Raw genomic sequence first — 72089 nt, 5'->3', positions numbered from 1 at the left:
CCTGTTCCTCACGTTCAGAAGGTTGGAAGTTATTTGCCACCTGCTTGTCCTATTATGGACTCCCCTAGATCTGGACAAAGAACACCCTTCCCTTGGATTCTGTCTGTGGCCTCACAGGAATTCCTCAGGAATTTTCTCTCCTTCCTATTTCCTCTGCCAGTTGTAACCTTGAGGAGGCCCTCAAACCTTCATTGATCCATGAGCCCAATTCAGATTGCCCCTCAGTGCCACTCCAGACATTCAGCCAACTGCACCCCCAGTGCCAATGGCGGCCTCTCAGGTCTGGAATCAAAGGCCCTCCTAGGTGTAGATGGTTTTGAGCTCTGAACACAGCCTGAGCACACAGAGCTCAGCACCCTCCAGCACCTCAGAGATCCCTCAGCACCGACAGTGTATCCAGGAGACCCTGCATCAACAGGCACCCCTAAAAAACTCTGTGTACCCCATGGGGTTCATGATTTGAGCAGAGAATAGAACTGGGCCAGGCCAAGTGGGGTGGGGTCAAATGTTCCCCAAGGCAGATGTGAGAACACAGCCCTGACATGTGTCCTGGGAGAAGGGGAGCCACATAACATGGATCCAGAGATTCTTAGGCCTGTATCCTGCTATGTGAGACAGGAAAGACCCTTTGACCACCAGTTTGTCCACCTAAGGCACTTGTGTGAGTCCCTCTAGGCCCCCCATCTTTGCTCTGCCCTACACCTTCTTCTTATTCAGAGCCCAGAGCAGAGATTGGTTCAAGGGTCTCCTCCTTGTCCCTGCCCAGGGCTGTTTCTTCTCAGGCCCTGTGGGAGCCCACTGCTGGTTGCCCCCTCCACCAGCACAAATGGGCAAATGGGGTCACAGGAGTGGGGGTGTGGGATCCTCTCTACCTGCTGCTGGAGACAAGGAGGGGCTCCTGGCCTCACCTAAAGCTGATCTTTCTAGGAACCCAGGACAGCATGATTCCAGACAGCTGCAGCCCACCTCGGACTCTCTTGGTGAGTGTGACTTGCTTGGAGGCCAAAAAAGGGGTGCTGATCTATCACCTTCCTGCCATACACTGGGCTCTGGTCTGAACTTGGGAATCATTAGGGTACTCCAATGTCATGCCAGCTCTGATCATGGATTCTGGCCATGAGTTGTCATATCACCTGTCTGGGAGGGGTCTTGGGAACTGAATATTAGGTGTGACCTTACCTGCTAGACCCCGCCCATTCCTGGGAGGGGTCTTGGAATAGGTAGATAAACCTTTGAGTGAGGGGATTAAGGGTCTGCCCTGCTGCGCTCTGGCTTTTGGATCTTTGCCTCTTTTGGTCTTTGACCAGGATGGAGGTCAAAGGGAGATGGCTGAAAGGAGTTAAGATGCAGGGCTAAGAATGGCGGAGTGCTTAAAAGGTTATGAATAAAGCTGATGCTTCCTGATGCCTGCCTGTGAGTGAGTTCTATACCCGCCGGTCACCTAACTTGGGACCCGCCGGCTTAATGGGGGTTGCAGAGCCACGTGGCCTGGGATGGCATCCACTTCCATCCAGCCCCATCGTTATTTATTTAATGCAACAACCTGTATGACCTCACATTGGCTAAAGGGTTTTCCCAAAAGTTCCACTTATTTCTGCTGCTCTGGAGCTGATCCAGCCATCAGGTATGCTCCCTGGCTGGTGCTCACTCTTGTCTCTGCTCCCAGGCCCTGGTGCACCCAGTAGCTCTTCATCTCAGTCAGCCTGAATCTGAAGTCGCAGGGGAACCCAAACCCTTATGACAAGTAAGTGTTGGGGTCTCAAAGAATTGAGCCGGGATCCTTCAGGGATGGGACCCCCACACTGTACCCTGCCTGGGTCCACTCAGGGCCCTCCAAGCCTGAAAACCCAGGATTAGTCAGGCGCAGGTGCCCTGAGGGCAGACAAGTTCCCTTTATCCCTCTAGAGGGGACAGGCTGGCACTCAGTTTGGCTTCATCCTGGAGTCGGCTCTGCTGGGGTACAGGGTTCCCGAGAACAGAGGCCTTCACTCTGTCTCCTGACACCCCTCTCTTACTGAGGCAGATCCCCTTTCCAACACCAGGCCAGCCTTCTCCGACTAAGAGGTGAGTGTGCAATGAGGCTGCTCCCAAAACTGGAGTCCCAGGATCACCACACAGTTATTTTGGTGGTGCTTTAGGTTTTGGAGAAGTGGGAAAAGGGATGCTGCTTGGGAAGTGACAGGAGGGAGGTCCACCCAAAGTATTGCCAGGAATTCCAGGCTGGGACTTCTAAGGACATGTTCTGAAAACAGGACAGAACTCAGGCCTCTTCTTTCTTTTCCAGGAATTTCTGACCCAAGTCAACTTGTACTACGGAGTCACCCCCAGGCTGACATGGGTCCTTTACATCCTCGGGGAACCATTGCTATCATCCAAGTGAACCAACAAGAACCTGAGTTCAAAAACCAGCTTTGAGTCCCTCAAAGTTTGAGGGTTCCACCTGAGTATCAGGATCCCCCTGGATTTCTGGAAGCCCAAATAGACTTCCCTGAGCTAGGGGATTTAGTCCCTGACTGGACTAAAAGAAATAAATGGCACCTTAGCTCCATCCAAGATTTGAGGTGCTCTCACGACAATGTCTAGAGGTTGTGACCCTCTGAACCCTAAGAGGGTCTAAAAACAGGGAGTGTCCACGTGCTGTCTCCTGCCCAGGACTCTGAACTCTGGGTCTCCTGTTTCAAGGATCAGGGGCCTCTCCATTGAGCCAAGGCCAATGTCTGCCCCTAGAAAATGTCTGCCCCTAGAGGTGTGTGGTAGGAAGGACCCTGCTGTTCAGAGACCAGACACTCCAGAAAGGAAGGCGTCAGTGGCCTCGTAGCCAGGAACAGGCCCTGGACCTCTTCCAGCGACAGCCTCTACAAATGTGTGCTGAGCTCAGGAACAGAAAACAGCATCAATGTTCCACAAAGGGTAGCAGGGCTGGAAAGTCAAGGTGGGCATGTGTCCCAGAGGGCCTCAGAGAATCTGACTTATTCCCTGTTCCTTTTGCTCCTCTCCTTGCTGATCTGGACCCTGACTATGTCTACTACAACTACCACTCTTTCCTAACCAGCATCCGGGCCATGACACTGGTCTTTGGATTATCTTTATTTCCTCATCCAGGATTCAGGAGCTGTGGCCTAGGTCCAGACAGAGATGCTTGGGAGAACATGGAAGGAAGACAGGAGGGAGGACACAGAATACAAGCCCTTGCGAGGCTCCTAGAATGGCCATATGATGTCAACCATATGTTCATTTCTGATCTGCAGCCAGTGAAGACTCCTCAGCATGGTTTCCCTAGATCAGAGATCAAGACTCCCAATTCTCCCCCAGATTCCCTGCGGTGCTGCCCGAGCAAAACATGACTTCCTACTTTTCTTGTATCAGTGACTCGGAATGGTCTGGAACAAAGGGGGAAGGAGAGTCCAACCAGTTCATTGTGTCTTAATAACACTCGGGATATTACCAAAACCTCAAATTTCTAGCATAGATTTTTTTCAATGAGTCCCACAAATTGTTCAGTAACTGTGTTGTGAGGCCTGGAGAGACAGTACAGCAGTTAGAGGCTTGCCTTGCACAAAGTCCATTGAGGTTTGATCCCTAGAATCACATAATGTCCCTTGAATCCACCAGGAGTGATTTTTGAGCAGAGACCCAGGCATATGCCCTGAGCACTTCCTGTGTGGCACAAAAACAAGAAAACAAAGCAAATAATTTTTTAAATTTTTATTTTGATCATATTGGCTTACATATCTTTCACAGCAGTATTTTAGGTACATATTAACATTGAATCGGGGAAATACCCATCACCAAATTTGTCCTCCCCATCCCCGTTCCCTTCCTGCAACTCATACCTCCCACCATCACCCCCCCCCCCCGGGCTGCTAGAGTGTGTGGTCCCCTCTTTGTCTAGCTTACTATTAGTGATCATATATCTGTTTGGTCCTGGTACCCTCCCTTGTTTCCCCCTCTATTTGAGAGGTGGAGCTTGATAATTTGAGTTATGTGGTTTTGTTTGAAGGAAAGAAAAGCAATAGAATGGAGTAAAAACTAAGAAAAATAAAAAAAATCAAATAAGCTGAAAATGGGCGGAGTCCTTAGAGGCTTTCAACCTTAGTTTGAGAGAGGACATGAAAAAGGTAATTGAAACACCACATCAATACAGAAAGAAATATCAAATTAACTATCCGTGAGCACTACAGCAATAAAGACAAGCACCACACAATAGTCTTGGTTCTGAAATCAAACCATGACAGAGTGTAAAGAGAAAGATAAAATAAAATAAAATAAAATTGGAGATATCAACTTCAATATCTACACCAAAATAAAGACATCAATAAAAATCAGTCAATAAATAAGAATATATGTGGAAAAATGATTATTTTGTGCTTTTCCCCCCTGCATAGGCACAGTAAGTGTTGGGGATATTATAGAGGGAATTCCCTTGGCCTAGGAGATACAGGGTTTCTCCACCCCTGAAGTATACTGTCATGAGATTAACTATAGACTCCTTGCATGATCATTTACTCTCCCCTTGGCAAATCAAAGAATTTTTAGTGATCTCCTCATATGGATTGGAGGAACAGTACAGTGGGTAGAACACTGTGGGTATCCCCTCCCACAACTGCTTGTTTATCCTACCTGAAACCACCCACACCTGGAATGGGCAGGAAAAGGAGTCTGCTTGTGGGGGGAGAGGGAATAAGAAGGAGAGTTAGAGAGAGAATGGAGTATCAGTAGAGAGAATCAACAAGGAGAACCAGCAAAGGGAAGTCAGTCAGCATGAAACCTGAAGACCAACTGAAAGGGAGATAAAGGCAAAGAGAGCCAGAGAAGGAGCAAGAAGTAGCTGCTAGGAAAAGGCTTAGCATAGAAGCCACGTGAGAAATGGATATGGCAGTTAGGTCTGTGAAATAAAGCTGACTCCTGGAACTTCCTCTGACTGCTTAATTAATTTCTCTACCATCACCCTGCAACCTTCAGATTAGCCAGGCCATAGAGGCTGCAGGAACCAGGTCGAGCCTGAAAGGCCACACCATCGCCCAACCAACACACGTGAGCAGTCTCAATATATATATTTTTGGTTTTGGGGTCACACCCAGCAGTGCTCAGGGGTTACTTCTGGTTCCAGACTCAGAAATCGCTCCTGGCAGGCTCAGGGGCCATATGGGATGTCGGGATTTGAACCAATGACCTTCTGTATGAAAGGCAAATGCTCTACCTCCATGCTATCTATCCAGCCCCCAGTCTTAATATATTAAAACAACAGAGCACTTGCCTTATATGTGGCTGATAAGGCCTAATACCCAGTGTCACTTATTCAGACAAGAGTGATGCTTAGTGCAGAGTCAGGAGCATATGCCCTGAACACCACTGAGTGTGGCACCAACATCAGAAATGAAGAAGTAAATGACAAAATCACAGAAAATAACGGGCATATGACATTTTGAAGGGGTTAGCTAACACTATGGAAATCATATGCAATTGATGCAACATATTTCAAAATATATTCTACTAGTGAAATGTCAGTTATTAGAAGTCAGTTATGAATCAACAGAGCTGAAAAATGAAAGATATTAAACATTGATGTCAACAACAGAGACCCAGCAAGTCTGGGAACAGACTGTTGGCTCAACTCAACAGGCAAGCAAGTATGGGGACACAGAGACCCAGCAAGTCTGGGAACAGACTGTTGGCTCAACTCAACAGGCCAGCAAGTATGGGGACACAGACAGGGTCAGTCCCTGGAGCAGCCAGTGCAGAAAGAACCCTGCTGGCTTATCCCTTTTGAGTTTGGGAGCTCTGCTGTCCATGGTACCTGGTACCATAGCAATTTTCACGCACACTTAGCCATGTGTGTGAGCATCACAGCTAAATGGCTCAATGGCTCAATGCTTGGAGTTCTGCAATGAGCAGGTGTGACCAGGAACTGCAGCCCCTGGGGAGCACCACGTGAGCACCTCAGCTGAATCCAGTAAGCACTACACAGATTCTAGGCCAAGTGTGCACTCTGGGCTCTGTGAGGACATGGGCAACCATCAAGCTAAAGAGTCACTCCCCAGAGAGATCCTTAGCCTGCCTGAGAAGCCCAGCCTGATGTGATATTCTGGATCCCCACAGACAGGTCTGAGTCCTCAAGCCACAGGAGCAGCATCAGAAATGGTAATAAAGGAAAGAGGGAAATAGAATATTTTGTTTTTGTTGTTTATACCTGTCAGTGCTTAGGGCTTGGATCTGTCTCTACACTCAGGAATAAGTCCTGAGAGGGCTCAGAATATCATATGGGATATCAGGAATAAAACCTAGATCAATGGTGTGTGCAAGGCAAATGCCCTAACGACTGTACTATCGCTACAGCCCCCAGGCAACTATATTTTTAAAATAAAATAATTTTTTGAAGTTCTGGGGTTACAAAATTGTTCTAGTTGGGTTTCAGTCATCAAATGTACACCACCTTTCACCAGTGTAACTTTCTTGGCACCTATTTTTTACATAAATTAACAAAAAAGATGTTGAAGATACTCCTGACAAACATTCAATTGGCTAAAAAGCATTAAAAATCTAAAAAGGCAGAAAAAAGCTTGTGGAGGGAGACTCATTTTTGGTTCACGGCACCAAGAATCAAGTGAAACAGAGGGAGGAATGAACGAATAAAGGTTTGATGCACATTATAAAGCAACTGCTATATCAGTTCTTGTTCAATGGCTGCTTCCTCACTATTCCCTCCCCTGCTCCATCCTTTCCATCTTTTCTCCCTCTTTACTCTCTTCTGCCTTCCTTTCCTTCCTCCAAACCTTCCTTTCTCCCTTTCTCGTTTCTTTATTCTTTTTTCCTTTTCATTCCCTTCATTTCTTTTTTTTTTGTCATAAGGTTAGATTTTAATCTCTGTCTTTACTCTTCTTTTTTTTTTACATTTTTTAAATTTTATTTTAATTATGACAACAAAGATGCAAAGAAAGAGGACAGGGTAAAGTTACAGTGGAAGCCCAATCACCCATAAACAGAATTCTCGGTAGTCCCATCGATGATATCCCAGCCTTGAACTTTCAGCCAAAGAACATTAAGAAAAACAAAACTGAACCCATGTACAATACAATTACTTTGTCCCTCAAATCCCCAGTTGTAGTACATACTAATTCTTAGCAGCACACAGTATAATCTAAAGACATTAGACTTATGTAACTCCTTAAACATTGAGGGCAAAGTACATTTCTCTAGTTCCCTGCACATGCTTACTAGTTTAAGTTAACCTCAAAAGTTTTAGTGGGTTGTTTTTCTTAAGGATTGGAGTCAAGGGAACATAGTAAAAAACGGTATTAAAGTGGCATTTGTTTGCATAGGCCCACCAAAACATAAGGGACATGGAAAAACAAATTATGGTCTAAATACAAGGAGACCCTACCCCTGAAGTTTCCTGGCACAGGACTGACTCTAGGCTCCAGGCAAACTAGTTTGTCCAATTCAAGTCATCGTCTGTAGTGGCAATACACCTCCATTCCTCACATAGTCTCTGTTGTTGGTATCATGCTTCTGTATTAAAGATCCTGGAGTGTGCATATCCCATATTGCAGTCAGGATGGTGCAGAGCATCCTCTCGTTTCCCCTCACACTTAAGGGGCACTAGAGAGAACCATGTCCTGTAGAGCAGGTCATTGTTGTTGTCAAGTCTTCTCAGTGTAAATGGAAGTCTCTTTTTAGGAGGTCGATCTCAGACCCTTGGTAGTGTCTTTCCTGGTAGAGGACTGCTTCCAGCTGTTGCTATATAAGACCTTGGATGTTTTGTAGATAGCTTGCCTGGTTCTGGTGTGAATGGAGGATGCCCATTCTTCTGAGGCCTGTGCCAGGTCATTATATCAATGTTCAGGGTGTAAGGTACATTGTACTGAGATTTATTAGATAAGAACTTATCTGTATGTATGGTATTTTCCCATTTTAATGTGTCTATGCAAACAAGGATCAATGCCATGAAGCGTTATTGGTGCATCTGGAAGCAATAGGAACAAGACCAGCAATTTTCATGACATAGTTCAATCATAGGCATCAAACTGAGGGACAGTTCCAACAACATTCCTTACTGAACAGCTTACAAAGAAAAGACAAGATGAAAAGTGGATAGAAATATCATGGTAGAAGAATATATAGAGAGTTATATCAGTTAAAGAAAATACCCATAAAATATACAAAAGATATATGAGTTCAATATGTGTTCAATTTGTGTCCTTCTAAATAGTTCTAGGATTTGTTAGATCTACTGTATGTCTTAGGTCAGAGATTAGAACTGTGTGTTACTGAAGTTAAGAAGGGTAAATCTGGGGTACTGATGGTTGGGAGTAGCATATGTAGACTGGTATGAAGTTGCCAGAGAGAGCCTGAGTATAGCTGAGCAGCTATCTGCCACCCACCAGATCAAACTCCACCCCCTCAGCCCCACCCTAGGCCAGTCTCCTGACAGACCCGGCCTGGGAGTGGGGAAAACCCAGGGTGCCCCGTCAACTCCTTCCAGGAACCCACCTGGAGATCCTGAGGAATGGGGGAGAGGGGGGTCGGGTGACCCAGGTCCGGGCCCCCCTACCCTGGGCCGGGCCAACAGGCCGCTGGCACATGCAGAGACCTGCCAGCTGCCCACCCGTGCCGGCTAAAAATCCTGCTCCAGGAAGGGAGAGAGACCCTCCCAAGCCCAAAGGATAGGGACTTAAGCCCCACCCTAGGCCAGTCTCTGGACAGACCCGGCCTGGGAATGGGGAAAACCCAGGGTGCCCCGTCAACTCCTTCCAGGACCCTTCATTTCTTTTTATATATTCTTCTTTATCTTTCTTTTTTCCTTCTTTCTTTCCATCAGGGCTCTGAGGAAAAACATGGCAGGGTCTACATACTGCATCTCCATTACATCTGGATACAGAAACCAGGCCTGTGACCCAGAACCCTGTCACTCAACATGGAGTTAGCCTCTGGTCCCAGCACTGAAGGGACAATAGGATCACTCAGATATGTCCTCACAATCTCACATCCTTGTGGGCAGAAAGACAGACCATGAGGCATCTAGAAGATACTGTCAGGGACTAACAAGTATCAGGAAGAGACAGAACTGGTAAAGGTCAGTCTGAAGAGGGGAGTTTCAGAGCAGGAGGAGGGGGGCATCTCTCAGATCCCCGAGATAGCAGGATTTGTGGACAGACGTGGGGGTGGCAGACATTGGAGAAAAGGGAAAGAGAAAGTTTGGGACTGAGCTGAGGGTGGTCCTGCCACTGACTTTGACTACACACACATAGACATATAAACACACACACACCTACATGTCTAAAGACTTGCTTCATCTTTCCTTTCTTTTTGATTAACAGGGGTATGGAAGCTGAGGGTGAGGAAGAGATTGGGTCACACCTGCAGTGCTCAGGGCTGATTTCTGGCTCTGTTTTTGGAGGGTCTCAAGCTGGGTTGGCCATGAGACAAGCACCTTTACCCTTGGACTAACTCTCCAGACCTCCAGGACACAGTTTTCTACCCAAATAATGGGTCTATTATGCAGACTTTGTCTTTTCCAGTCTCACTCTTAACCTTCTGGAGTCACCCACCACTGCCTGGGTCACTGTAGATTCTATGCCGCCAGATGCTGCTGTAGGGAAGGAAGTTCTTCTACTTGCCCACAAATTGCCAGATAAGTTGTCATGTTTAAATTGGTTTGGAGGGGAAATCCTACCTGCCAACAACATTGTAACATTGAGACAAACCCAGAAAGTATAACAAATAGGCCTGCACACAGTGGAGGAGAGGGTCTCTCCAGTGGGTCTCTACTGATCCAGAAACTCACCCAGGGAGACATGAGGACATATAGTATACAAGTTATTACAGGGAGCAGGAACATTATATAAGGAAAAGAACTGCTTCATGTCTACAGTGAGTGATCCCTCCTTGACCTCGGGTGCTGAGATGGAGGGTGTGTGTGTGTGTGTGTGTGTGTGTGTGCAATTTCACATAGTACAAGTCCTGAGCAGGGCTGCTCCCTTCCCCGCATGAAACTCTCCCTTTGGACCTTTGTGCAGAACCCATAGGGGAAGGAAAAAAAATCCAAGTCCTTCCCAGAGTAGAGCCTTCAGACTCCCATCTCAGAGAAGGGCCAATTTTCCATGTCCTGAGGTAAAGCAGTCTATTGAAATTGCCTTGTAGGTGCCACTTTATTAAGGGAAGGAACTGAATTACTGATGCAAAGGTCCCCTGAGTTTGAGGGGTTAGGGACTGCTCCTCTACCCAGTTTCCTGAGACAGATTGAGTTAATCCTGGTCTTAAGGGGGCAGAAACTTGAGCTGGTATGAAAAGAGGTTATGCTTTGCATTGGGTTTAATAGTGTTGCATATTGCCACACTTAAAAAAATTTACCTGTCCACTTGAATTAAGTGGACAAACCATTTCTCTATTTGCCATCTTGGTGTGAATGGCAGTCTCTAGCCCAGTGAGCTTTCTTCCCACACCTTGGACATAGTCCTTGTACTCTTACTGTACGAAGACCTGTAGCTGCTTCCTTGTTTGAACAGCATATGTTACTGCAGGGATGAAGGCATATGGGGAGAAGCCAAGGGTATTGTGGCATAAGGCCCAGAGAAATAATTATTAGAACCACTGGCAGAGGAGGGTAGTTAGATGTGGGGTTATTGTAATAGCTGCCATTTCTACAACCATAGAGATACCTTCTTACATCCTCCTTTTCTTTTATAGGGTGTGTAATATAGCTTGACACTGTCTATTAGCATTATCAATTGCTAAAGTTCTCATCAGGTGTTGTCAGAAATCAAAATTCCCTACCTGTCTCTCAACTGCCTCTTGTAATCTACCTACAAAATTTGCATAGGGCTCTGTAGCCCTCTGAACAATCTTAGCATAGCTACCAATATATTCGGCTTAAGAATCAAATTTTTTTCTAAGCCTCTAAAACAAGATTCCTAATCATCCTTAAAACAGCATGTAGTAATCTAGTCTGTTTATTCATGCCTCTGTATTTCCCTTCCCCCACAAGTAATTCAAAATTTAATGGATACCTGCAACCATATTTCCAGAGTGGTCTAGTTTTTTAAGTTTGTCCCGAGCCAGCTTATGAAAATACATTTTCCATTGTAAATGTTGAGATAGATTTAGACAGACCTTAGCCACACTTCTAAATTCTCTGAGAGTCCACTTGACCTCATTACTCCAGATAACAAGGTGTTGAAGGCAGTACGGGGGCTAGAGCCCTATATTCCATGCATGCTTTCATAAACTGACTGTGATTGTGTATACTTAATAGGTTTGTGTATACTTCATTGTGCATACTTCATAGTTAATTGTGTATACTTCATAGGCTCAGGCTATTTCATCCTTCTTGGTCGGGAAAATTTGTTCCTGAGTCTGTCTCATTGTCAGTTTCTATAAGAACTGCCCCATGGTCGGACATTTTCCCTATAGGGTTCCTGTATTTCTGAATCTGTATTTATGCCAATCTCTCTTAGGAGTATTCATTTGGAGGGAAATAGTGGGTCTCCCCTAACCCCCTTGGAAGTCTGTGGGGAAGGCATAGGATCTGTACCACACTCCCTAGAAGTTTGTGGCGGACAGAGTGTGGGTGATAGTATTACAGATATTCCTTCTACCCAGATGATTGGGCAACGATAGTTTCTTATATAAACTCAGCATTTTCGAACAAACTATTTGGATGATTTTCTACATTTCCCATAGGTTTTGTCTGACCCATTTTGGCTGTTGGAACTAAGGTGTCTTCTGGCCCATCGCCATTATGTGGCGGTGTAGTGCCGGCTCGACCACATGTGAAGGGAAAAATTTGTAATTCAAACCTCCTCTGACACAGAAAAAAAGAAATCATCTCAGATAACTTCTGAGATAAATCAGAGCATTTTAAAACTACACCAGACACTTTCTGTGCTAAATCAGAGTTTTCTGCCAGAACTTTCTATATCTCACAAGTCTTATACTTTAACATAGCACAAAAAGAAAAATCCAACATACAAATTCCTATCAAATTATAATACTTGTATATTCCAGTCCTAGCTCCAAACCAAGGAGACAAGCCCACAAATCCACAATGGTGAAACCTAATTAGAAAGCCATGAAATCATCTCACCAAGGTCTAGATGAATTCCTGCTACAGGAACCATGATATTGAATTAATCCCTCTGGTTCAAACACCAGAATACTGGAAAGATGTGGATCTGGAAGCAAATGATGATGCAGAAAATAATCTACACAGTGAAAATGTATAAGAACGGGTTCAGAAAATCCCGCACTTAAGCAAGGAATCCCACCACATGAGCCTTCTGCTCCTAAGAAGGAAAGCAGCTCAGTGGAAGAAGACCAAAGGCCTCTGCTTTCCTCAGACCATGGTTTTATTGATACAAATCAGACCACACCCTAAGGTAGGAGAGGAAAACCAAGTAGAGAATAATCTAATACAGGTCACCTCCGAAGGTGGCATACAAATATTAATTAGGGTAGGACTAGTAAAGCAACAGATACCCTGCATGCAGCTGACTCATTCTGCATCTCTGCAAGCACATGGGCACCCAGCATGGCAGAAACGGGTCATCCCAACACCAGAGGGCTCCAGTGCACTGCTTCCTGGGTCCTTCCACCAATCTACCAGCCAGGTTGGCCAAGAATTCTGGAAGGAACCTTCTGGCTTCCGGATCAAGGCTGTCTCCCTGCCCCACCTATGGCATCTTCCCAGTAGGTAAAGACCCAGTGCAATGATACTTAATCTATAATAAAAAGAAAAGTCCTGCCATTTGCAACAACAGGATGGATGAACTAGAAGGTATCACTGTAAGTCAGTTGTGAAAAATAAAGTTCTGCAAATGTGTTAGGTAAAGAGCTAAACTTTTATCTTGTAAGACCAAAACAGTGGTTACTGGAAGGGAAGTAAATAGTAAATGAGTACATGGTAATGAACTGACTGAATGGGGTGGAGTAAACCAGAAATCTGGGGCCCACACAGGACAGGTTGGTTGAAAGACAATGCCCAAAAGTTGTCTGCTGTGTAAACCTATATTCTCCATGCAAAAAGTTTCTATAAAAATAAAAAACAGGGTAGGGTTAGTGTGATAGCATAGTAGGAAAGACATTATCCTTGCTGCAGCCAATCTCGTTTTAATTCCCAGCATCCCATGTGGTCCCCTCAGCTTTCCAGGAGTAACATCTGATTGGGTGTGACCATGTCCACCAAAAAACTCAAAATATTAAAATGGGGCTTGCTCTTCATGCCCATGTTCTCTCTTGAAAACCTATTTACTCTCTATCTCTCACCTCACATCATTTTTCCATATACAACCCACAGTTCAATTTTAAGAGAGCAAAAAAAAAAAACTAAAGAAATAATAGATCATATGCAAAGAAATTCATAGTTCTTGAATCATTAACACATCAAAACATGCAAATTCTGCTGAGACTATTCATTTGTTAATGTGATTGCCTACAGTTTTTAATTGTTCATAATCTTAAATGAAAAGTACTACTTGCTGTGCCTTCACATCCTTTTAAGTAAGTTTCTTTCAATAAAACTATCTTGCATTTTGGGACCCAGAGCAATAGTATAGCAGGTAAGGAAATGACTTGCAAACAGTATAGCTGGGCTTGATCTCTGGCACCATATATTGTTCCCCAAGCACTACCCAAAGTAATTTCTATGTACAGAGACAGGCATAGGCCCTGAGTATTTCTGAGTGAGTCTCAAAAGAAAAGAGGCCAAGAGCACCCAACATACATAGAGCCAGGAGTACATGCATGTTGACACCAAACAAAAACTAACAACAAAAAGCCAAAGTGGTGATATTGAAAAGGGAAGTCAATAACTAGTTACACAAGCCCCCACTGCTATAGCTCATAGAACTTGAAGGTCAGGTTTTGTAACCAGAATTCTATAATTTTCTATGCTTATACCTGCTTTTTTATATCTAACTCTTTTTGTCCTAAAGAGCAAGTTTATACCAACCTTAAGCTCATGCCCTTATAAGGAACTCGTATTACCTTAGTGGATGTCATGCCCTTATAAGGAACTCATATTACCTTAGTAGATGTCATGCCCTTATAAGGAACTCGTATTACCTTAGAGGATGTCATGCCCTTATAAGGAACTCGTATTACCTTAAAATGTCTCAGTGAATGTTATGACCTTATAAGGAAGTCATTCCTACCCCTTCTCCCCCTCTCCTTCTTATGGTATATAAGGATGAACAAAGAAAGCCACGTGGTCCTTTGCCTCTGTTCAGTTCTGGATGGGCACTGGACCCTGGCCGGCCAGAATAAAGGACCCACTTGAGCTTTTGTCTGAGTGACTGTCTCTTCATTTCTCTGCATTGGAGCAGCATCTGGACTACCGAGCCTTACATTTTTGGCGAGCCAGCCAGGAGTCCTTGATCTGCCCAGAGCGGAGTGGTGAACCTACGACTCAATGGGTTCTAAGCAGTGTGTCCTGTGTTGTTGGTCGTGATTTGATGTGTGCTGGAAATAGCAGTGTGTCTTATGTTGTTAGTCGTGATTTGGTGTGGGTTGGAAATAGAAATAGGGAAATGGTACTGTGACTGAGGACCTGAGAGTCCCCACTCGACATGGATTCTGGGTGGTAGTGAACTGAGGGGTTCAAAAACTATAGGTCACGACCCTGGAGGTACTCCAGGAGTTTGGCCCGGACTGCTGTGGTGAACCCTATTTCTATTAATTGGAGATCTTTGTTTTGAGATTTTTGTTTTTCCTTTTGTGTAAGTGTGTAGGTGTGTCTGGCTTTATTTCCTTAAACTCTTCTTTCTTCATTTCCTTTGTCCCCTCCCGTTTTTTCCTCATCTATTCCCTTGATTTTCTTTCTTTTTTTTTTTTTTTGGTTTTTTGGGTCACACCCGGCGGTGCTCAGGGGTTACTCCTGGCTGTCTGCTCAGAAATAGCTCCTGGCAGGCATGGGGGACCATATGGGACACCGGGATTCGAACCAACCACCTTTGGTCCTGGATCGGCTGCTTGCAAGGCAAACGCCGCTGTGCTATCTCTCCAGGCCCTATTCCTTTGATTTTCTATTTCTCCCATTATGGGTCAGCAGCAAACCACCCCTTTGTCTCTTACACTGGACCACTGGTCAGAAGTAAGGACTTGTGCACGAAATCGTTCCCTGGTCATCAAAAAGGCCAAGTGGCAGACCTGTTGTGCTGCTGAGTGGCCTCCCTTTTAGTTTGGATGGCCGCAGGAAGGGTCTTTCCATGTTTCCCTAGTTCGCAGAGTGAAGGACATCATGTACCGATCAGGGCCGCATGGACATCCTGATCAAGAACCCTATATTCTCATGTGGGAAGACCTGTGTACCAGCCCCCTGACTGGGTGCGGCCATTCCTGCCCCCTCCTAAACATTCTTCCTTACAGCTACCCTTGGAGCCTTTGATCCTACCCATGAAGGTAGAGGGGGTGTCAGAATTAAAGCCTAATGAAGAGCAAGCTGTGCCCCACATCTACCCTGACACCACGGACCTGCTTTTCTTTGACCCCCATCCTTACCACCTGTCTGCTCGCGCCCCCTCTGCTCCAGTAGACAAGGTGGTGGCAGAACACCATTCCCCATCAGAATTCTCCTACTCCTCCTTGCCTTCCCCCAAGCCACAGGGAGAGGGGGAAGGAGTAACTCCCCTGCCTCCATCACCCTGAGTCCATGCCGGATGGGAGCCGAACAGGGCCAGCTGCAGGGACCCACAACAAACAAAGAGATCTGGCATTTGGAGCTTTGCCAATCATGCTGCTGTGGCCAGTAGGGCCTATGGTGGATGATGGGGGGGAGATGCCTACCATCCAATATTGACTCTTCTCCTCTTCTGACCTATATAATTGGTGTAACTCCACCCTGAATTTAGGTGTACATACCTGAGACCCAGGGGATTAGGGTCTTTACCCTTTTGGCTTTAGGCTGGGTCTTTGCCCTTTTGACTTTAGGCTGGGTCTTTGCCCTTTTGGTCTTTGACCAGCATGGAGGTCAAAGGAAGATGGCTGAAAGGAATTAAGATGCAGGGCTAAGAATAACTAGTGCTTGAAAGGTTATGATGTAGGCCACACACATGTGGTGGATAGGGTATGAATAAAGCTGATGCTTCCTGATGCCTGCCTGTGAGTGAGTTCAATACCCGTCGCTTTCCTGGACCCCAGACCCGCCGGTTGATGGGGAATGAAGCCACGTGGCCGCGGCCTAAGGACAAAGGCCTCCATCCATCATCATCCATCGCCATCCTTCTCCATTCTTTAATTATTTGATTCAACAAATGGCGCCTGAACTGTGATTTGAATCCTGAACCCAAGAAAACAGCGATGATGGTGAGATTTCTGCTTTTCAGTTTCATTTTGGCTCCTTTCGGATGCACTGAGCCCAAAACCCTGGGCCACGTGCCACAATTTTCAAAGATAGCCGACACCCCATCTGGGGGCTCAAAGGCCATTGAAACAAAGGTGATGGAAGCTTGTATCACCTCCATCCCAGGCCCAGGCCCAGGACTGCGACTTTGTTACAATAAACAAAAACCTCAGCCTCCTCAAAGACTGATTAAAAGTCTAGATTGGAAATGGAGAAGAAAGACTATTGAAAGTGGACTGATTTTCTGAGAACAACCTTCAGCTTGAATTTGGATTTCGACTTTGAAAATTTCGGACTGGACTTTTAGAACTCTGAACATCCAAAATCCCCCTGCAAAAAAGCTGTGGCCTCGGAACCTGCTTGCACAGTGCTGCCCGGAGGGGAGAAAAGGCAGCTGCAATCAGTCAAGAACTCCCGGCCCTGTGGCAGAAAAACTGCGAAAAGCTTCTAAGCAGCCCAGAGCGGCAACGCCTGCGGCTAGGCTCGGCTCAGCTCTGCTCCAGAAAAGCGGCAAGCCTGGAATCCACCCTCCAGATCACAAAGGTGAAATGGCGCGAGCGAACCGGCCTGCAGAAAATTTAAAGAAGCCACGTGGTGAGATCAGCGTGGGACAAACCATCATCTGGACTTATGGTTTTAGGTATAGGAACTAAGTGGGTAGTCATATATTTTACTCATAGTTGGTGATGGAATAAGTTTTAGTTAGTTAGTGGTTTAAAAAAAGAGGGGGGAGTAATAACAGTTTAGCCCATTTAAAGATCTAATTTCTAACCACCTGCATCTTTGTCTTAAGTCATTTTCTTTATAATTTAAATGTGTTTTCCATAGTTAATATTTTCAATTGCAAAATGTTTTACTGTGTGTATTTTAATGTACTTAGCCTGTTTTTAAAATGTATGTTATGTATGTATGCTGTAGTACTTGTGTGAAGGGAAGGTTAATAGGAACAGAAAGTTCCCCCAATATAGTTTAAAAGTATAGGAACATGAAAGTTTCGGAATAGTGCTTGGTAGAAAAGCATTAAGAGAATTTTAAGTTACAGGTGTATAGTATATTTTGCAAAAATGTTATGTTTTTGAAAAGGGCTGGTATGTTAATTTTCACTTTATTATGTTGCTGCATGAAAATATTAACCCACCTTTGGCTAAAGGTGGAGTTATAGTTACAAAAGGGTCTTTTATATTTTAGAAAAGGGGGAAATGTAACTCCACCCTGAATTTCGGTGTACATACCTGAGACCCGCCCTTTTCTGGGAGGGGTCTTGGGAACTGGATATTAGGTGTAACCTTACCTGCAAGACCCCTCCCATTCTGGGGAGTGGTCTTAGAAGGTTATATAAAGCCTTTGACCCAGGGGATTAGGGTCTTTGCCCTTTGGGCTTTAGGCAGGGTCTCTGCCCTTTTGGTCTTTGACCAGCATGGAGGTCAAAGGAAGATGTCTGGAAGGATGTCTGCAGGGCTAGATAAGAATGGCTGAATACTTGAAAGGTTATGATAGAGACCACACATGTGGTGGATAGGGCATGAATAAAATTGGTGCTTCCTGATGCCTGCCTGTGAGTGAGTTCAATACCCATCGCTTTCCTGAACCCCAGACCCGCCGGTTGATGGGGGATGAAGCCACGTGGCCGGGGCCTAAGGACAAAGGCCTCCATCCATTTCCATCCAGATCCATCTTTATTTATTTAAGACAACAATTGGAAGCTTAACCATCTCTCTTTTTCTGAAGTCCCCACTAGGTTAATTAATCTTTTAGATTCTTTGATGAACATCCACCAACCTACTTGGGACAACTGCCAGCAGTTGCTTTGTACCCTGTTCACTACTGAAGAACAGGACTGCATATTGGCAGCAGCCCAGAGAAATGTGATAGGATTAGATGGCTTGGTAACAACCAGACCTGATGTTATTGATGACACTTTCCCCTTGCGGAGACCAGATTGGGACCCCAACACATACGAAGGTAGGGGGAACCTGTCCACCTATTGCTAGACTCTCAGGAGAGGTCTCCGGGAAGTGGCTAGGAAGCCCACCAATCTGGCCACGGTAAAAGAGGTGATACAGGGACCTGACGAGCCTCTCACGGTTTTCCTAGAAAGGCTGATGGAAGCCTATACGAGGTAAACCCCTTTCGATCCAACCTCTGAAACTCATCAGGCTTCAGTCATTATGGCTTTTGTAGGGCAGTCAGCATCAGATATTAGAAAGAAACTTCAGAGGCTGGAGGATATCCAGGGAAAGACATTACAGGACCTAGTAAAGGAGGCTGAGAAAGTGATCAGTAAGAGAGAAACAAAGGAGGAAAGTGAGGAGCGACTAGAAAAGGAGAGGAGAGAGTGGCAGGAGAAGAGAGACAGGGAAAGAAAGGAAGCAGAGGAAAAAGAGAGTGAAGAGAGATAGGAGAGAAGAACAGAATTGCATAAGAAGGAATAAGGAACTGGCAAGGGTGTTGGCAATAGTGGTAGACAGATCTAGCGCAGGTCAGAAAGGTAGGGATCTGGGCCCACAAAGACGCCAACCCCTGGACAAGGATCAATGCGCTCGCTGCTGCCAGAGAGGACACTGGGCTCAGGAATGCACCCAACCCCCGCGATCCCCCCGACCTTCAAGGACCCTGGCTCTTGAATCTGAATAGAGGGTTCAGGGCTCCAACCCCCTCCGAGAGCTCAGGGCTAAATTTAAGGTGGAGGGGACTTCCATAGACTTTGAACTTGACACAGGAGCAGTATACTCGGTCCTAAAAAAGCCCTTGCTCCTAAAGAAGCTGTCTCTAGTAAACAATCCTTAGTACAAGGGGCTAATGGAAGTAGCTACCGTTCTTGGACTATTTCCCAGACCATGGATTTGGGGAAAGGAGAAATCAAGCATTCTTTCCTGGTCATACCAAACTGCTCCTCACCTCTAATGAGACAAGACTTGCTAACCAAACTCAGAGCCCAAATAACTTTTGAAAAAACTGGTCCAGAAATTGCTTTTCTTAATCCCAATGTCCAACCACTTACCACCTCTGTCCTGACCATTAGGGCCTAGGATGAATATAGACTATTCACAAATGATCCCTTGCCACAAAAAAACCAAGACACTGATTTTTGGTTGAGACTAGTTCCGGGAGCTTAGGCCAAAACTGCGAACTGAGGTTATCTACCTTGCAGGTTCCAGTAGTGGTAGAGCTGAAAGCTACTGCTGTTCCTGTGTGAGTCAGACAGTACCCCGTGAGTCAGGAAGCAAAGAAATGTATAACTACTCATATTCAGAAACTTCTTCAACAGGGGATCCTAGTACAGTGTCAGTCGGCCTGGAATACTCCACTACTCCCGGTCAAAAAGCCTGGAACCAGGGACCATTGGCCAGTGCAGGACCTAAGGGCGGTTAACAGCCGAGTGGAAGTTATCCATCCCACTGTTCCTAACCCATACAATCTCCTCAGCACCTTAAGCCCTGAAAGAATATGGTACACTGGATGCTTTCTTCTGCCTGTCTCTACATCCAGTCAACCTTTATTTTCTTTTGAGTGGAGTGATCCTGAGGCAGGAATTTCGGGCCAACTAACCTGGACCAGACTGCTCCAGGGGTTTAAGAACTCCCCTACCATCTTTGATGAGGCCCTGCACCAAGACTTAAGTCTCTTCCGCAACCAGCACCCCAGGTTACCTTGCTGCAGTATGTGGACTATCTTTTAATTGCAGGAAAAACTGAAGAGGATTGCAAGCGGGCCACCCATAACCTGCTAAAGGAATTTGCCCTGCTAGGGTATAGAGCATCAGCCAAGAAGGCGCAGTTGTGCCAGAGAGAGGTGACGTTTCTGGGGTACACACTACGAGAGAGAAAGTGATGGCTGACAGAGGCCCGGAAGAAGGTCTTGGCACAAATCCCAGTGCCTACCACCCACAGGTAGTTACGTAAGTTTCAGGGGATGGCAGGTTTCTGCTGCCTCTGGATTCCTGGTTTCGCCAGCCTGGAAGAACCACTATACCCCCTCAAGAAAGGGGATGCCAAGTTTGAGTGGACCCATGAATGCCAGAAGGCGTTTGACTCTATCAAAACAGCTCTGCTCACAGCCCCGGCCCTGGCCCTCTCTGATGCTAGCAAGCCCTTTACCTTATATCTAGAAGAGAAAGGGGGGATGGCACAGGGAGTGCTGACTCAGACGCTGGGTCAGTGGAAAAGGCCGGTTGCCTACCTATCAAAGAAACTAGACTCAGTGGCCAGCGGGTGGCCTAAATGTTTGAGGGCAATAGCCGCAGCTGCACTGCTGGTAAAAGATGTGGATAAAATTTTCTTGGGACAGAAGTTAACTATAATATCCCCTCATGCTCTGGAAAGTATAATTTGGCAGCCCCCTGACTGTTGGCTCTCAAATGCCTGTATCACCCACTATCAGAGTATTCTAAACAAAGGCAGAATAACCATCAGCCTACCTGTGACTCTCAATCCGGCCACCCTGCTCCTTGAAGAGTCAGAGGCACCAGTGTTGCATAACTGCCAGGATTTGCTGGCTGAAGAGAGAGGGCTGTGGAGGGACCTACAGGACCAACCATTAAAGAACTCTGATGTCATATGGTACACAGATGGAAGTAGCTTCCTCCAGGATGGGGAGAGGTGAGCTGGAGCTGCAGTGGTGAGTGACCATGACGTTATCTGGTCCCAGCGCCTAAAAGAGAGAACCTCTGCTCAGCGAGCTGAGTTGATAGCCCTTACCAGGGCATTGGAAATGGCAGCGGGAAAAAGAGCGACCATCTACACGAATAGCAGGTATGCTTTCAGGATTGCCCATGTCCATGGCACTATCTATCAAAGGAGGGAACTCCTGACCTCCGAGGGAAATGAAATTAAAAACAAGGAAGAGATACTGTGTCTTTTATTGGCTCTACTCCTACCCAAAGAACTGGCCATAGTTCACTGTCCTGGTCATCGAACAGACAAAGGGACCGTCACATCCGGGAACCGAAGAGCTGATGAAGCAGCAAAGGCAGCAGCATCCCGCACGAAGGAGACCCCTGTGCTTGCTGTTACTGAACCCAACAACCTCCCTCCAGTGTCAACTGTAGACTTCCTTCTTTCTGACAAAGTACAAGAAGTCAATCAGTATCTGCAAACTCTTCACCAACTCACCCATCTAGGGGCCAGAAAAATGATGGAGCTAATTAGAGAATGTCCCTGGGCACCCAAACCAGAGAGGCTAAAGGAAATGGCTGAAAAAATTGTAAAATCCTGCCGACCCCGTCAACTGGTAAATGTCTATTCTACCTAGATGGAGACCAGAAAGAGATTGAGAGGGAAGAGACTGGGCCAACATTGGGAGATTGATTGCACTGAGATCAAGCCTGCCAAATATGGACTAAAGTATTTGCTAGTCTTTGTAGATACATTTTCAGGATGGGTGGAAGCTTAGCCATGCAAGAAGGAAACAGCCCAGGTGGTGGTTAAGAAGATATTAGGTGACATCTTCCCCTGGTTTGAAGTTCCTCAGGAAATTGGGTCAGACAATGGACCTGCTTTTGTGGGCCAGGTAAGTCAAGGATTAGCCAAGACTCTGGGGATCAATTGGAAACTGCATTGTGCATATCATCCCCAAAGTTCAGGGCAGGTAGAAGGGATGAATAGAACAATTAAGGAGACTCTAACCAAATTATCTCTAGAGACTGGCGTTGGAGACTGGACCACCCTCCTACCTTCAGCCCTCTTCAGGGCAAGAAATACCCCCTTGCCTTTGTGTGAATTAACCTCCTTTGAAGTGTTGTATGGCGCCCCCCCCACAGTGCAAATGCTTTCTGAGCCTTATGATGTTTTCTCTCCCCCTTCCACTCCCCTAGCAGCTCGGCTGGCCACCATCACTGGCCTACAAAGCCAAGTCTGGAAGGGACTCAGACAGATATATGAACCCGGAGAATTGACGGTGCCTCATCCCTTCAAGCTGAGAGACCAGGTCCTGGTGAGACAGCACCACTTGCAGACACTAGAGCTTAGGTGGAAAGGGCCTTACGTTGTCCTTCTGATCACCCTGACTGCTGTTAAGGTGGATGGCATTGCTTCCTGGGTTCACGCCTCCCATCTAAAACCTGCCCCTGCTGATCTCAACCATGATGAGTGGAAAGTGGAGCGCACTGAGAATCCCCTCAAGATTCGGGTCTGGCAGGCACACTCCAGCCCTGCTACGCTCACTGTCTCTGACAATGCTCCTCCTGGCACTTGCTGAGGGAGGACTCGATCAGGCCATACACCCAGATGAACTGGTAAAAAGACTATATGGAAACCCCTGTGACTGCAGGTGGGGCTATCAACTCAACAGTAGGCTTCTGTACACTCGATCAGTAGACTGTGGAACTAGAACTGCTTACCCCCAGTCCCCTACTTCTTCCCATGTGGGGGGAAGCCAGAATGGGTGTGTAAAGAAAAACCTCAGCCTCTGCTTCCCTTTGGGGGGGACAATGCCCTGCTGGATGTGTGGAGCTTGATCAAGTTCACTCCCAGTGCTATAGGGAGTATCAAGAGTGTACCAAAAATAACAAGGCACATCTGGTGGCCAAGCTCACTGAGACTTACAGGGGGAGCTTGGGAGGGAAATGGACAGTTAATAGCCATAAGTCCCCCTATGGAGCCACGAGTTGCATGGCCCAGGTGGGAGACTTGATCTGCTGGCCCCTAAAGGTGCCCGTTCACATCTCAGATGGGGGGGGGCGACAGACCAGGAAAGAGAGGAGGCCATAGACTGGGCTACAAAGGAGGTGGAGACCTTAATGCCTAAGTGGCCCCGGCATCCCTCCCTCCGAGCCCGGATGCCTGCTGAGAAGTTAGATCTGAATACTCAGAACATCCTAGAAGAAACTCACAAACTTCTTAATTTCTCTAACCCTTCTTTAGCTGCTTATTGTTAGCTTTGTATAAAGACAGAGGAAAATTGGCCTTTGGCTGTTCCTGTCTGACTATGTAATCTAACCTTTGTTTCTTTTAGCTGTACTTATGTCAAACCCTTTAAGATAGTCCCTTTTAGCTTTGAATCTTCTGTTTGCTATTTGCATAATGGCACCAAATCTGTAGACCTGGGTCAGGTAGGAGCTGCTCAGTGCTCGGAAAGCCTACCTTCCCCCCCCCCCCCGAGCCTCTGGACAGGTATAAATATGTGGGGAAATTTGGCTTATTTTCTTTTACCCCAAAATTGGACTGGAATTTGTGCCCCAGCATTAGTACTTCCCAACATTGACATCATCCCGGGGACAGAGCCCATCCCTCTGCCTAGCATAGATCTCTTAGGCAGCACTCATCGGTCTCGGCGAGCCGTGGTGTTCCTGCCCCTACTGGTAGGGTTCGGGGTAGCAGGTGGATTGGCGACTGGGGGAGCAGGGCTAGCAATATTAATAGACAGGTATGACAGACTCTCACAACAGTTAATTTCAGATGTGAAGATGGTATATAAATCTATTAGTAATCTGCAGGACCAGCTCGACTCCTTGGCTGAAGTGGTATTACAAAACAGGCAAGGGTTAGATTTAATCTTGGCAGAGAAAGGAGGGCTTTGCGTGGCCTTGCAAGAAAAATGATGTTTCTATACTAACAAACCGGGAATAATATGGGACAGAATTAGACACCATCAAGAGGAGCTGGCCAAAAGAAGAAAGGAGCTATTGGACAGTCCCTTATGGTCTTTACGGGGTGGGATTCTCCCCTATCTAATACCCCTTCTGGGGCCCCTTTTGAGTCTCTTACTCCTGGTAGCCATTGGGCCATGCATAATCAATCGCCTCACTACATTCATTCGGGCTCAGGTTGGGGAAGTCAAGCTCATGGTATTACGCCAACAGTACCAAGAATTAGCTCACGCAGGCAATTCTGACCAGGAATATCAGGAGATGAAGGCCCCCTATCACAATGACTTCTTGGATTAGAAGCCTTACTACAAGAAGTGGGATTGAAAAGGGAAGTCAACAACTAGTTACACCAGCCCCCACTGCTGTAGCTCATAGAACTTGAAGGTCAGGTTCTGTAACCAGAATTCTGTAATTTTCTATGCTTATACCTGCTTTTTTTTGTATCTAACTCTTTTTGTCCTAAAGAGGAAGTTTATACCAACCTTAAGCTCATGCCCTTATAAGGAACTCGTATTACCTTAGAGGATGTCATGCCCCTATAAGAAACTCGCATTACCTTTGCGGATGTCATACCCTTATAAGGAACTCGTATTACCTTAAAATGTCTCAGTGAATGTTAAGACCTTATAAGGAAGTCATTCCTACCCCCTCTCACCCCTCCCCTTCTTATGGTATATAAGGATGAACAAAGAAAGCCATGTGGTCCTTTGCCTCTGTTCGGTTCTGGATGGGCACTGGACCCTGGCTGGCCAGAATAAAGGACCCACTTGAGCTTTTGTCTGAGTAAATGTCTCTTCATTTCTCTGCATCAGAGCAGCATCTGAACTACCAAGCCTTACAATATACATGCCCATCTGTTGTTAGACACTGAATTTGATATCTAGTATCATATATTAAAAGTACTATCAGATTTGTGGGTATATCCTCCCCTAACTTATTTATCCACCTAAATGATCAGAACTGCCTACAACAGGAACGGGCAGGTAGAGGAAGCTGACTTGGGGGGAGAGAGGGAAAGAAAGAAGCCAAGCTATTACTGTTTACAGAAGACATGCTATTTATATTTATAAAACCCTGAAGACTCTACCAAAAAGCTTCTAGAAACAATAGATTCACATAGCAAATTGGCAGGCTACAAAATAGCATGCTAAAATCAATGGCTTTCTATACATAAATAATGATAGAGAAGAAATGGACATTAAAGAGGCAATCCCATCCATATCAATAACACACCAATTCAGATACATTGAAGTCAACTTAACTAAAGAGTTGAAGGACCTATCTAGGGGTCCTCAAACTTTTTAAACAGGGGGCCAGTTCACTGTCCTTCAGACCATTGGAGGGTCTGACTATAGTAAAAACAAAACTTATGAACGAATTCTTATGCACACTGCATATATCTTATTTTGCAATGAAGAAACAAAACAAATACAAATACAAAAAACAAATACAATATGTGGCCCGTGGGCCATAGTTTGAGGACCACTGAACAAAACTACAAAACACTGTTTCAAGAAATAAAAGAAGACACAAGAAAATGGAGGCACATATCCTGTTCATAAATTGGGAAGATTAACATCATTAAAATGGCAATACTCCCCAAAGCACTGTACAGATTTAATGCAATTCCTCTAACCATGACATTTTCCAAAGAAGTGAATCTAAGTGTTCTGAAATTCATTTGGAACAATAAACACCCATGACTAGTTAGAGCAACACTTAGGAAAGAGAATATGGGAGGCATCCCATTCCCAATTTTAAATTGTATTACAAAGCAATATTAGTTAAAACAGCATGTATTTGAATAAAGAAAGACTCTCAGATCAATGGAATAGGCTTGAGTGTACATAGAATGTTCCCAGACATACAATTAATTAATGTTTGATAAAGGGACAAGAAACACAAATTGGAGCAAGTGGTGCTGGGATAACTGGTCAGCCACATGCAAAAAAGTGAACTCAAGGGGCTGGAGTGTTGGTGCAGGCCATAAGGCATTTGCCTTGTCTGTGCTAGCCTAGAAAGGACTGTAGTTCGATCCCCTGGCATTTCAGATGGTTCTCCAAGCCAGGAGCGATTTTTGAGCGCATAGCCAGAAATAACCTCTGAGCGTCACTGGATGTGTGGCTGAAAAACAAAAACAAACAAACAAAAAAAGTGAACTCAAATCTCCATCTAACACCATGAACAAAGGTTATAGACAAACAGATTAAAGACCTAGATATAGAATATGGAACCATAAGATTTATAGAAGACCATGAAGGTAAAATACTGCATGACATTGAGACTAAAGGAATCTTCAAGGAGGAAACACTGTTCAAACAATTAGAAGCAGAGATAAACACTTGGGACGATATTAATCTGAGAAGCATCTGCTCCTCAAAGGAAATAGTGACTAGGATACCCACACAATAGGAAAAACTATTCACTCAATATCCATCAGATAACAGCCCAATATTTAAGATTTACAAGGTACTGATAGAGTTTAACAAGATAAAAACATCTAACCCCATCAAAAATGGGGAGAAGAAATGAGAAGATGCTTCCTCGAAGAAGTAAAAATGGCCAAAAAACACAAAAAATTCTCCACATCACTAAACATCAGGGAGTAGTAAATCAAAATAACAATGAGATACCATCTCATGCCAGAGAGTCAGGCACACATCACAAAGACTAAGAACTATCAGTACTGGAGAGGATATGGGAAGAAAGGAACTCTCATTCACTGCTGGTGGGAATGCCATCTAGTCCAGCCTTTATAGAAAACATTATGGAGATTCATCACAAAACTGGAAATTAATTCCCATATGATCCAGCTATACCACTCCTAGGGTTATGCCTGGGGAACACAAAAGCAATATAAAAAAAGCCTTCTGCACATTTATATTTATTGCAGTTCTATTTATAAGAGCCAAAATTTGAAAACAACCTTGATCCCTACAACATATGAGTGACTAAAGAAACTGTTTTACATATACAAATTGGAATACTATGCAGCTGTTAAGAAAATGAAGTCATAAAATTTTCCTATACATGGATGGACATGGAAATTATTATGCAGAGTTAAATAAATCAGAGGGAGAGATATAGACACAGAATAATCTCACTCATTGTCTACGCCATTGATAATAATTTCTATATCTCTATTAAAGGGGCAATTTAGTAGGCCCGTAAGATGAATTTTCTGAATTTTCCTGATGCAGATAACTTGATAAACCCATGGACTTTTATCAAAAGGTCCACTGTGGAAACTTTACCCCTCCCTCTGTCGTGGAGAGTTGAGAAATTCCAAAGAGATATTCTTGAAATTCATGTCATGGTACTGATACTATATTCCCTTCATATTATTTAACCTCTATATTATTTTCCTTTGTATATTTACAGGCCAAATTATGGACTTAAACAAATTCTCTTGCCCAGAGGAGTTTCAGTACCAAGACCATTTTCATCTCTCTGTCAACCCTATTTACATCAAAATGCTTGGTAAGAAACTTAGTTCTAGTCATGGAAACTCCTAGCCAGATACAAAATTTACATTTCTTTGACCTGGCTCTCTTTTACTCAAAAGCAACTTTCTCTGCTAGACTGCAGAAAATGGCAATCAAGTTTTGCTCTTAAATATCAGTCAAGCAGTTTCTGCTGTTTTTTTGCGGGGGGGCATTTGAAAGGGCACACCCGGTGACAGGTGACACTCAGGGGTTACTCCTGGCTATGCACTCAGAAATTGCTCCTAGCTTGGGGGACCATGTGGGATGCTGGGGGAATCAAACCGTGATCACAGGCAAGGCAGACTCCTTACTACTCTGTGCCACTGCTCCAGCCCCAGCTTCTGCTTTTTGATATACTAACTTTCTCTCTTCTAACTCAGAACTTCTCAAATAGATCCTTTTCACCTGAGCTGCCTAGCCAGTTAGATTTGTTATGTTTATCCACCAGACCTACTGCTAATGTTTCTATTTTTCTAAAACTCCTGTTCTTTGTCAATGTGGAAATATCATTCATACTAAGACAGTCATTTTACTCCTTAAAAACTCCTAGCTTGGAGATTAAATTTGAAGCAGGCTTGCCAGAACCTGTTTCCCCATACATACATTGTGTGGTCTCATTTCTTTATATTTTTCCGTATGCCGGTCCATGTTATCCCCCTTCCCTGAAGCAGATTCATCAAAATCCTGCTGGAGCTTCAGGACAGAAGCAGCCTGCAGCAACTCATCTGTGAATTTAAGAAAAATATAAGATATTATTATAATACCGCCCAGAGACAATAGCAATGAGGGCTGAAAGGACCAGCCCACGATATGAAGCTTATCACAAAGAGCAGTGAGTTCAGTTGGAGAAATACCTACACTAACAACCTGACAACTATTATGACAATGTGAGTGAAAAAAAAATAGAATGCCTGTCTAGAATACAGGAAGGGAGTAGGGTAGGATAGAATGAGGGCATTGGTGTTGAGAATGCTGCACTGGTGAAGGATGAGTATTCAATTTTTTTTTTTTTGCTTTTTGGGCCACACCCTGTGATGCTTAGGGGTTACTCCTGCTATGTGCTCAGAAATCTCTCCTGGTTTGGGGGACCATATGTGACACCAGGGATCTAACCAAAGTCCATTCTGGATCGATTGCATGCAAGGCAAAAACCCTACTACTCTGGTCCGGCCCCTGGTTGTTCATTTTACAACTGAAACTCAACTACAAACATGTTTATAATCATGATGCTTAAATAAATATATTATTTTAAAAGAAAGGAAAAAAGAAAATATCACCCACAAACACTTTTCTGGGGCCAGAGAGATAGTACAACAGATAGTGCCTTTATCCTGCAAAAAGTCAACAGAATGTTGACAGAATGTTCTGGCATTCAAATGGTCCCTTAATCCTGCCAGGAGTGTTCTGTGATCACAGAGCCAGAAACAGAGCCTGAGAATTGCCCAGTGTGGCACAAAATAAAACTAACAACAACAAAACCTTTTAGAATTTTTTTTACAAAATAATATATTTAATTTTAATTTTATTTATGATATTTATGATACTTCAGTAATTAAAAGCATGTATAATTGAATGTCAATGTATATTAAATGTCATACTTAAGTTATGTATTGGTGGAAGTTGAAGAAGGTCTGTAGTTTTTGCTAAGTAGTTTTGTACCAATAAAAATTTCCTTCTACATTTCTGTCACTGAAGATGTCTTTATGGTGATCTGGAGGAAGGGTGTCAGGAACTCTACTATATTTTTGAAAGTTTCTATATACCAATAATAATTTCAAAATCAAAATAGGGTGACTGGAGTGATATTACAGGACAGTGCTGGGAGATTGGTGGCTCAACAAGAAGTGTTGAGGCCGGGCCACTATTGGGGCCTACCAGTGGTTTGCTCAAGGAAGACTCCAAGCCACTCTTTTATGCAACTGCAAAGGGTTTATTAGCCAGCATGCTGGGGCAACACACCCAGCATTCTGGGGCTCAACACAAACTACACAAACTGAGGCAGGAAGCCACCAGAGAGCAGAGGATGAGAGCCCCAGACCAAGATGTGAGGCTCTTTTATAGACTTTAACTGTCTGCCAAATAAGTTATTAACTGTTAGGAGTCATTAACCATTGACTGGAGTTAACCGCCGGACAGAAGCAAAAGGGGTAAAGGGAGCGATTGGCACAAAGTATCTCTAAGATTTAAGGGGGTGAAGGGAGGAATTTTTGGCTTCCTTAATAGAAAAGTCTCCTGGGTGTAAGTCGAGGGGAGAAAATTGTCCTGTAGAAGGATAAGGTGTGGCTCTATCAGTGCTCTGGTGAAAGACACGAGAGTGTTCACATCCTGCATCTCCACCACATTTGGAAATAGATAGCATGCCAATGTCCAGGTCAGCCACAGGGGTAGCTCACATATCTGTACAGCTTCAGAACCACTTATTGGGGTCCTTACATGTGGGACCCTTCCCTGAAGAATCAAGGAAAGGTCTTTTCCCAGCCCCTCACCTGCACCTCCACAGGGCCATTGTGGAACCCACAGATTCTTATGAGAGAATGAAAAAAGGGGGTCTATTAACGTTCACAGAGAAAAACCCAGAATCAGAATCTGGAAAGTTCTGTTTACACAGAACCCATTTCTCAGGTCAGAGACTTTCTCCCCCTCTGGCCACTGCTCTGAAAGCACTCCAGAAGACATGGGCATAGTGACTGTAGGCTCAGAGTCATAGGAGCATTTGAGATGCACTAATCCTGATTCTGCTCATGGGACACTCTGACCTTTGGGCATCACAGGTCACTTGTATTGCACTCACACGGATTTTTCTAATCTTTGTTTTTTCCACATCTCATCTCCTCCATTAGTTGGTGATGCCCTGCTCCCACAGTTTTCCCCACCCTGAACCTCCCTAGAAACCCTGACAAGGACTGACTGTCCTGTGCCCCTCTAGATCTGTGCCCAGGCACAGCTTCCAGGCAGTGGGAAGAACTCAGAATCACTGGAGGTAGTAAACACATGTCAAGTCCCAGGTCCATCCCAGAAGTGTCTTTCTGTGGGTTCCTCCAGACTCTCCCTCCAGGTGCCAACAACAGACAACAGAAAACCAAGACTCCAAGGTCTCCTTTGCCCTAACACCTACAGACTGAGCAGGGTGATAATCTCTAGTCTCAAAAGGTCCCAGCCTGTGGGATCTTTTTTGATCCACCATTCACTGTGGAGCCAAAATGATAGGACAAGTAGGGTGCTTTGCTTTCATGTGATAGGCCCAGTTTTGACTTTCAGAACTACATAAGGTTCCCTGATCCCTGGCAAGAGTTATCTCTGAGACTAGAGTCAGGAGAAAGTCTGAGCGCCATTGGAACTGGTTTCCTAAACAAATCAAATGAACGTCCTGGTCACACCAGAGCCCTGGACCACAGATAAAAACCCAGTCAAACCCTTGCTTCTGATGTGAGGCTTATGCTGTTCCCAGAGACCCTGAAACCTTCCCTGGGGTGTCTGATTCCTGCACCCTCTGATTGGTTCGCCATGTCATTGAACTGTGCTGTTATGATGACACATGTCCATAGCACAGGAGGTTGGCTCCCAAGACCCAACTATAAAGATTGACTCCAACTTGAGTTGTGCTTCCTGAGCTGCAGGGAAAAGTCACAGTCTGTGTTTGGTCTCTTCCCTGTTGCCTCAGTGACAAAGGGTCAGTCACAGATCAAGCTTTACTAAACTTGACACATTACTCCTGCTAGTGAACTTCTCCCCTTTTCATAACTGACCCCTCCTCCTCTTCCAGCTGTCTCCAACAGACCCACCTTTCTCTCACCAGGGAGTTACTGACTGTAAGCCCATTGTGGCATCTCCCAAGGATCATCCTTGGTCCTGGTGGGCAACAGAACCTGGTCTAATGCTCAGAGTATGTTCCTGGAGAATAGCCTCAGAAACAGTATCATATATAGGGTCCATGAATAAGGATGTTCACACATCCTCTCACACTTGGACTTTTTCTCCAATCCCTGCCTCATAACTGAACAAAAGAAATGATCCACCAGGCTGTTTTTCTTTTCTTTTTTTTATGCACTATAGCTTTTAATTCTTCTATTTTTTATTTTGACCATATTGGCTTACATATCTTTCACAGTAATATTTTAGGTACATATTAATATTGAATCAGGGGAATTCCCATCACCAAATTTGTCCTCCCTCCACCCCCATTCCCAACTTGCTTCCCATACCCTTCACCCTCATCCCCTGGGCTGCTAGAATAAGTGGTCCCCTCTGTGTCTAGCTTACTACTTAGTGATCATATATCTGTTTGGTCCTGCTACTGTTCCTTATTTCCCCCTCTATTTGAGATGTGGAACTAGATAGTTCAAGTTATGTGGTTTTGTTTGAAGAAAAGAAAAGCAATAAAATGGGTTAAAATCAAATAAGCCAAAAATGGGCGGAATCCTTCTAGAGACTCTCAACCTCAGTTTGAGAGAGGAAAGGAAAAAAGGAATTGAAACACCACAACAATATAAAAAGAAATATCAACTACCAGTGATTCCAGACTGTGAGTGTTGCCTGTGAGTGTTTTTCCACTGTCCTGTCTCTGAAACCTCTTGGGAGTGGGCCGAAAAGGGCCCAGAAAAATAGCTCTCCCAGAGGCTCAACCAAGGGCCGGAGTGCGAAGGAACTGTGTTTGACCATGAAAACCGGTTATCCGCAATATTCTGCAGAAAGAAAGGTCCCCTCTTTGTGATGTCAGGCTGGGAAAATCTACGCCCGCCCAGTGATTCCCAACTGTGAGTGTTGCCTGTGCGTGTTTTTTCACTGTCCTGTCTCCAAAACCTCTTAGGAGTGGGCCGAAAAGGGCCCAGAAAAACAGCTCTCCCAAAGGTTCCAGAAGACACGGCCACCCCACCCCGCTTCACTTTGCAGTTACACACTCTTTCTAACCAATGAACCCCACCACAACACGCAGAAAAAATCACACTACAAGCGTGACAATGGGGAAACCTCGCAGGCAAACACCATGCACAAAGAATGAAGACGATAGCTCGGATGACCAAAAAAGTCCCAACCATCTGATTAACCTCTCAGATAAGGAGTTTAGAATAGCAATATGGAAGATGTTTGTAGGACTCAAAGAAAGCATAGATAGATCTGAACAGAACACAAAGACAGAAATCAGAAAACTCTAAACTGAAATAACAGATCTGAAAAATACGGTAGCTAAACTGAAAAACACAGTGGATGGCCTCTCCAGCAGGGTAACAGCAGCTGAGGACAGAATAGGCATGCTGGAAGGAAAGATGCAGAAAAACACAACACAGCAGAAGAAATTAGAAAAGAACCTTAAGACAAACGATCAGGCAATGAAAAAAGTACTCAAGGAATGTGAACAGATAAAAATAGAAGTCTTTGATAAACTCAACAGAAACAACATAAGAATCATTGGAGTCCCAGAGGCCCAGGTAGGAGATCTGCAGGAAGAATCAACTGTCAAAGACATCATCAAAGAGATATTCCCAGAGTTAAAGACTACATGCATTCAAATCCTGCATGACTGAAGATTACCAGCTAAAAGAGACCCAAAGAAAAACACCCCAAGACACATCCTCGTTACAATGACAAATCCCACAGATAGAGATAGAATACTAAAAGCAGCAAGATAAAAAAGGGAAATTACATTCAAAGGAGCATCCCTATAACTTACAGCAGACATGTCACAAGAAACTCTCAAGGCCAGAAGACAGTGGTGGGATATTGTGACAAGACTGAATGAAACAAGTGCCTCACTGAGAATACTGCACCCATCGCGACTCACGTTCAGGTTTGAAGAAGGATACATAGCTTTATGGATAAACAACAGCTAAGAAACTTCACAGATAAAAAAAACAAGCCTTAAAGGAAAAACTGAAAGGTCTACTTTAAGACAAGAGAGACCAACAAACACAAAAACTTATCTACAAAGATGACATTAAATCCTATGACAATCATCTCCCTCAATGTCAATGGACTAAAATTCACCAATTAAAAGACACAGAGTGGCAAAATGGGTCAAAAAGATGAATCCAACCTTCTGCTGCCTATAAGAAACACACCTGGGCCCGGAGAGATAGCACAGCGGCGTTTGCCTTGCAAGCAGTCGATCCAGGACCAAAGGTGGTTGGTTCAAATCCCGGTGTCCCATATGGTCCCCCGTGCCTGCCAGGAGCTATTTCTGAGCAGACAGCCAGGAGTAACCCCTGAGCACCGCTGGGTGTGGCCCCCCCCCCCCAAAAAAAAGAAACACACCTGAATAGTCAAAACAAATATAGACTCAAAATCAAAGGCTGGAGAAAAATCATCCAATCAAACAACACCCTCAAAAAAGCTGGGGTGGTCATATTAATATATGATGACACCAACTTTATACTCAGAAAAGTTGTAAGGGACAAAGATGGACACTATGTACTAATCAAGGGATATGTGCAACAGGAAGAAATCAAACTATTAAACATATATGCACCCAATGAGAGACCAGCAAATTATCTAATACAATTACTGACAAATCTGAAAGAAGACATCAATAACAACACAATAATTGTGGGAGACCTCAACATGGCCCTGTCAACACTTGATAGGTCAACCAGACTGAAACCCAACAAAAACATACTAGCCCTGAAAAAGAGTAATGGAAGAAAGAGGACTAGTATATATATATATATATATATATATATATATATATATATATATATATATATATATATATATATATATATATATATATATATATATATATATATATATATATATATATATATATAGGACACTCCACCCAAAAATACCTGGATACACATTCTTCTCCAATGTACATGGATCATTCTCCAGAATAGACCACATGCTGACACATAAAACATACCTTCATAAAATCAAGAGGATAGAAATCTTGCAGGCTACCTTTGCTGACCACAGGCTCTGAAATTAGATGTGAACTACAAAGCCACACAGAAGAAAAACTTTAACAATTGGAAATTAAACACCCTGCTACTGAACAACCAACCAGTGGGTCCAAGATGAAATCAAAGAGGAAATCAAAACTTTCCTGGAAAAAAATGATAATGAAGACACAAACTTCCAGAATCTATGGGACACACCAAAAGTGGTCCTGAGAGGAAAATTTATAGGTTTACAAGCACACATCAGGAAGGAAGAAGGGGCATACCTGAATAACTTAATGACGCAGCTCATAAAATTAGAAAATGACCAACAAAAGGAACCAAAAATAGGGAGAAAGAAGGAAATAACAAAACTGAAAGCAGAAATCAATGAAGTGGAAAACCAAAAAACAATCCGAAAGATCAACAAAAGCAGAAGTTGGTTCTTTGAAAAAATAAACAAGATTGATAGACATTGGTAAAACTCACAAAGAAAGAGAGAGAGAGAGAGAGAGCGAGAAACCTGATAACCTGTATTAGAAATGAGAAGGGGGAGATCACGACAGATACTGCAGAGATTCAAAGGATAATCAGAGACTACTTTGAGAAACTTTATGCTACTAAACATGAGAACCTAGAAGAAATAGATAAATTCCTGGACACTTATAACCTTCCACATTTAAGTAAGGAGGATATAGCATATCTAAATACCCCCATCACTATTGAGGAAATTGAAACTGTAATCAAACATCTGCCCCCCCAAAAAAAGCCTATGCCCAGATGGATTTACTAATGAACTCTTTCAAACCTTCCAAAAGGAGCTACTACCAATCCCAGCCAGGTTCTTTCATGAAATTGAAAAAAACAGGAACACTCCCAAACAGCTTTTATGAAGCCAACATCATCTTGATACCAAAACCAGACAGAGATGCTGCCAAAAAATAAAATTACAGGCCAATATTCCTGATGAATGCCGATGCAAAGATCTTCAACAAAATCCTGGCAAATAGGATCCAATGCATCATCAAGAAGATCATACACTACAACCAAGTAGGTTTTATCCCAGGAATGTAGGATGGTTTAACATCCGTAAATCTATCAACATCATACACAATATCAACAACAAGAAAAATAAAAATCACATGATCATATCAATAGATGCAGAGAAAGCATTTGATAAGATCCAACACACATTCTTGATGAAAACTCTCAGCAAGATGGGAATGGAAGGAACCTTTTTCAATCTAGTTAAAGCCATCTACCAGAAGCCAATGGCAAATATTATCCTCAATGGAGAAAAACTAAAAGCATTTCCTCTAAATTCTGGTACAAGACAAGACTGTCTGCTCTCACCACTCCTCTTCAACATAGTACTGGAAGTGCTTGCTATAGCAATCAGGCAAGAAAAAGATATCAAGGGAATCCTGATAGGAAAGGAAGAAGTCAAGCTCTCACTGTTTACAGATGAAATGATACTCTACTTAGAAAACCCTAAAGACTGTACCAAAAAGCTTCTAGAAACAATAGACTCATAGCAAGGTGGCAGGCTACAAAATTATCACACAAAAATCAATAGCCTTTTTATACACCAATAATGATAGGGAAGAGATGGACATCAAAAAGGCAATCCCATTCACATTAGTGCCACACAAATGCAAATATCTTGGAGTCTACTTGACCAAAGACGTGAAGGACCTATACAAAGAAAACTATAAAGCCCTGCTCCAAGAAATAAGAGGACACATGGAAATTGAAACATATACCCTGCTCATGGAATTGCAGGATTAGCATCATTAAGATGGCAATACTCCCCAAAGCATTGTACAGATTTAATGCGATCCCTCTAAAGATACCCATGACATTCTTCAAAGAAGTGGATCAAACACTTATGAAGTTCATCTAGAACAATAAACACCCTCGAATAGCTAAAGCACTCCTAGGGAAAAGGAAAAAGGGAGGCATTACTTTCCCCAACTTTAAACTGTACTACAAAGCAATATTTATCTAAACAGCATGGTATTGGAATAAAGACAGACCCTCAGATCAGTGGAATAGGCTTGAGTTCTCAGACAATGTTCCCTAGACATACAATCACCTAATTTTTGACAATGGAGCAAGAAATCCTAAGTGGAGCAGGGGAAACCTCTTCAACAAGTGGTACTGGCAGAACTGGTTAGCCACTTGCAAAAAAGCGAATATAGACCCCAAGTTAACATCATGTACAAAAGTAAAGTCCAAATGATTAAAGACCTTGATATCAGACCTGATACCATAAAGTATATAGAACAAAACGTAGGTAAAACACTCCATGACATTGAGACTAAAGGCATCTTCAAGGAAGAAACTGCACTTTCCAAACAAGTGGAAGCAGAGATAAACAGATGGGAATACATTAAGCTGAGAAGCTTCTGCACCTCAAAAGAAATAGTACCCAGGATATAAGAGCCACCCACTATGTGGGAGAAACTATTCACCCAATACCCATCAGATAAAGGGCTAATATCCAAAATATACAGGGCACTGACAGAACTTTACAAGAAAAAACATCTAATCCCATCAAAAAATGTGGAGAAGAAATGAACAGACACTTAGATAAAAAAAAAAAAGAAATACAAATGGCCAAAGGGCACATGAAAAAATGCTCCTCATCACTGATCATCAGGGAGATGCAAATCAAAACAACGATGAGATACCATCTCACACCAAAGAGACTGGCACACATCACAAAGAATGAGAACAATCAGTTCTGGCGGGGATGTGGAGAGAAAGGAACTCTTATCCACTGCTGGTGGGAATGCCGTCTAGTCCAACCTCTATGGAAATCGATATGGAGATTCCCCCCCAAAACTGGAAATTGAGCTCCCATTAGATCCAGCTATTCCACTCCTAGGGATACACCCTAGGAACACAAGAATACAAAAACCCCTTCCTCACACCTATATTTATTGCAGCACTATTCACAATATTCAGGCTCTGGGAACAACTAAGATGCCCTTCAACAGACGAATGGCTAAAAAAACTGTGATACATATACACAATGGAACATTATGGAGCCGTCAGGAGAGATGAAGTCATGAAATTTTCCTATACATGGATGTACATGGAGTCTGTCATGCTGAGTGAAATAAGTCAGAGGGAGAGAGAGAGATGCAGAATAATTTCACTCATCTATGAGTTTTAAGAAAAATGAAAGTCCTCTTTGCAACAATCCTCAGAGACAATGAGAGGAGGGCTGGAACTTCCAGCTCACTTCATGAAGCTCACCACAAGAGTGGTGAGTGAAGTTATAGAAATAACTACACTGAAAACTACCATAATCATGTGAATGAATGAGGGAACTGGAAAGCCTGTCTAGAATACAGGTGGGGGTGGGGTGGGATGGAGGGAGATTTGGGACATTGGTGGTGGGAATGTTTGTTGCACTGATGAAGGGGGGTGTTCTTTACATGACTGAAACCTAATCACAATCATATTTGTAATCAAGATGTTTAAATGAAGAAAAAAATGAAAAATACTTCAAAAACAACTGGGAGGATTCCTTCTAGAGGTTATAAATGATCAATAATAAAAAAGGAAATATCAATTAAAATATCCAGTGAGCACTACAGCAATAAAGACAAGCACCACATAATAGTCTTGATTATGAAATAAAAACATGCCAGAGCACAAAAAGAAAGTATAAAATAAAATAAAATAAAATAAAATTGGAGGCATCAACTTCAATATCTACACCAAAACTAAGATGTCAAAAATAAATAAATAGGGCCCAGAGAGATAGCACAGCGGTGTTTGCCTTGCAAGCAGCCAATCCTGGACCAAAGGTGGTTGGTTCGAATCCCGGTGTCCCATATAGTCCCCCGTGCCTGCCATGAGCTATTTCTGAGCAGACAGCCAGGAGTAACCCCTGAGCAACGCCAGATGTGGCCCCAAAACCAAAAATAAATAAATAAATAAATTAAATAAATAGATAAAAAAGAAAAAATATTATTTTGTACTTTTTTCCCCCCTGCATAGGCACAGTAAATATTGGGGACATTAGCAAGGAAATTCCATTGGCCTAAGAGATACAGGGTTTCTCCACTCTTGAAGTATACTGTCATGGGATTAACTGTAGACTCGTTGCATGCTTATTTACTCTCCCCTCAATGCTTTTGTGGTGTATGGAAGACTTCTGCTTCATCATGGGTGATAAAATCAGACCTCTGTATCTAAAGATCCTGGTGTCTGCACAGGTCAAGGAAAGGAGGTTTACAGAATAATGTAGAAACATGAGGGGACAAGTGGAAACAGACTGGTTTGACTGCAGAACTGCGTTCTCTGTCTTTGATTACAGTGTCTCCTACTGAGACTGTCAGTCCATCTTGAATCTCATAGATGACAGCAGGTGCAGAGTGACTGTGGGAACCTAGAGAGCAGAAGTAGAGAGCAGAAGTTGCTGGTTTTCTAACAACTTCTGCTCTCTAGGTTGTCACAGTCGCGCTCTGCACCTGCTGTGATCTAAGGGATTCAAGATGGACTGACAGACTCAATAGGAGACACTGTAATCAAAGATAGAGAACCTGGTTCTACAGCCAAACCAGCCTGTTTCCACTTGTCCCCTCGTCCCCTCCATGAACTTGGTTTGACCATCTTCAGGGTTCTGTCAGTTCTAATGAGCAGTTGGACAAACTCCCCCCCCCCCACCCCTAGCCTGCATCCTGATGCTGAACAGACCCAGCCTTGCCTGATCCTGACATCCCTGTGCCCTTTCTACTCAGTCATCCGGTTCCAGGCTGAGGCCCATATTTCTCAGGGCTGAAGGTCTGTGGGCTGGACCTCAACCCACCTCTAGGAAACTGTCAGTAGTATCCTAGGTATAACACACACAGCCCCAGTAATAAAGGTGAAAGTGAAGGGACCCACACATTCTCAGGGAGCACTGTGAAGTGGACCAGGCCTTCCTGTAGAGAGAACAAGAGATGCACTGGGTCAGCCAATGCCCATCCTATTTTAAAATCTTCAGACTCATCATCATATGGATCTTTCTTTTTTTCTTTCCTTTTTTTGGGGGGGTTGGGTGGGCACACTGGGGGACACTGAGAGGTTACTCCTGGATATGCGCTCAGAAATTGCTCCTGGCTTGGGGGACGATATGGAATGCTGGGGGATCGAACCTTGTAGTCAGCTGCATGCAAGAAAAATGCCCTACCATTGCGCCACCATTCTGACCCCTGGAACTTTCTTAAAACTGAATCTGAGCTTCCTTCTGACAGAGCAGGACCATTCTGGTTCCTGAGCTTGATTGTCACCTCTTTCTCACCAGACCACACACCACCTCATTGTCTAAGTAAGGCTTGATGGGGGAGGCGGGACATGCTGATTCTGATGACAAATACATCAGGAGGGATCTGGGGCTCCAATGAACCTTATTTTTTTGTTTCCAGATACCATTATTACCTAAAACCCACATGACAGCCAACAACTCGAGCTCTTTGAAGCAGGAAGACTCTGTGCTGTTAATGTGTGAATCTGAGAGTCCAGACCTGACCCAGTGGTTCATCAATACTTGGCTCGTCCAGCCTAGTGTCAGGTTGCAGCTGTCCCTGGATAACAGGACTGTGACTACATTTCATGTCATAATGAAAGACATAGGACACTATGAGTGTGAGACCTCAAACCCAATGTGTGTCCACCACAGGGACCCATTCATCCTGACTATTCTCTGTAACTCCTATCCTACATAGGGGTCTGATCCCCATCCACACTGATAAGGGACAGGTCACATTTGGTTACTCAGGTCTACTACACGAACCTACCCTCAACACCCAGATTGGTCACAATGTCAACTTTGCATGTCCAGCAGCCACAACCCTGAGGGGACAAGAAGGGTTGGGGCTAATGTGTCTTGGGGGGCTCTAATCAGTGAGATGAGATGTGAACAGGGTCACATCTCAGACTCAGAATGAGAGCACATGAGTGGCAGGGGACAGTTTAGAACCAGGTGAGACCAGCTTAGAGAGACAATAAGAATGGGACAGGTTGTAACTTCCTTTCCCTCCTTCATCCAAGTACTTGATTCTATGATTGCAGACAGCCTAAAATAATTCCTCAAATTAGAGGCAGAAGTAACCCTTGAGCACCACTGGTGTGGAGCAAAAGCAAAAACAAAATTATCACTGAAGAAATTTGAACTGAGAACTTTTTCACCTGAGGATTGAGCCTTATAGCCAAATCTAAGAATGCAGGAGTTTCCAATAAAATAAACCCAAATAGAAGAATTCTATTGTAGAATTCTATTTTATTTGAATCAAGATAGAAAATCAGGGATCACTCAGCAATCATTTTTGGTGATGTTGAGGGACTATATGAGTAGAATTGAACCGAGGGAATTGAACCGAGGTCAACCTTATGCAAGGGAAATGCCCTCCCTACTGAACTTTCTGTTTCCCCTTCTTGTTTTACTTTCTTTGGTGTTATTATCACATACAATTGTGTAATATTTTTAAAGTTTGGTTTAGGGAAACACCCACAGTACTCAGAGCTAACTCCTGCCTGCATCCCCTTAATTTTTGATTGCTCAAATCTAGTGACACACTGATACTGTATGTGAATATCTAGGAAAGTTGCTAAATTCCTATAACACTAAGTTCATGCCATGTGCAAATATACTCAGTTGTACTTTTTATTCCAATTTAGATGCATTTTAGTTCATTTTTTATTTTTGGGGCCACAGATGGCTTTACTCAGGGCTCATTGCTTGGTTCTGTGTTCAGGAATGACTCCAGGTGGGGCTTAGAGGTGTAGTGCTGGAGATCAAACTCAGGGGGTTGCATGCAAGGCAAGAGCTTTTCCACGGTATTATGACTCTGGCCCAAAATTTAACTCTTTTCTCTTCTAATGGTTCTGGCTTGGGTATTGGGAGTAGCTGGCAGAAATGGGGAAAGTGGTATCACGTATACTCCTATCTGAGTGGAAAAGCTTTCAGTGTCTTTTCGTAACTAATATGTAGGACCTATGGGATGACATGCAGAGTTACCTCAAGCTCAAGTTGACTGTGGTCAGAAACCTAGAGATGTGAAATCAGAGGGAGGAGTAGCCTCTCCTCACTGATCTTCTTGTGAAAGAATAAACTTGCCTCTGTAACACCAGGCTTTTGTTCAGTGCTCTCTGCAGACCCACTGTGAATGAGGAAGACTGAGATGTCAGAGGAAGGAATGAGCCCAGCCCCCAGCCCCTTTGATCATCCCACCCTGTTTCTCTACAGAGTCAGTGCCCCCCCCCCATCTGAGCCACCCACTTAACTATGACAGCATATGACACCATGAGGTGCCAGTCTCATAGTCCTGACCTGCCCCATAAGTCACACTCACTGGTGTCTCCACCCAGTGGTTCCTCAATGATAAGAATCTGTAGCCACAGAGAGAAGGAACTTGTCTGCAAACAACAGGACCCTTATCCAACTGTCATTCTAGGGTGTGCAATGGGTTGAGGACTATCAATGTGAGGTGCCCAACCCCTTCAATTCTGGCAGAAGTGCCCATGTCTGGCTGCAGATGACACCCTTCCCAAGGAAGCTTCAGATTTAGAAGCAGCAGTCAACAAAGATCCAAAGGGGCTACTAAAGGCCCTTCATAGCATCAGGATGAGATCCACCTCGTTTCAGGTTTGAGGAGCTGTTGTCTGACCTAGGTTGAGATGTCATCTGCCTCCTTATATCCTCTCATGTACCAAATTGGAAAAGAATAGCTGAACTTAGGTTACTACTGTGAATGGCTATTGGCAAGTTAATCAGATTAATCCCTAGTTTGGAACAACCCAGGGTTTGGGATCCTGCCCCTCCTTCTTTGTTGTTCCTGCGATGTCTGAAGTGGCACCCTAGGAAGCAGTGCTCACACTTGTGTTCTGGAGCTGTGCCAGTGGCACATATGTGGTGCTGTGTCCCGATCAGCAAGACCAGGATGTGAGAAATGATGTACACTGCCCCTGAGATCAAACCATGGACTCCTACAACCATGTCCAGCATCCTTACTCTCCAACACATTCATAGGCCCTCAATTATGTCTTTTATTTTATTTGGGGGGAGCCTTTTCCAAGCAACAATTAGGACCTCAAGTGTCCCTACAGGCAATTCTCAGCAAATCAGGTCATTAGTTCTGCCTGAGAGTTTGATGCTGCTCAGTCCTGCAGTGCTGAAGATTTCAGGATTCCAAAGCCATATCCAGAGATACTCAGGGGGTACTTGCCAGTACATTTGTTAAAATTATTGTATCTCCAATGAAACCATTGCAGGAGGCTTAGTAAGCTCTTGTTAGCTATCCATTCTGTTAAATTGATGTATTCCTATTGGGATAAAATTATTGAACAGATGCAGTTGTCCTATTACTATTACTGATACAGTGGCTTTTGTGGAACATGTCCTCAGGTGCCAGACATCTTGGAAGAAGGAGAATGCAAGGGGAAAGTGCCCATGCTGTAGTTCTAAAGAGCCCTGGTGATATCATCCCTCAAAGAGCATACCTGAGTTTGGTCAAATCAGTGTCCCCAAAGGGAATTTTAGAGGGATGGTGAAGTGGGATCATTGGGTAAATAGTGATTCTGGGTGATGGAGCCACAGGCATGGCTTTGGCAGGACAGGACTTGGCCAGACCTCCTGAGGTGGCCAGATTTCTGCTGCATTACTCCAGCCTTTTACGTGGCTTCCTGGCCTCCATTGCTTCTTTTTGCTTGTTTTTTTTGAGGGGAAGGGAGCAAACCCAACAGTGCTCAGGGGTTACTAGTGGTAGACCAGGTAGACTATTTGGGATGCTGGGGATTGATCTTGGAAGGTACAGAAGAGGGAAGCACAGCCTATGCTGCACCATCACTCCACACCCTAGTGCTCATTTATCCCCTCCCCTCTCCCTCCCTCACACTTGCTCAGTCTCCATCTCCATATCCTGCTTGGGTTTTTGTGATGAGTCTTGACTAACACAGGGACAATTTCATTCTGGAGATTACATCCCCAAGATATATTTACTGCACTATGACCCAAAGTCCAAACACCATCCAACAAAGGTTAGTGTTTCAAGTGATTAAGTTTGGGGAACACAGTGTATAAGCATTAAGTCTGCACTGAACTAAACAGCCAAAAATGATTTCAGTGTCAAATTGCAACCTGCGAAGCTGACTTGGGTTTCTCTAAACCCCAGAACACTTTCCTGAGATTGTCTTCTTACCATTTGTAATATGCTCTGTAAAACTGCTGGGCTTGAGGGGCTGGAGCAATACTATGGAAGGGAGGGCACTTATCTTGCACATGGCCATCCAGACTTTGATCCTTGACATAGCATATGGCACCTGTGCACCTCTAAGGCTCACATTGTGAACTCAAAGCCAGTGGCTACCCCCAGAGCACAACTGGGCCTGGTGTGGTCCCCAAATACACAAACGAGCAGCCTGCTGGGATCGAAATGTGGACATGTTTGCTGTTCTTAATTTTAAAATGTAGACATTCAGAATTTTCTAAGGAAAAGATACTATTTTCAACAGGAAGAAATTGAGGGAAGAATAGCCCATGTTTGTGTCATGTGTCCTGAATGTATATATGTACATACATTCATGCATGTGTATACATGTTCGTGTGCTGCGCAGGCATGCTGTGTGTACAATCCTAGCTGAAGAGGAGAGCCCTCAGCCTCCCTGAAAGGCAAAGTGTCAACAGGACATGAGGAAGGTTTAAGAGGTGGGGCATACCCTACCACATGACCAACCAAAGGTACTCCCAGGAGAGATCAGTTCAAGAGGAGGAACCACAAGGCTTCCAGTCTGCCTGCTTAACCAGGGCAGCAGCTGATTCTTGAGACCTTCTTGGGTTTCCAGATCTTCTCTTGGCCAAAGGAACCCAGCAGCAGTGGCACATGGAGCACACCTCAGCCCCTGCCCAGAGAGGAGCCATGCCCCGGTGCATACTTCTGCTCACAGGTGAGGGGTTACTTTCCTGGAGGTTGGCAGGAGACACAGGTTGGGGAGTTCTAGGGTCACAGAGTTCGGAGAGGGGCAAAGTATTATGTGTACTTTGGGGGAGAAAACAGGGGAGCTAGGGGAAGTCAGGAAGGGGCCATGGGCTCACAGTTCCTTTTTTTTTTTTTTTTTTGGCGTTGCTCAGGGGTTACTCCTGGCTGTCTGCTCAGAAATAGCTCCTGGCAGGCACGGGGGACCATATGGGACACCGGGATTCGAACCAACCACCTTTGGTCCTGGATTGGCTGCTTGCAAGGCAAACACTGCTGTGCTATCTCTCCGGGCCCGGGCTCACAGTTCCAAGTGCTGAACCCCACACTCTGCATGTGTTGGATTCCAGCACTACCTGGTCCACAACCCTGTGCCAAGAGGCACCACTGAGCACCATGGTATGGCCCAAAGACCAAAGAGGACAGTGCTGAGGTGGGAGGGAGCTTAGGAGGGAAATTATCATGGAAGAGTGAGAGGAAAAGACTCTACAGGGTCATGTCAGCCTGACCTCATGAGCTCACGTCCTTAGGGCAGGAAGACAGAACAGGAGCATCTAGAAGGTGCTGTTAGGTGTGAACAAGTATCAAGAAGAAACAGATCTGGGAAGGGTTAGTGTGAAGTGGTGGGTTCAGAGCACGAGGAAGGAGGCATCTCTAGAGTCCTGGAGAGCAGGATCTGAGGACAGGGAATGATGAGGCAGCCGATGCTAGGGAGACAAAGAACAAATTAAAGACAAGGTGAGGGTGTTTTCACATCAAGTCCCTTGGGGCCATAGCGATAGTAGGGTGCTTACCTTGCATTCGACCTATCCAGGGTTGATCCCCAGTTTTCCATATGATTTTCCAAGTCCCCTCAGGAGGAACTCCTGATTAAAGAGCCAGGAGTAAGTCCCGAGCACCATCAGGTATCGGAGAAAAAAGAAATTGTGGCCCTGCTGCTGACCCAAACCTAGAAGAGGAAACATTTGGTTCCTCATATGGACCCTATTGCACTCCTTCATTGAGCAGCAGCAGAATAAAGGGGTGAGGGGTCTGGGCCTCACCAGTGCTTCATGGTCAGGGATCACTCCTGGGAGAACAGGATCAAACTGAGTCGGCCAAGTGCCAGAAAAGTGCCTGAACCCTTGTTTATCTCCCAGCTCTCCAGGACATACTTTTCTACCCCAAACAATCGGTCTAATGTGCATGCTCTGTGTATTCCAGCCTCACTCTTAACCATCTGGAGCCTGCCCACCACTGCCCAGCAGGCCTATGATTTCCCTGTGGAGTTGGTGCCGCCCTATGCTGTTAAAGGGAAGGAAGTTCTTCTACTTGCCCACAAACTGCCAGAAAAATGTTCAAGTTTAGACTGGTTCAGAGGGGAAATCCAACCTAACAACAACATTTTCTCATTAAGAACAAACCCAGAAAACATAACGAATGGGCCTGCACACATCGGTAAAGAGACACTTTACTCCAATGGATCCCTGCTGATCAGGAATCTAGCCATAGGAGACAGCGGAACCTACTTTATACAAGTCGTTACAGTGAACCTTGAATTTAAATATGGCAAGGGAGAGCTTGGTGTCTATGGTGAGTGATTTACCCCCGACCTCAGGCTCTGGGTGAATCCCCTTCACACTGCCCCTCCTGCAGAAAGCTCCCATTTGGGGCATTTAAGCATCTCAAATGGGTCTCACAGAAGAAGGGGAAGATCCGGGTCCTCCCCAGAGTTGGCCATATAGGCTCTGCGCTTAGAGAAGGGCTGGTCTGGGGACTTGCCCAGCGCAGGGAGGACAGGCCTGGTCCAGTCACTAAGCCCCTACTATAGGACCCTCAAAAGAGACTTGGTGGGGGTCAGTCAGACACTGACCTAAGAGATCTCAGGCTTCCTAGAGACTCAGTCTGGGAAGCCCTCCAGGCCTGAATTCATGGCCTTGGGGTAGCCCATCCAGAGCTGGGGTGGCTCCAGGAGGACTGTATGGGAGTACAGTTTCCTGAGGCTCTGAGTGCCAAGGCACCTGAGCTTGTGTCAACTAGGGCTTCATGCATCTGGAACACATCTGACCTTCCCCTCAGCCTCAGCACAAATCCCGGAGGCAGAGTTACCACAAGTTGTGGCTCCAAAACAAGTAGAATAAAGATCCTTCCTTCTTCCCCGTTTCCCAGTTGTTTTGTTTTGTTTTGTTTTTTTGGCCACACTTAGCAATGGCTCTATGCTGGGACTCATTCCTGGCAGCCTCAGGGAAACCAACCTATGTCTGCTGCATGCAAGGCAAATGCCCTCCCCAGTACAGTATCCAGCCCTAAAATTCTACGTAGAAATTTTCTCTTTGAAAAACTCTTACCAGGGAGAGAGAACAAGCAGAGAATCAACCTAAAGTTTGATTCTAATACTGAATTTCATCAATCAGCCCTGACAGTCAGTTCAGTGAGGCCCAGGCCTGCTGCAGGGGCGACCCACTTTCCTGTGTGCCACTAGGGACCACTTATTGAAGTGCTGATGAGGATCAGGAGCTTTGAAGAAACAAGCAAAGTTCCCTCTGCCTCCCACACCTGCACCAAGACAGGGTCCCCAGAACTTGTCGTAAAGTGTGCTCCTGGAAGAATTGCTTAGAAACGACCCCATATCTTTGGGATATGAAGGATATATGCTTACAACCTCATATTTGAACTTCTGCACTCTTACCTTCATAACTACTGAAAGAAAAGCTTCCTGAGACCAGCTTTCCAGAAAATTCTGCACCTCTCAGTTGACCCATTCACTCTCTGCACCTGCTATGGTCTATGAAGTTCAGGTATGAGCAACACGTCTTCAGCAGGAAACACTGAGAACAAAGAAAGAACCTGGTTCTGTGGCTGAACCATCCAGCTCCCAAGCTCATGTTTCTGGATAGTTCCATGGATTTTTTTCTACCAACTTCAGGGTTCTGTCTGTAAGTCATGATAAGCACCTGGACAAACTTACACCTCCCGAATTAATACTGCACAGACTCAGCCTGCCTGCACCTGGTATCCCTGTGTGCTTTCTGTTCAGTCCTTGGTCTCACCCCCACCTGTAGGAAACTGTCAGTGGGACCTCAGTAAAAGAAGTGTGTGCAGATGAAGGGCCCCACACATTCCAGGGAGCACTGTGAGGGTGATCAGGCCTCCCCGAGAAGACACCAGGAGAGGCACTGAGTCAGCTGACGCCCATCACAAATCCTCCACTCAAATTCTGGAACTTTCTTTAACCTGAGCCTGAGCTTCCTCCTGATAAAACAGGGTCCTTCTGGTCCATGAGCTCGATCCTTACCCCTTTCTTTCCACAGTACACACTCCCTATAGTCTAATGGTTGAGAGGGCAGAATTTGGAGGACAAGACCACCTAATAAGAAATGCCTCAGGAAAGATCAGAGTACCACAAATCGTGTTTTATGTTCCTTTAACAGCATTGCTACCGAAACCCTACATCATGAAGATCTCCAGCCCTTGGATGTTGATATGTGAACCCAAGAGTCCAAATGTGACCTACCAGTGGTTCCTCAATTCTCAGCCCGCCCTGCCCAACTCCAGGCTGCAGTTGTCCCCAGATAATAGGACTCTTACTCTGCTCCACACCACAAGAAAAGATGCAGGATCCTATGTGTGTGAGACCTCAAACCCAGTGAGTGTCAGACGCAGCGAAGCAATTACCAAGACTGTTAACTGTGAGTAACGCCTGTCCGTATTTGGAGAGGCTGCTCCCCCATCCACATGACAGGGCCAGAACACATCTGGCCACTCAGTTTCATGTACACAGACCTACTCCTGCCAACCAGACTTGTCATGCCCTATCCTGATATATCTAGCAGTCCCAATCCTGAGGGTAATGAGGAGGGCCAGGGCAACCATATCCAGTGGCCAAAGAAAATTTAAGGAAGTAGCCCCACAATCTGAACAGGGTCATGGCTCATATTCAGAATAAGTGGGTGGGGGTCAGGGTCTGGAAGAATGTGAACTTTATAACCAGGTGAGACCAGCTCAGAGGAACACTGAGGTTGAGACAGGCTGGGGCTTCTCTTCCCCCTTCATCCCAGTCCTTTATTTTGTGGTTGCAGATGGCCCAGACACCCCTACAATCTCCCTTACACAAAGATACTACAGCCATGGGGTGAACCTCCACCTCTCCTGCCTCACCGAATCTCACCCTCCTGCAAAATTTTCCTGGTTTATTGATGAGAAGTTCTTGGGGTCCACACAGAATCTCTCCATCCCCAAACTCTCTCTGAGTGACAGCGGGTCCTATTCCTGCATTGTCAGTAACTCCGCCATGAACCGCAGCAAGACAGTGATGATCCATATCGCAGTCTTAGGTAAGTGTCTCCCTAGAACTGAAATACCTTTAGGCTCTTTAAGAAGCAAGTGGGGGCCAGAGCAATAGTACAGAAGGTCAGGTACTTACCTTGCATGGGCCAATATGCCTTAGACCCTGGCAAGACCCATATGACCCACACAGCACTGCCATTAGTGATTCCTGTAATAGAGATGGGAAAAAGCCCTGAGCACTGCTGAGTCAAGCCCAAGAACTAAAACAAATAAATAATTCAGCAAAAGTGTGGAGGGGCCTGAGATATATAATTCAGCATATAAGGCACTTGTGTTGTACACAGTCAAACTGGTTAAATCCTCAGCATCCTACATGGTCCCCTGAGCACTGCCAGGAATGACCCCCAGTGCAGAGCCAAGGTAAGTAAACTGGAGGTTAAGATAAAGAAAACAAGAGCAAACAGGAGAATGAAGAAATAAATGAAGAAAAAGAAAAACAAACAAAAAAACCATATCCAAACATTGCAATCTCAAACTTGCTTTTATCTACCCGATTGCTCCACCCCTCATTTTGGTCCTAACTATCATTTCATTTTCTGCTGGAAAGGTTGTATAACAGGTAGGAAACTTGCCTTGCCCACGACCTTTTGAGGTTGCATCTCCAGCACCATATATATATATATATATATATATATATATATATATATATATATATATATATATATATATATATATATATATATATATATATATATATATCTGGTAAATAGTGCTGCAATGAATATAGGTGTAAGGAAGGGGTTTTTGTATTGTATTTTTGTGTTCCTAGGGTATATTCCTAGGAGTGGTATAGGTGGATCCTATGGGAGCTCAATTTCCAGTTTTTGGAGGAATCTCCATATCGCTTTCCATAAAGGTTGAACTAGACGGCATTCCCACCAGCAGTGGATAAGAGTTTCTTTCTCTCCACATCCCCGCCAACACTGTTTATTCTCATTCTTTGTGATGTGTGCCATTCTCTGGGGTGTGAGAGACAATTATAGTTGTTTTGATTTGCATCTCCCTGATGATTAGTGATGTGGAGCACTTTTTCATGTGTCTTTTGGCCATTTGTATTTCTTCTTTGTCAAAATGTCTGTTCATTTCTTCTCCCCATGTTTTGATGGGATTAGATGTTTTTTTCTTGTAAATTTCTGTCAGTGCCTTGTATATTTTGGAGATTAGCCCCTTATCTGATGGATATTGGGTGAATAGTTTCTCCCACTCAGTGGGTGGCTCTTGTATCCTGGGCGCTATTTCTTTTGAGGTGCAGAAGCTTCTCAGCTTAATATATTCCCATCTGTTAATCTCTGCTTTCACTTGCTTGGAGAGTGCAGTTTCCTCCTTGAAGATGCCTTTAATGTCCTGGAGTGTTTTGCCTATGTGCTGTTCTATATATCTTATGGTTTTGGGGCTGATGTCGAGGTCTTTAATCCATTTGGATTTTACCTTCGTACATGATGTTAGCTGGGGGTCTAAGTTCAATTTTTTGCAAGTGGCTATCCAATTGTGCCAACACCACTTGTTGAAGAGGCTTTCCCTGCTCCATTTAGGATTTCCTGCTCCTTTATCAAAAATTAGGTGATTGTATGTCTGGGGAACATTTTCTGAGTATTCAAGCCTATTCCACTGATCTGAGGGCCTGTCCTTATTCCAATACCATGCTGTTTTGATAACTATTGCTTTGTAGTACAGTTTAAAGTAGGGGAAAGTAATTCCTCCCATATTCTATTTCCCAATGATTGCTCTAGCTGTTCGAGGGTGTTTATTGTTCCAAATGAATTTCAAAAATGCCTGATCCACTTCTTTGAAGAATGTCATGGGTATCTTTAGAGGGATGGCATTAAATCTGTATAATGCCTTGGGGAGTATTACCATTTTGATTATGTTAATCCTGCCAAATCCATGGGCAGGGTATGTGTTTCCATTTCCGTGTGTCCTCTCTTATTTCTTGGAGCAGAGTTTTATAGTTTTCTTTGTATAGGTCCTTCACATTTTTAGTCAAGTTGATTCCAAGATATTTGAGTTTGTGTGGCACTATTGTGAATGGAATTGTTTTCTTAATGTCCATTTCATCCTTATTACTATTGGTGTGTAGGAAGGCCATTGATTTTTGTGTGTTAACTTTGTAGCCTGCCACCTTGCTATATGAGTCTATTGTTTCTAGAAGCTTTTTGGTAGAGTCTTTAGGGTTTTCTAAGTAGAGTATCATGTCATCTCCAAACAGTGAGAGCTTGACTTCTTCCTTTCCTATCTGGATTCCCTTGATATCTTTTTCTTGCCTAATCGCTATAGCAAGTACTTCCAGTGCTATGTTGAATAGGAGTGGTGAGAGAGGACAGCCTTGTCTTGTGCCAGAATTTAGAGGGAATGCTTTTAGTTTTTCTCCATTGAGGATAATATTTGCCACTGGCTTGTGGTAGATGGCCTTAATTATATTGAGAAAGGTTCCTTCCATTCCCATCTTGCTGAGAGTTTTGATCAAGAATGGGTGTTGGACCTTATCAAATGCTTTCTCTGCATCTATTGATATGATCATGTGGTTTTTATTTTTCTTGTTATTGATGTTGTGTATTATGTTGATAGATTTACGGATGTTAAACCAGCCTTGCATTCCTGGGATGAAACCTACTTGATCGTAGTGGATGATCTTCTTAATGAGGCATTGGATCCTATTTGCCAGGATTTTGTTGAGGATCTTTGCATCTGCATTCATCAGCGATATTGGTCTGTAATTTTCTTTTTTTGTAGCATCTCTGTCTGGTTTAGGTATCAAGGTGATGTTGGCTTCATAAAAGCTATTTGGAAGTGTTTCCGTTTAATTTCATGAAAGAGTCTTGCCAGGATTGGTAGTAATTCCTCTTGGAAAGTTTGAAAGAATTCATTAGTGAATCCATCTGGGCCTGGGCTTTTGTTTTTGGTCAGACACTTGATTACCATTTTAATTTCATCAATGGTGATGGGGGTGTTTAGATATGCTACATCCTCTTCCTTCAACCGTGGAAGATTATAAGAGTCCAAGAATGTATCCATTTCTTCCAGGTTCTCATTTTTGGTGGCGTAGAGTTTCTCAAAGTAGTTTCTGATTACCCTTTGAATCTCTGTCATATCAGTAGTGATCTCTCCTTTTTTAATTCCTAATACGAGTTATCAAGTTTCTCTCTCTCTCTTTCTTTGTTAGGTTTGCCAGTGGTCTATCAATCTTGTTTATTTTTTCAAAGAACCAACTTCTGCTTTCGTTGATCTTTCGGATTGTTTTTTGGGTTTCCACTTCATTGATTTCTGCTCTCAGCTTTGTTATTTCCTTCTGTCTTCCTATTTTTGGGTCCTTTTGTTGAGCACTTTCTAGTTCTATTAGCTGTGTCATTAAGCTACTCAGGTAAGCTCCTTCTTCCTTCCTGATGTGTGCTTGCAAAGCTATAAATTTTCCTCTTAGTACTGCTTTTGCTGTGTCCCATAAGTTCTGATAGTTTGTGTCTTTATTGTCATTTGTTTCCAGGAACCTTTTGATTTTCTTCTTGATTTCATCTCGGACCCCCTGGTTATTGAGTATGAGGCTGTTTAACTTCCAGGTGTTAAAGTTTTTCTTCTGAGTCCCTTTGGAATTCACAAATAATTTCAGAGCCTTGTGGTCAGCGAAGGTAGTCTGCAAAATTTCTATCCTCTTGATATTACGGAGGTATGTCTTATGTGCCAGCATGTAGTCTATCCTGGAGAATGTCCCATGTACATTGGAGAAGAATGTGTATCCAGGTTTCTGGGGATGGAGTGTCCTATATATATCCACTAGGCCTCTTTCTTCCATTTCTCTCCTCAGGTCTAGTATATTCTTGTTGGGTTTCAGTCTGGTTGACCTATCCAGTGTTGACAAAGCCGTGTTGAGGTCCTCCACAGTTATTGTGTTGTTATTGATATTATTTTTCAGATTTGTCAACATTTGTATTAAATATTTTGCTGGCCCCTCATTCGGTGCATATATGTTTAGGAGAGTGATTTCTTCCTGCTCTACATACCCCTTGATTAATATAAAATGTCCATCTTTGTCCCTTACAACCTTCCTGAGTATAAAGTTTGCATTATCTGATATTAGTATGGCCACTGCAGCTTTTTTATGGGTGTTGTTTGCTTGGATAATTTTTCTCCAGCCTTTTATTTTGAGTCTATGTTTGTTCTGAATATTCAGGTGCGTTTCTTGTAGGCAGCAGAAGGTTGGATTGAGTTTTTTGATCCATTTGGCCACTCTGTGTCTCTTGACTGGTGCATTTAGTCCATTGACGTTGAGAGAAAGAATTGTCCTGGGATTTAATGCCATCTTTATATCAAAATTTGGTGTGTCTTTTGGTTAGTCTTGTCTTAAATTAGGTCTTTCAGTTTTTCTCTTAAGACTGGTTTTGTGTCTGTAAAGTTTCTGAGCTGTTTTTTGTCTGTGAAACCATGTATTCTTCCGTCAAACTGGAAAGTGAGTTTTGCTGGGTATAGTGTTCTGGGTGAAGCATTCATTTCATTCAGTCTTGTCACAATATCCCACCACTGCTTTCTGGCATTGAGTGTTTCTGGTGACAGGTCTGCTGTAAATCTCAAGGATGCTTGCTTGAACATAATTTCCCCTTTTGATCTTGCTGTTTTCAGAATTCTGTCTCTATCTGTGGGATTTGTCATTGTAACTAGGATGTGTCTTGGGGTGGTTTTTCTGGGGTCTCTTTTGGTTGGTACTGTTTGAGCATGCAGGATTTGATCACATATATTCTTTATCTCTGGAAGTTTCTCTTTAATGATATTCTTGACCGTTGATTCTTCCTGGAAATTTTCTTCCTGGGTCTCTGGGACTCCAATGATTCTTAAGTTATTTCTGTTGATCTTATCATAGACTTCTATTTTCATCTGGTCCCATTCTTTGACTAATTTTTCCATTGTCTGCTCATTTGCTTTAAGTTTTTTTTCCAATCTCTCCTGCTGTATGGAATTGTTATGTATCTCATCTTCCACAGCACCAAATCTATTCTCAGCTTCTGATACCCCTCCCAGAGCTTATCCATTTTGTCATTCACTTCTTTTACTGACTTTTTCAGGCCTGTTAGTTGACATGTTATTTCAGTTTGGAGTTTTGTGATTTCTGTCCTCACATTTTCTTGGTTCTTATTAGTGTTCTGTTCAACTCAATCCATGGTTTCTTTGAGTTCTTTGAACATCTTCCATATTGCTAGTCTAAAGTCCTTATCTGAGAGGTTGATTAGTTGGTTGATCATTATCTGATCCTCAGAATTGTCATCTTCATTCTCTATGTCTGATGCTGGCCTGCGTTGTTTGCCCATTGTCACACTTGTATTGTGGGTTTTCCTACGTGTTGTGGTGGTATTCATTGGCTATAGGATGCAGGCAGCACTCTCCTCTGGCTCCGCCCTTTCTGGATGGGCTGACTTGCCTCTAAGGGAGGGGAGTCCTCCGTGGATGAAGCCTCACACAGGATCAAATCTTAGGCCCAATCATGCAACAGAGAAGACAGTCCGGAGAGAAATGCTTGCTTCTGTGATATAGCACAGTTCTTAGTGTGACTTTTTCTTCCTGCGATGGTGTTCTTTTCTTAGAAAGAGTGCACGGCTGTGTAGCGAAACTAAGCGGCCATGCTCTGCTGGAGCGTCTTTCGCCCCACTCCCAAGAGTTTCACTCAAGAGGACAGTAGACATACATACACAGGTAGAACTCACAGGTTTTCCCAGTTGGGCCCCACTGGGCAAAGCGTATTTTCATGGATTTTCCCCACCTGATGTCACAAACAGGGGACCGGGCTGCTGCAAACGCTGCCGGTTTTTTTGTTCTGGCGTCCCGCCCAGAAGATGGCCTCTGGGAGAGCAAGTCTGCTGGAGCGTCTTTCGCCCCACTCCCAAGAGTTTCACGCAAGAGGGCAGTAGACAGACATACACAGGTAAAACTCACAGGTTTTCACAGTTGGGCCCCACTGGGCAAAGCGTATTTTCGTGGATTTTCCCCGCTTGATGTCACAAACAGAGGACCTGGCTGCTGCAAATGCTGCCGGTTTTTCTGTTCTGGCCAGGCCTCTTTCTTACTGTCTGAGGCCTCTTTGTTTCTGTAGCTCCCACTTCTCTGGCAGATTTCTGTTAGCAGGCTAGAATTCTAAAATGGAGCAGTCCTTTGAAAAAGAGAAGTTAAAAAATATATATCCTAAAAACATTTAAGAAATCTTTTCCTCATCACTTTATTTCCTTCAGAAGAAGAAAGCACCACGGACATGCCAGTTTGGACCTTCCTCAGCATCCTCATCGGGGTCCTGTTTGGGGTGAAGCTGACAGTGGCCATCGTATTCTCCCTGCACCTCAGAAGGTTTAGAAGGTCAGAATCTATTTCCTACCTGCTTGTCCTATCGTGGACTCCCCTGCTGTAGGCAGCTTCTGTCCTACAGCCATCAGTGAGATTTCGGTGAATCCACTTTAGGGAGAGTGGGTTGCACAGACGGCAAAATATGAAATATGAAATAATGGAACCACACACAGAGTATGTGGGGTCAACACATCTTCTGGCAGGAGTGCAGTGAGTTTATTTTCCAAATAGGGGGTTTTATAGGGGTAAGCCAGTCACAGGTGCAGAGAAGGATGTTTACAATAACAAAGCAAAGTTAATTCTGAGTTGCAAAAGAAAAGGTAACACTCAGGGTAGCTTTTAGCAACCAACCTCAAATGCAAAACAAGGGTTAGGAGGAAGTAGGAAATATCTAGGAACTTGATCTTTACTGGGCTGGGCTCTATTGTTTTAGAGGTCAAGTAAAGGAAGGAGCCAAATCCCCTAAACTGTGTTTTCCTATTTTCTGAGCAGAGTCAATAGCCCAGGATCTGCATTCGCCCTTGATACCCAGAGACTGCAACTATAAGGACATACTGGAAAAAGAGAAAAAACACTGTCTTTGCTCTTAGGGCTAAATATAACCAGAAAAGGGGTTCTTTTAGTAATCTTTGGGGCTGGAGTTTCTGAGCCAAATTATTTGATATAGGCCATATTTTTGCTTGAGATTTACAATAGAGAGATAGCCAAGTAATGAGCAAAAATGTAATACCAAGCATCTCTTCAGAAATTCCTCAACCATTTACGCAGGGGAAAAAGGCGTCCACAGTGGGCCTTTTGAGGAACCCCATAGGGGTTATTTCAGTTCACCCCACCAGGAAAATCTGGGGATACATCTGGTAGTTTGAGCTCCCCTAAAAGTTTATGTATGCGTGGCACTCCCCCAGACCTAGAGGAGGGACACCCTTTCCTTGAATTCTGTCTGTAGTTTCACAGGTCTCCCTCTTCCTCAGGGATATTCTCTTCTTTCTAGTTCCTCTGCCAGTTGTCACACGGAGGGACCCCTCAAACCCTTCCTGGTCTCTGAGCCCCATTCAGACTTCCCCCTCAGTGCCATTTCAGACATTCAGCCAACTGTTCCACCAGTGCCAAGGTGGCCTCTCGTGTTCTGGATTCAGAACACTGTGTAGATGGTTCAGAGGCGAGCACAGCCTGGACACACAGAGCCCAGGCCCCTCCAGCACTTCAAGGTCCTGTAAGCACAGTTGATACTTCTAGGGGAACCGGCATTGACTGGAACCTCCCAAAAACTCTGTGTACCCCATGAGGGCATGGAAAGGCTCCTTATCTGAGCACACAGAGAACAGACTTTCCAGGCCGGGTGAAGTGGGGTCAAATGTCACTCATGGCAGATATGACACCTATAGGCCCTGACAAATGTCCTGGTAGAAGGAGAGCCATGTAATATGAATCTGGAAGATGGCTTGTGTCCAGCTATGTGAGGCAGAAGAGAACCTGTGACCACCAACTTGTTCCTCATGAGGCACTTGTGGGGGTCCCAGGGATCTCGCATCCCCACCTACCTTCCCTCTGCCTTACATCTTCTGCTCATTCAGAAGACCGGGGAGAGGCTAGTCCCAGATCCCTTCCTTGTCCCTGCCCAGGGCTGTTTCTTCTCATGCCCTGGGGAGCTCCCTCCTGGGTGCCCCCTCCACTGGCACAAATGGCCACAAAAGGGCAAATGGGGCCACAGGAGCTAGGTAGTGGGACCCTCTCTGTCTGCTACTGGACACAAGGAGGGGTCCTTGCCCTCACCTGCAATTGACCTTTCTAGGAACCCAGGACAGCATGATTCCAGACAGCAGAAGCCCACCTCGAGCTCTCTGGGTGAGTGGCACTGCTCAGAGGCCAGAAGAGGGGTGCTGATCCATCACCCTCCTGCCATACACTGGGCTCTGACCTGGGCATGGGACTCATTAGGGTATTCCAATGTCATGCCAGCTCTGACTATGGGTTCTGGTCAGGAGTTGTCCCATCCCCTGAGTGACCCCACATTAGATAAAGGGTTTCCTCAAACGTTTGTTCTACTTATCCCTACTGCTCTGGAGCCAATCCAGCGCCCAGGGATGTTCCCTGGTTGGTGCTCACTCTTGTCTCTGCTCCCAGGCCCTAGTGTTCCTCTTGGGTAAACTTAAGAGTCTGAAGGCACGGAACCCAAACCCTCTTGACAAGTAAGTGATGGGGTCTCAAAGGATTGAACCGGGATCTTTCAGAGATGAGACCCCCACACTGTACCCTGCCTGGAGTCCACCCAGGGCCCACCAAGCCTGGAAACCCAGGAATAGTCAGGGGAAGGTACCCTGTGGACAGACAAGGTCCCTCTATCCCTCTAGAGGGGACAGGCTGGTACTCATTTTGGATCCATCCTGGATTCGACTCTGCTGGGGTACAGGATCCCTAAGAACAGAGGCCCGAATTCTGTTTTCTGACACCACTCTCTTACTGATGCAGTCCCTCTTCCCAACACCAGGCCAGCCTTCCCAGACTATGAGGTGAGTGTGTGATGAAGATGCTCCCAAAACGAGGTCTCAGAATCACCATACAACCCATCCTGGTGGTGCTTCAGGTTTTGGAGAAGTAGAAAAAGGGATGCTGGTTGGGAGGTGTCAGGAAAGAGGCCCATTCCACACCAGGCAATCAGGTCCCCAAAGTCTTTCGAGGAATTCCAGGCCAGGACTTCCCAGAACATGTTCTGAAAACAGGACAGAACTCAGATCTCTTCTTTCTTTTCCAGGAAATTCTACTTCTGAGTCACCCCAAGGCTGACATGGCTCTTTTACATCCTCAGGGAACCACCCCTATCATCCCAGTGAACTAACATGAACCTGAGCTCAAAAACCAGCTCTGAGTCCCTCAAAGTTTGAGGACTCCACCTGAGGATCAGGATCCCTCTGGGTTTCTGAAAGCCCAAATAGACTTCCCTGAGCTGGGGGATTTAGCCCCTAAATGAACTAAAAGAAATAAATGGCACTTTAGCCCCACCCAAGAGTTGAGGTGCTCTCAGGACAATGTCTATATTGTGACCCTCTGGAGAGGGTCTGAAACAGAGACTGGCCACTTGCTCTCTCCTGCCCAGGACTCTGAAATCTGGGTGCAGCGTCTCCTGTCTCAGGGATCAGGGGTCTCTTCAGTGAGCCAAGTTCAATGTCTGTCCCTGGAAATGAAAACAAGAGGGTTGTGTGGTGGGAATGACTGTGCTCCCCAGAGACCAGACACCTGAGAAAGGCTTCAGTGGCCTGATAGCGAGGAACTGGCCCTGGACCTCTCTTGTGTCAGCCTTTACAAGTGTGTGCTGGGCTCAGGTATAGAAAACAGCATTGATGTCCCACAAAGGGGAGCAAGGCTAGACAGTCAGGGTGGGCATGTGTCCCAGAGGGCCTCACAGATTCTGACTTATGCCCTGTTCCCTTTGCTCCTCTCCTTGCTGATCTAGACCCTGACTATATCTACTACAACTACCACTCTCTTTCCTAACCAGCATCCAGGCCATGACACTGGTCTTTGGATCATCTATATTTCCTCATCCAGGATTCAGGAGCTGTGGCCTAGGTCCAGACAGAGATGCTTGGGAGAACATGGAAGGAAGGCAAGAGGGAGAACACAGAATTCAAGCCCTTGCAAGGCCCCTAGAATGACCATATGATGTCAACCATACATTCATTTCTGCTCTACAGCTAGTGAAGACTCCTCAGCATGGTTTCCCTAGATCAGAGATTAGGACTTCCAATTCTCCCCCAGATTCCATGGGTATCCTAAAGTGCTGCCTGCACAAAACATGGCTTCCTGCTTTCCATGTTTAAGTCGGCATTGTCTAGAACAAATGGCAAAAGAGAGTGCAGTGTGTCTTAATAACACTCAGGATATTACCAAGACCTCAAATTTCTAGCATAGATTTTTTTCAGGGAATCCCACAAACTGTTCAGTAATTGTGTTATGGGGCCTGGAGATACAGTACAGCAGGTAGAGGCTTGCCTTGCACAAAGCTCACTGAGGTTTGATCTCCAGAATCACATAGGGTCTCTGAATCACAGCAGGAATATGCCCCAAGCACTTTTTTGCGTGGCACAAAAACAAGAAAACAAAACAAAAATTTTCCCGTGATCTCCTCACATGAGTTTGAGGAAGAGTAGAGTGGATAGAACACTGTGGGTATCCTCTCCCACAATTTGTTGTTTATCCCATTGGAATGATCAGAACCACCCACAGCAGGAATGTGTGGGAAGAGGAGTCTGCTTGCTGGTAGAGAGTGAATAAGAAAGAGTGTTAGAGAGAGAAGGAAGAATCAGCAGAGAAAATGAACAGGGGGAATCAACAAGGAGAATCAGCAAAGGGGAGTCAGTCAGCTACAAAGAGCAGCTGAAAGGGAGACAGAGGCAGAGAAAGCCAGAGAAGGAGCAGAGAAGGAGCTGCTAGGAAAAGGCTTAGCATAGAAGCCATGTGTGGATAAATGTACATGGCTGTTAGATTAGGACCTGAAATAAAGCCAGCTGACTCCTGGAACTTCATCTGACTAATTGGTGAATTTCTCTACTGTCACCCTGCAACTTTCAGACCCGCCAGTCCATAGGGGCTGCAGGAGCCAGGTCAAGCTGAGAAAGGCCTCACCATCACCCAACCAACACACATGAACGGTCTCAATATATTAAAACAACAAAGTACTTGCCTTATATGTGTCTAACAATGTGTGATATCCAGCATCATATATGGTTCCCTTATCCAAACAAGAGAGATGTTTAGTGGAGAGCCAGGAGCATAAGCCCTGAACACCGCTGAGTGTGGCATCAACATCAGAAATGAAGAAGTAAATAAATGACACAATCATAGAAAATAATGGGCATATGACATCATGAAGGGGTTAGCTTACACCATGGTAAATCACAGGCAATTGACACAACATATTTCAAAACATCATACTCTAGTAGTGAAATATCAGTTCTTAAAAGTCAGTTATGAATCAACAGAGCTGAAAATGTAGGATATTAAACACTGATGACAGCAACAGAAACCCAGTATGTCTAGGAACAGACTGTTGACTCAGTTTAACAGGCCTGCAAATGTGGGGACCCAGACAGGTTCAGTCCCTATAGCAGACAGTGCAGGGAGAACCTTGCTGGCATCTCCTTTGGGAGTTTGGCAGCTCTGCTGTCCAGGGTGTCTGGTTTCACAGGCAATTTCCAGGCACACTCAGCCATGTGTGTGAGCATCACAGCTAAGTGGTTCAATGCTGGGAGTTCTGCAATGAGCAGGTGTGACCAGCACAGCCAGGAACCATGTGAGCACCTCATCTGAGCCCAGCAGGCACATCACAGACTTCAGGCCAAGAGTTCACCCTGGATTCTGTGAGCACATGGGCGACCACTCCACTGAGAAGGCAACCCCCAGAGAGACTCTCAGCCTGGTTGTGAGCACACCAGACTTATGTGATATGCTGTATTCCCACAGCCATGCCTGAGAGTCCTCTAGTCACAGGAGCAGCAGCAGGAATGGTAATAAAGGGAAGAGGGATATAGGAGCATATTTTGTTGTTATTTACACCTGTCAGTGCTCAGGGCTTGGACCTGTTTTGCACTCAAGTATCAGTCCTGAGAGGGCTCAGGGGATACCAATACTTTCTGGGTTAGTCGTGTGTGTAAGTCAAACAACCTAAGTACTATGCTATCATTATGGCTCCCCAAGAACCTATAGTTTAAAAATAAGTTAATTAATCACAGTTGTTACAAAATTGTTCTAGTTGGGTTTCAGTCATCAAATGTATACCAACATTCACCAGTATAACTTTTCTGGCACCTTTTTTTTAAAAAGTAAATTAACAAAAGATGTTGGATATACTCTTGACAAACATTCAATTGACTAAAAAGCATTAAAAACTTCAGTAACAGAAGCAGGCTTGTGGGGAGAGCTCTGAGGGGGTCAGAGTGTTATCTGAACTTTGGTCAGAGTACAAGGTAGCAAGGGGAGGTTGTGAGAGGGACTGTGGGGCAAAATTCCAAGAACTGAACCCCACACTCTTCATGTGTTGGATTCCAAAACTACCAGGTCCACAACCCTGTGCCAGGAGGCAGAACTGAGCACCCTGTGTCAGGCCCAGAGACCAAAGAGGACAGGGCTGATGTCGGGTTTAGCAGGGAGATTCTAATGAGTGTGAAGGTAGGGGAAGAAACTCAACTGTCCTGTAGACAGTAGGGTTCGAGTAGAGTTTGAGTTGACACCTAAAACAGTGCTGAGAGTCAGAGACCACCTCTGATAATGCCAAATGCCAAAGGAAGTTTAATCAGTCAACCGAGATCCAAGCCTCATCCAACTAGGGGGTTTGGCAAGAACCCCGAGTCAAATCTTCAAGCAGTTTATATGGAAATGACAAGCAGTATGGGTATTCACTCCCCCAACTTATTAATTATCCCAACTAGATGATCAGAAGAACCACCTACACCTGGAATGGATAGGTAGAGGAGGCTGACTCGGGAGAGAGGGCATAAGAAGGAGAGTTAGCATCAGCAAATCAGCATCAGCATCAACAAGAAAGCATCAGTAGTAGTATCAGCAAAGGGAGTCAGTCAGCAATGAAGTATGTAAAGCAGCTGAAAGGGAGACAGAGGCAGAGAGCTAGAGAAGGAGCAGAAAAGCTAGCTTGGAAAAGGCTAGCATAGAAGCCATGTGAGGAAACGTAAATGTTAAGTTAGGTTAGGACCGTGAAATAAAACTGGCTGACCCTGGAACTTCATCGAACTGCTAAATAAGTTTCTCCACCATCACTCTGCAACCTTCAGACCCACCAGGCTGAAGGGGCTGCAGGAGGCAGGCCGTACCAAGAAAGCCTCACTATCCCGCTAACAACACCAGGACTCTTTAATTTATATATTAAAAAAACAAAGCGGTTACAATACAATTATTTCATTGTGTAGGTGTCTTAATTAATCACCGATTTTTCTGGCTCATCTTTGGTTGTCTAGGGATACTCTGATTCAAACTTTGGTTGTTAAAGGGTCCTTTTCAGATAGAATATTCCAACTCACTCAACCCCTAGTTCCTTATTCCTGGAGGGCACCTTATTTTGGCTCGTTCTTTCTTTCCTTCTTTCCTTCTTTCTTTCTTTCTTTCTTTCTTTCTTTCTTTCTTTCTTTCTTTCTTTCTTTCTTTCTTTCTTTCTTTCTTTCTTTCTTTCTTTCTTTCTTTCTTTCTTTCTTTCTTTCTTTCTTTCTTTCTTTCTTCTTTCTTTCTTTCTTTCTTTCTTTCTTTCTTTCTTTCTTTCTTTCTTTCTTTCTTTCTTTCTTTCTTTCTTTCTTTCTTTCTTTCTTTCTTTCTTTCTTTCTTTCTTTCTTTCTTTCTTTCTTTCTTTCTTTCTTTCTTTCTTTCTTTCTTTCTTTCTTTCTTTCTTTCTTTCTTTCTTTCTTTCTTTCTTTCTTTTTCTTTCTTTCCTCTTTCCTTTTCTTTCTTTCACTCTTTCACTCTTTCTTTCTTCTTTCTTTCACTCTTTCTTCTTTCTTTCACTCTTTCTTCTTTCTTTCTTTCTTTCTTTCTTTCTTTCTTTCTTTCTTTCTTTCTTTCTTTCTTTCTTTCTTTCTTTCTTTCTTTCTTTCTTTCTTTCTTTCTTTCTTTCTTTCTTTCTTTCTTTCTTTCTTTCTTTCTTTCTTTCTTTCTTCTTTCCTTTTCTTTCTTTCACTCTTTCACTCTCTTTCTTTCTTTCTTTCTTTCTTTCTTTCTTTCTTTCTGCTTTTCTTTCGTTTTTGGGCCACATCCTGTGATGCTCAGAAGTTACTCCTGGCTATGCACTCAGAAATCATTCCTGGTTTGGGGGACCATATGAAACACCAGGGATCAAAATGAGGTGCATACTGGGTCAGCTGCATGCAAGACAAACACCCTACTGCTGTGCTATCGCTCTCACACTGGCTTTATTTCTGAGTTAACTATCTCTTTGCCTTCAGCTAGGAGTGGAAAAGTACATTTTACTAGGGATTGGGCTCATCTTCATGTAGAGTTCCTTATCATAGACTTGGGGGGGATCTTGGTTCTTAATGAGGGACCAGGTGCGGGGCTATCAGAGCTCTGGAGAAAGACATGACAGGGCTTGCATCCTATGTCTCCACCATATCTAGACACAGAAACCAGGTGGGGGGACCCAGAATCCTGTCACTCAACATGGGGTTGGCCACTGGTTCAAGCACTGCAGGAACAAGAAAGTCACTCAGGTCTGTCCTTAAAGGCTCACATCCTTGGGAGCAGGAAGACAAACCATGAGACATCTTGAAGGAGCTGTCAGGGACTAGCAAGTGTCATGAAGAGACTGAGCTGGGATGGGCCAGTGTGAAGTGGGGGTTTAGAGCAGGAGGAGGGACCCATCTTCCAGAGCCTTGAGAAAATAGGTTTGACAGCAGAGGTGGGGGTGGCAAACACTGGGGAGAAGGGGAAGAGAAAAGATAGGGGCTGAGCTGAGGGTGGTCCTTGCCACTGTCTTTGACCACACACACCTACACACACATCTACACATCTAAAGACTTGCTCCATCATTCCTTTCTTTCTGATTAGCAGAAATATGAGAGCTGATGGGGAGGAAGAGATTGTGTCATACCTGCAGCACTCAGGGCTGTCTCCTTACTCATTCTTAGAGAGACTCCTGGGTGAGGGCTCAAGCTGGGTTGGCCATGGGACAAGCACCTTTACCCTTGCATTAACTCTCCAGCCCCCCAGGACACAATTTTCTCCCCCAAATAACGTGTCTAACATGCAGACTCTGTTTATTCTAGCTTCACTCTTAAATATCTGGAGCACACCCACCACTGCCTAGGACTAGGTCATTGTGGAGTCAGTGTTGCCCAATGCTGCTGATGGGAAGGAAGTTCTTCTAATTGCCCACAAACTGCCACAACAGTTTCATCTTTAGACTGGTTTAGAATGGAAATCCTACCTGCCAACAACATTGTAACATTGAGAACAAACCCAGAAAATACAACAAATATGGTGGCACACAGTGGAGGAGAGACAATTTATTCCAATGGGTACCTGCTAATCCAGAAACTCACCCAGGGAGACCTGAGCACATATAGTTAACAGGTTAACAGGGAACAGGGACATTGTATATGGAAAGATATAGTTCCATGTCTACAGTGAGTGATGCCTTCTTGACCTCGGGTGCTGAGATGCAGGGTGTGTGTATGTATGTGTGTGTGTGTGTGTGCAAATTCACATAGAACAAGAGATTTGGTCCTGAGCAGGGATGCCCCCTTCTCTACATAAAACTCCTTTGGGACATTTGTTCAGGACCCATAGGGGAAGGGAAAGATCCAATTCCTTCCCAGGGTCAGGCCTCACAGTCTCCCATCTCAGAGAAGGACCAGTTTTGGGACTCAACCAGCATGGGGAGGGCAGACCCAGTCCAGTCCCTGAGCCCTACAGTAGGACCCTGAGAAAGACTATGGCATCCAGTCAGACACTGACCTAAAAGCCCCCCAGGATTCCCAGAAACTCAGTCTGGGAAGCCTCCACCAGGCCCTGACTCCATGGCCCTTGGGAGCCCATCCAGAGTCGGGGTGACTCCTGGAGGACTGTTGAGGGGCAAAGGTATTCCTAAGGCCACAAAATACCAATGCACCTGAGATGGTGTCAGCCAAAGCACAGCCCAGGGTTACATGCAGCAGAGCTCTTTCCCTGCAGGGATACACCTATCCTTCCCCTCAGACTCTGCACTAAGCCTGGGGGGCAGTTTCCCAGAATACTAGCCAAGTCAGAGGGAACTCAGTGGCCTCCTAAGGAGAGTTAGTGAACCCAGAAAATGCAGGAAAATAGATGCTCCTGGCAGCTCCACCAGGATCACCAGGGCTACCCAGAGAATAGTGACAACAGAGGCCACTCAGGGGATAGCTTCAGTCTCCCCAGCATTCACATCAGTAACTAACCCAGGAAGGTTTCCTCATAGGCACTGGTTGGTTCCATTGAGAGAAACTGAGGCACAGAGTAGCAGTCACTGAATCAGTAACCCAGAACACAGCCTGCCAATCAGTTGGGACAGATCCCTATGGTCATCACCCAGTTCTGCTCCTGTGGCCTGACAATGCCTCTGTGACCCCAACATCCATTGAACATTAACATCCTCTCTGCACAAGGAAGCTCTGGCTTGGGTCCAAGAATCCTCATTTCCCCAATCAGTACCTCAGCCTGATGCTGGACAGACCCAGACCCAGCTCTCCTGGCATTTCTGGTACCAAGCTGTACCCAAACACCACAGGCTATAGCCCCAAAACAAGCAGAATTAATGACCTTTTCTTTTAAAGGAACTCTCAGAGGGAAAGGTTCTAGCCTGGGTATTGAGCACAAGTGGAGAATTAATCTCGTGTTCACTTTTGAAATGAATTTTCTGCATCAGCACAGAGTCAACACAACAATGCCCAGGTCTGCCACAGTGGTGACCCACATTCCTGTACTGCCAGTGAACCACTTATTGAGAGTCCTGACATATGGGTCTCTTCCCTGGATAAACAAGGACAGTCTTTGTCCCCCAAGACCCCTCTCTTGCACCTGCAAAGGTCCCATGTAGAACACTCAGACTCTGTAATGAAAAAATGAGGTGATGGTGGACAAGGGCCTGTAAACTTTCATAGAGAAGATCCCAGAATCAGAATCTGGAAGGTTTTGTCTACACAGAACCCATTATTGAGAGCAGAGTCCTTCTACCTCTCTGAATACTGCCCTTAAAGCCCTCAGAATCCAGGGAGTAGATTCAGAATCATAGGAGCATTTGAAGTATACCACCCCTAATTCTGATCTGAGACACTTTGGTCTTTGGGTATCAGAGGTCACTTGAATCTGCACTCTCATGAATCTTTCTGCTCTCTGTTCCTTCACATCCCTACTTGTCCAGTTAGTGCTGCCCATAGTTTTCCCCAACCTGAACCTCCCTAGAAACTCTGACTAGGATTGACCTTCCTGACCACCTCTAGTTCTGTGCCCAGGCATAGTTATCAGGCAGTGGGAAGAACTCAAAATCACTGAGGGGGGGGAAACTAACACATGTCAAGTTCCAGATTCATCCCAGAGGGTCTTCATGCGGTTCCAGACTCTCCTCCCAGTGTTAACAAGAGCAGTTACCAGAAAAGGTCTTTTCTGTCATAACTCCTTTAAATTGAGCAGGACAACAGTCTTCACTCTTAAAAAGTCTCAGCCTATATGCAGTCAAAGAGATAGAATAGTGGTAGGATACTTGCCTTCCACATGAGAGGCTCAGGTTTGACTTTTAGAACCACATATGATACCTGAACCCCTCAAGGAGTGATTCTAGGGCAGAGCCAGTACTAAGGCCTGACCACCTCCTAGTGTGGCCTTCAAAATAATTCAAACTAACATTCTGAGTCCAACACCATAGATCCACACCCACCCTGCCTCTTGCTCCTGGTATGTGGCTCTGGTTTTCCAGGTTTTGTGAACCCTTTCTTGGGATGGGTTGTCACTGCACCCTTTGACTGGCTCACTATGTCATAGAACTGTGCTGTCATGGTGACACATGTCCATAGTGCATGGGTTTGGATCCTGACACCCAATTGGAAAGATTAACTTCAACTTGGGTTGTGTTTCCTGAGCTGCAGGGGACAGTCATGGCCTGCATTTGGTCTCTATCCTGCTGCCTCAGTGACAGATCAGGTGACAGATCTGGCTTTTCTAAGTTTGACACGTCACTCCTGCTAATTTGGAACATCTATTTTCGTAACTGAAACCCTTCTTCTCTCCTGTCCCCTAACAGACCGACTGGTCTCACACCAGGGAGCTCCCCTCTCCCTCCATTCTCTTCCCTCCCCTCCCCTCTTCTTATCTCCACTTCCCCCTCCCTTCTCTTCCTCCCCTCCAATTCCCTCCCCACCCCTTCACTTCACTTTCATTCCTTTCCCTCCCCTTTCCTCTGAAAAGTTCCGCATTCACCCCTACCTCACCAATGATTTGTGTATCGCGGCGGAAGTCCCGCCTTCACTCCCACCTCACCCAATGATCCGCATTATCGTGGCGGAAGCCCTACCTCACCAATGATTTGTGTATCGCGGCGGAAGTCCCGCCTTCACTCCCACCTCACCCAATGATCCGCATATCGTGGCGGAAGCCCTACCTCACCAATGATCTGCATTATTGTGGCGGAAGTCCCGCCTTTACCCCTACCTCACCAATGATTCGTGTTATCATAGTGGAAGCCCAGCCCTCAAGGTAGTGGCATCATTCTACTTCCTTCCCCTCCCATTTCCCATCTTATATAAGGGGGAGCCAGCAGTAGCACGCAGTCTTTCTGGCTTTGCTCTGTTGGGAGGAGGCTATAGACCCTGGTACCAGAATAAAAGAATCCACCTGAGCGTTTGCTTGAGTTGTTCTCCCTTCATTTCTCCGCGACGGAGCAGAATTTGGAATCCTCGGACCGTACATTGGCGAGCCAGCCAGGAGATACCAGATCTGCCCGGAGCGGGGTAGTGAACGGACCACTCGGTGGGTTCTAATTAATGTAGCTTGTGTTGTTGTGTTGTTGGTTGTAACTTGTTGTGAGTAGAAGCTAGCAATATATCTTGTGTTGTCGGTTGTAACTTGTTTCGAGTAGAAATTGGCAGTATACTTTATGTTGTTGTGACTGGATGTGTATCAAAAATGGAAGTAGGGAAATGGTAGGGTGACCGAGGACTTGAGAGTCCCCACTTGAAGTGGATTCCGGGTGGTAGTGAATTGACGAGTTCAGAAACTATAGGTCACGACCCTGGAGGGCCCCCAGGAGTTCGAGTTTGCAGCGGGAAGACATTCCCAGGCTGCTGTGGTGAACCTTATTTCTATTAATTAGAGATTTCTATTTTTGAGTTTTGCTCCTCTGTTCTGTCTTGTTCCATTGTAGTTGGTGTCGTGTAAGTGTGTAGGTTCTGTAGGCGTGTGTTGGCTTAAATTCTTTGAACTCTTCTATCCTCACCCCCTTTGTCCCCCCCCCCCCAAATCTTTTCCTCATCTACTCCTTTGATTTGCTGATCTCATTATGGGACAGAAGCAGACAACTCTTTTGTCCCTCACTCGGGACCACTGGTCAGAAGTGAGGACTCGTGCACGAAATCGTTCCCTAGCCATAAAAAGGGGCAATTGGCAGACATGCTGTGCTGCTGAGTGGCCAACCTTTCAGGTTGGATGGCCAAAGGGGGGGTCTTTTCATGTTTCCCTAGTTCGCAGAGTGAAAGACATCGTGTACTGACCGGGGCTGCATGGACATCCTGATCAAGAACCCTACATTCTCATGTGGGAGGACCTCTGTACCAGTCCCCCTGACTGGGTGCGGCCATTCCTCCCCCCCCCCAACCTTCTTCTTTACAGCCGCCTTTGGAGCCTACGATCCTACCCATGAAGGAGAAAAGGGAATCGGAGTCACAGCCTAAAGAGGAGCGAGCTGTGACCCGCATTTACCCTGACACTACGGACCTACTTCTCTTTGAACCCCCTCCTTACAACCCATCTGCTCGCACCCCTTCCGCTCCAGCAGAGGAGGCGACTGCAGAACCCCGTTCCCCATCAGATCCCTCCTTAGCTTTCCAGCCTTCCCACGTGCTGCAGAGAGGAAGGGAAGGAGCAGCTTCCCACGTGCTCCAGGGGGCTGGGGGAGGAGCGCCTTCCCACGTGCTCCAGGGGGCTAGGGGAGGAGCACCTTCCCACGTGCTCCAGGGGGCTGGGGGGGGAGCGCCTTCCCACGTGCTCCAGGGAGCAAGGGGAGGAGCAACTTCCCATGTGCTGCAGGGGGGAGGGAAAGGAGCAGCTTCTCACGTGCTCCAGGGGGCAGGGGGAGGAGCAACTTGCTTGCCTCCATCATCCCCGGAGTCCTTGCCGGATGAGAGCCAGAGAGCAGGGCCAGCTGAGGGAACCCGCAGCAGGCAAAGAGATTCGACATTTGGAGCTTTGCCAATCATGCCGCTGAGGCCAGTAGGGCCCATGATGGACGATGGGAGGGGGGGGAGATGCCTGCCCTCCAGTATTGGCCCTGCCCACTTCTGACCTTTATAACTGGAAGCTTAACCATCCCTCTTTCTCTGAAGACCCCACTAGGTTAATTAATCTTTTAGATTCTCTGATGAACACCCACCAGCCTACTTGGGACGACTGCCAGCAGCTGCTTCGTACCCTGTTCACTACTGAAGAACAGGACCGCATTTTGGCAGCAGCCCGGAAAAATGTGATAGGATTAGATGGCTTGGTGACAACCAGACCTGATGTTATTGATGACTCTTTCCCCTTGCGGAGACCGGATTGGGACCCCAACACATATGAAGGTAGGGGGAATCTGTCTACCTATCGCCAGACTCTCATGAGAGGTCTCCGGGAAGCGGCTAGAAAGCCCACAAACCTGGCCAAGGTAAAAGAGGTAATACAGGGACCCGATGAGCCTCCCGGGGTTTTCCTAGAAAGGCTGATGGAAGCCTATAGGAGGTATACTCCTTTCGATCCAACCTCCGAAACTCATCAGGCTTCAGTAATTATGGCTTTTGTAGGACAGTCAGCAGTAGATATTAGAAAGAAACTCCAGAGGCTGGAGGATATCCAGGGAAAGACTTTACAAGACCTAGTAAAGGAGGCTGAGAAAGTGTTCAGTAAGAGAGAAAGAAAGGTAGAAAGAGAGGAGCGACTAGAAAAGGAGAGAAGAGAGTGGCAGGAGAAGAGAGACAGAGAAAGGAGAGAAGCAGAGGAGAAAGAGAGGGAAGAGAGAGAGAGGAGGGAAGAACGAAAGGACAGAAGAAGGAATAAGGAACTGGCAAGGGTCTTGGCAGTAGCAGTAGACAGATCTAGCACAGGTCAGAAAGGTAGGGACCTGGGCCCACAAAGACGCTGACCCCTGGACAAGGACCAATGCACTCGCTGCGCCAGAGGGGACACTGGGCTCGGGAATGCACCCAACCCCCACGATCCCCTCGTAGCACCCAACCCCCACGATCCCCTCAACCTTCAAGGACCCTGGCCCTTGAATCTGAATAGGGGGGTCAGGGCTCCAACCCCCTCCGGGAGCTCAGGGCTAAATTTAAGGTGGAGGGGACTCCCATAGACTTTGAACTCGACACAGGGGCAGTATACTCGGTCCTAAAGAAACCTTTGGGACCCCTCTCTAGTAAGCAATCCTTAGTACAAGGAGCAAATGGAAGTAGCTATCGTTCCTGGACTACTTCCCGGACTATGGACTTGGGGAAAGGAGAAATCAAGCATTCTTTCCTGGTCATACCAAACTGCCCCTCACCTCTAATGGGACGAGACTTGCTAACCAAACTCAGAGCCCAGATAACCTTTGAAGAAACTGGTCCAGAAATTGCTTTTCTTAATCCCAGTGTCCAACCACTTACCACCTCCGTCCTGACCATCAGGGCTGAGGATGAATATAGACTATTTACAAATGACCCCTTGCCAGTTGAAAGCCAAGACACCAACTTTTGGTTGAGACTAGTTCCAGAAGCTTGGGCCGAAACTGCTGGACTGGGGTTGTCTACCTTACAGGCTCCAGTAGTGGTAGAGTTAAAAACTACTGCTGTCCCTGTGAGAGTTAGGCAGTACCCCATGAGTCAGGAAGCGAAGAAAGGCATAACTCCTCATATCCGGAAACTTCTCCAACAAGGGGTCTTAGTAAAATGTCAGTCAGCCTGGAATACTCCATTACTCCCAGTTAAGAAGCCTGGAACTGGGGACTATCGGCCAGTACAGGACCTAAGGGCAGTTAACAGTCAGGTGGAAGTCATCCATCCCACTGTGCCCAACCCATACAATCTTCTCAGCACCTTAAGTCCTGAGAGAGTATGGTATACTGTATTGGACTTAAAGGATGCTTTCTTCTGCCTGTCCCTACATCCAGCCAGTCAACCCTTATTTGCTTTTGAGTGGAGTGATCCTGAGGCAGGAATTTCAGGCCAACTAACCTGGACCAGATTGCCTCAGGGATTTAAGAACTCCCCTACCATCTTTGATGAGGCCTTGCACCAAGACTTAAGTCTCTTCCGCAGCCAGCACCCCCAGGTAACCCTGCTCCAGTATGTGGACGATATTTTGATTGCAGGAAAAACTGAAGAAGATTGCAAGCAGGCCACCCATAACCTGCTGAAGGAACTTGCTCGGCTAGGGTAGAGAGCATCAGCTAAGAAGGCGCAGCTGTGCCAGAGAGAGGTGACGTTTCTGGGATACATGCTACGAGGGGGAAAGCGATGGCTGACGGAGGCCCGGAAGAAGGTCGTGGCACAGATCCCAGCACCTACTACTCGCCGGCAGTTACGTGAGTTTCTGGGGACAGCAGGTTTCTGCCGCCTCTGGATCCCTGGTTTCGCCAACCTGGCAGCCCCACTGTACCCCCTCACAAAAGGGGATGCAAAGTTTGAGTGGACCCATGAATGCCAGAGGGCATTTGACTCTATCAAAACAGCTCTGCTCACAGCCCCAGCCCTGGCCCTCCCTGATGCTAGCAGGCATTTTACCTTATATCTAGAAGAGAAAGGGGGAATGGCAAGGGGAGTGCTGACACAGATGCTAGGTCCGTGGAAAAGGCCGGTTGCCTTCCTATCAAAGAAACTAGACCCAGTGGCCAGTGGGTGGCCTAAATGTTTGAAGGCAATAGCCGCAGCTGCACTTCTGGTAAAGGATGCAGATAAAATTTCCTTGGGACAAAAGCTGACTATAATAGCCCCTCATGCTCTGGAAAGTATAATTCGACATCCCCCCGACCGTTGGCTCTCAAATGCCCGTATTACCCACTATCAGAGTATCCTTCTAGACAAAGGCAGAATAACTATCGGCCTACCTGTGATTCTCAACCCGGCCACCCTGCTCCCTGAAGAGTCAGAGACACCAGTGTTGCATAACTGCCAGAATTTGCTGGCCGAAGAGAGTGGGCTGAGAAGGGACCTACAGGACCAGCCATTAAAGAACCCTGACGTCATATGGTACACAGATGGAAGTAGTTTTCTCCAAGATGGAGAGAGACGAGCTGGGGCTGCAGTGGTTAGTGATCATGACGTTATCTGGTCCAAATGCCTGAAAGAGGGGACCTCTGCTCAGCGAGCTGAGTTGATAGCCCTTACCAGAGCACTGGAAATGGCAGCAGGAAAAAGGGCAACCATCTACACAGATAGCAGATATGCTTTCGGAACTGCCCATGTCCATGGCGCTATCTACCAAAGGAGGGGACTCCTGACATCTGCAGGAAAAGAAATTAAACACAAAGAAGAG

At 45.2% G+C, this 72089-nt stretch overlaps 1 protein-coding gene across 1 annotated transcript; it reads left to right on the top strand.

Annotated features, from left to right (window-relative positions):
• Positions 1-45655: 45655 nt before the first annotated feature.
• Positions 45656-68097, top strand: LOC126028554 (carcinoembryonic antigen-related cell adhesion molecule 6-like; the record flags this gene model as incomplete). Its single annotated transcript, XM_049787511.1, has 8 exons — positions 45656-45815; positions 47654-47911; positions 48302-48556; positions 56677-56729; positions 57009-57073; positions 57373-57394; positions 67753-67762; positions 68069-68097. Coding segments are annotated over 8 exons (852 nt in total), but the record flags the coding sequence as incomplete, so codon positions are not given.
• Between the last annotated feature and the right edge of the window lie 3992 nt (positions 68098-72089).

Source organism: Suncus etruscus, chromosome 14 (assembly GCF_024139225.1).
Source record: "Suncus etruscus isolate mSunEtr1 chromosome 14, mSunEtr1.pri.cur, whole genome shotgun sequence".
In the NCBI taxonomy this organism is placed as follows: domain Eukaryota; kingdom Metazoa; phylum Chordata; class Mammalia; order Eulipotyphla; family Soricidae; genus Suncus; species Suncus etruscus.
This window is presented reverse-complemented; position numbering and strand designations above follow the sequence as displayed.